The sequence below is a fragment of the Eschrichtius robustus genome, chromosome 1 (genome assembly GCF_028021215.1).
Source record: "Eschrichtius robustus isolate mEscRob2 chromosome 1, mEscRob2.pri, whole genome shotgun sequence".
NCBI classification, from domain to species: domain Eukaryota; kingdom Metazoa; phylum Chordata; class Mammalia; order Artiodactyla; family Eschrichtiidae; genus Eschrichtius; species Eschrichtius robustus.
This window is the reverse complement of record NC_090824.1, coordinates 135,811,965-135,881,065: the sequence shown is the minus strand read 5'-3', so window position 1 is coordinate 135,881,065 and position 69,101 is coordinate 135,811,965. Positions and strand designations below refer to the sequence as shown.

Below are 69,101 nucleotides of genomic sequence, written 5' to 3'. Positions count from 1 at the left end.
CAGGGCAGGCCTCCCCACCACCCTGGTGCCCGTCACATTCCAGGACCATGGGGGCAGAGGGTGGGGTGGGTGAGTGACTTCACTGGACTTCGTTGACTTGATTTGCATAGCCTACCTGGTGCTTCACGGGGTGTGAGGAACATTCCAGGAGCCCACCTGCCTCCGCCCTTTGCAGAAGGACATGCCATGGAGGGGGTAGACATAGGTCACCCCAGTGAAGAGGAGCTCTTTGAGAAGGGCCCCGCACTCCCCTCGACAGGGGTCATACACTCAAATGTTTTCAGGGGGGTTCAGCGAGTGCCAGGAGTGAAATGATCTGCTTTGCATGTAAATGGTTCGTGCCATTCTTCAGTTCCACAGAGGGATGTATGCACACTGTGTTGATAGGTCTTCTCGTTTTTTTAAGAGAACTTTAAAATTCAAAATCTGTTGTGGAATCTCCCAGGTTTTAAATGTTGGCACCCAGGTCAAATTTTAAAAGAACATTGTGTGATTTAAACAAAACACATTCAGGAACCACACCTGATCCACAGGCCAGGAGATGGGAGCAGTGTTAACAGTGGGGCCAGCTTTCCAATGCCTCTCTTGCCCCAAACCAAGATGTGTCCCCATGGGAGGCCCCTCCATACCAGGGGGCAGAGCAGGCCTCAGGACCCCAGATCCCAAAGGACAAGGCACCACACTTTAGGGCCCATCCAGCATTTTTCAAACAGTAGTCCAGGGAAACTAGTTCCTAGAGCAGTTCAAAGATGTTCCTTATTTATGGGCAAACACTCTGGGAATCTCTGCCTTAATTAAAGCAAAACAGACTTCTTTACTACAGGACTTGTCTGAGCCTTCAACATACAACAAAGCGCCTTGTGAATCTCTGGCAGCTGGAGCATATGCAGTGCTTCTCAAAATAGTTCCACGCGGACCCCATTTTCAAGGCAGGCATACACATTAACTCTGGAAAAACACTAGTGTTCTATGGAATATGGTTCTGGAAATAGGGCTCACAACACTGACCTAGGCAGTCCACAAACCAACATCCTAGGGTGGCTGGAGCACAGGAAGGGTGTGGAGAGGGGCATCGGAGAAGCTGAGACCAGGAGGCACTGGTCAGGAGCATGGCTGTGTCCTCAGGGCAGTGGGAACCACCAAAGGGTTTAGACAAGGAGGGGTGTAGTTGGTGGACCGCTCTCACTGCGTGGCGAGCAGACTGAAGAAGGGACACCAGGCCAGAGGCAGGGAAGCTGGTGCAGAGGGAATGGGTCCCAGGGATGTTTTGGAGGTGGAACAAATTGTCAGGACTAGGTGGCTGGAAGGCTGTGGGGAGTGTAGGGGAGGGAGGAGGTGAAGACGAGGCCAGGCGATAGGCTAAATGGGCAGAGCCCAGACCGAGGCTCTGAGCCAAAGGAGGGGAGAACTTCAGAGCCCAGGCTGGGAATCGGTCCTCTCCCTGCCCGTCTCATCAGGGAGCCAGCTTCAGGTAAACTTCAGACACCTGGGGTTCCCATGGCAACCAGGAGAGAGAATCGGCTGAGCATCTGGGCAAGCAGAAGGTGGGGAAGGGGTCAGGAAGGGTTTCTGGCCTGATCAGTGTGCTGTGGGCCCCAGGGGTTCAGAACCTTGTCACCCTGCCCCCCAGGCAGCTGGCAGTGGCCAAGGGGTGGTCAGGAGAGAAAAGCTCCTACCCCCCAGGGCTCCTGATCCCAGAGCCAAGTTAGGAGGGTTGTGCGGGTTCTTGCTGCTGCAGTAAACCCAGCCCCGTTCTGGGACCAGGCTTGTGTCCCTCATCTTTCAGCAGCCCTGGTTACTTCCTCTGAGAGAAAAGGCAGTGCGATTCCCATGACTGTGTTTCCTGCTGCCCTCACAACCACGAGGCTAATTTTAGCCCTGACATCAGCTTGTATCTTGGGTGCTGGGTCGGAAAGGGCCGTGTGTCTGCCCAGCTCAGAATGTAGGCCCCGGGAGCCCTACCCTCAAACGAACCAAGCAGCTCAGCCAAACAGCCCTTCTGACACTCCCACCTCCACCCCCAGCACCCACCTCCCTCTCCACACCCTCTCCCACCCTCAGCCCTCCAGGAGCTGACCCTGCCCACTTTTCAGTTAACTCCCAAGGCTCTGGGCTCTCTCACCAACCGAGTTTAGACTGGTTGGTAGTCAGCTCCCCCAGTCCCCACCGCAGAGCAAACATGCTACACCATCTATGTCGACAAAGATAGGATGCTTCCAGCAACCCCAGAACCACATGCTAAGATCCCACCTTGTGGCACTGATCAAATATCACCCCCTCCATGAAGCACCGCTACTCCTCAGTCAAAGCTAAATTCTCCCTCATCTGTGCACCCCAAGCTCCCTGTGTCCCCATATGTCACTCTTTTTGGACACATTGTCTCCCACATGAGACTCTAAGCCCCTGAGAGCAAGGACTGAGTCTTGTTCATCTCCGTCCCCCCATAAGCCCAGCATGGTGCTTGGCACACGGTAGGCATTGCTGGAGCCCAGGTCGAGGGGGCCAGGGTGGGGGGCGTGAGTGTAGCCTCTGAGCCAGGGAGGACAAGGCTGCGAGCCCAGCTCAGCCACCAGTTTGCCCGGTGGTCGTGGTCCCCTGTCCACTCTCCCTCCCTCCAAGGAAAACAGCATCACTCCCAGGTCTGATGGCTCCCTCTGGGTCACCCTGCAGCCTATGAATATCTGACCTCCAAGGCCATGCTGTGGGCTGTGCACTGACCGTTGGCCTGGTGGGAAATAACCCAGACCAGACTGTCCCGCTAAGTAACTTGACCTGGGACCTTCCACGTGATGCAGTCAGTTCATGGCAGAGGCAGAAGCGAAGAGCATACGTCTAGAGTGGCCAGGATGTAGAGTCAGGACCATAATGGAGATGTAGGAGATGAAGATGAGGAACAAGCAAGGAAGAGAAGGAACAGTTCCATCCCAGGCTCAGCCCCAGCCCTCCCTCCACTGATGCCCCCGCCTCCCACTCAGTCCCACCCACCCAGCCCCGCCCCAATCCCTGCTCTGTGCAGAGGCCCTGGGCCATTCTGCCTGGCAGGTTCGTGAGGCTGATTCAGTGCCTGCAACCCCCCTAAATAGACTCCCCATGCAGCCCATGTGGTGGGTGACGGTCCAGCTCCCTCTTGCCCGGGTGGGCTCTCGCTCAGGGCAGGGAAGCCCAACCTTGCCCCTCCCTGGAGGAGAAGGCTCAGGGACGGCGGAAGGACCACAGCAGGGAGAACACTGTGCCCTCCCACGGAGGTCAATGGCTTCTCTGCTGTGGGAAAGTGGGCTCCCGAACACAGCTATGGGCCCCAGGCCAAAGGAAAAGACACCCCTCAGCTGTGCAGGCCGCAGGTCTCCAAGTCCATGCTCCCGCTCTGGGAGGAGAGACAGGGAGTTTCCTCAGGGCCTCTACCTGCCAGCCCACAGAGAAGGGTCCAGACAAGCCAGCATCAGGCAAGGCCCATGACCTCTCCAGCGGGCGCCAGAGAGCTCCCTGCCCATGGGCCATGGCCTCTGCTGTCCAGTCCTGCTGCAAGGACCCTGATGCTTAACCTCCTAGACTGGCAGCTATGGATGTGCTGGGCTGAGGCAGGATACGTGGAGGCCACCACTGGCCACGTGATTCTCCCCCTGGGTCTCAGTTGCCCCTTGTGTGAGCTCCTGAGGGCAGGACCCAGGGTGGCCCCTCTGTCTCCCAGTCTGGACATTCTCCCAGGCAGGGGTGGAGCTCTTCTGATTCTATCCAAGGGCACCAGGGCTGGGCACACGCCAGGCCTGACACAGATTTGTTCCCTCCCACCCCCCTGAGCCAGGAGATGCTGGAGGAGGGGAAGCTGGAGAGGCCCCGAAGCCTGGGATGGAGCAGGCCCAGGAATGACCACCCTGCCTTGCCTCACCCCCACCACGGGCAGCAATCCCCGAGGAGCCACTTCTCCAGGAGAAGGGACCCAGGTGGCAGCCGGTGGTCATATAGCCATCTCAGAAATGCTCCTGGCAGCCAAACATAAGTGCCCGTGCCACCGTGAGTAGCAGAGCTGGTAAATTACCACTGAGGGTTGCACACACACCCCCTCTCTATTTACATCTGCCTTGGTGCCTAAAAATGGATATTTATGCATTTTCAATATTCAGGGCAAACGCTCCATCACTCAGCGCTGCGTGTCTGCAGCACATTACCCTGGCCCCGCCGAGACATTCCTCTTCCACCTGGTGTGCCAAACCACTTGGTTTGCTTCCAAGTACGGCCTAGACCCTGAGCCCCTGCAGAGCCCCCACCCCCATCTGCAGGCCTGTGTGCCCCAAGGGGAAGTGGAAGGAACAAAGGGCCAGGCCAGCCTCCCCTCGGGGCCCCAGGGCCCACTCAGAGACTGGCTCCTCTCCCCCACTTTACAGACAAGCAGCCAGGACTCAGAGAGGTAGGGTGGCCTGGGCAAGGTCACACAGCATCTCCTCTAGGTCAGGGTTACACCCCCATGTCCCCAGGTGGAGTGGCTCCCTCATCACCAAGGAAAGTGGCGGAGCTGGGCTGTCTCTCCCGCTCTCCCAATCCTTCTTTGCCTCCTTTACTTGAGGTCTGTCTCCTCTGGCTCTGATTCTCTCTCTAGATTCCTCTCTGTGTCTCTGCACCTGGCTGGCTCTCACCAGCTCAGTCTCAGTGTCTCTCACATCTTTCTCTGTCTCTCCTTAGTGTTCGCATCTCTTTCATCTCTGGTCCCTGTGTCTCTCTGTCTTCCTCCCACCCACACCCCACACACGCACCCTTTCTCTTCCTCAGAGCCCCTTTGTCCACCCTGTCTCCCCAGCTTCGTCTTGGGTCTGAGATCAGGGCAAGGGGGAGGGAGATGTACTGATGTCCAGGAGGGGCCTCCTTGGGCAGTCGTGTCTCCCCCACACTGGCCCTGTGAAAGGGGAGCCTCCACGGCCCCTGAGCTGAGAGACCCACAGAGCAGAGTGGGGCTGAGGTGAGAGGTTCAGGGGGGCAGATTTCCACTCACTGGAAGCAAGTGAAAGATGGGCTGAGTTTCCCATCCCAGGATGTGCAAGATTTCTACATCAGCCCAACCACTTGACTTTAAAGGACCCATCTGGTTTGGTGATTGGGGCTGAGTGATGGGGTCCTGGGCCTGCCCTGAGCTGAAAGGGTTAATGCCCTGGGCCCTGAGGGCCTCTCACACCTGCTCCCACTCCCCCTTCACCTGCACCCCTCCAGCTGCTCCTTTTGCGCTCTCTCTCTCTCGCTCTCTCGCTCTCGCTCTCGCTCTCTCTCCATCCATCCCTCTCTCCCTGTCAGGAATGATAAGAATTAATTAAATGTGTCCTCAGCTCCTGTCTGCTCACTTCCCCCAGGGAATTAACCAGTCCCAGCACTCCAGGCCTTGTTAGATTCCAAGAAAAACATACCACTTGTGCATTCTGTAACATGTATGTGTGCACGTAGCTGTCCCTGCACACAAAGGTGCACACAGGGGCGGTGTGCTATTGCATGTTTCTGCATGTCCCGTCTGCTGGCTCATCAATGTATACAAGACTGTGTACAACTCCATATGCGCTCCTGAATCTGGAGACACATGTCAGGATGTTGGTGTGAATACGCATATGAGTCTCTTGGTGTGGCCGTGTGTCTACACCCTGAGTGGGCATGCACACGTGTGCATCATATGTCTTCACATTCAGGTTCACTCTGTGTGTGGACAGGTCTCTACTGAGTCTCTGTGCTTGTACTGTGAGTCTGAGTAGACCTCATTACCATGCAAGTCTGTTTGGATGTAAACATATATGTCTCTGTGTTCCGGGTGTGTGTGTGTGTGTGTGTGCATAAACCTATGTGTGCACATCTAACAGTATGCATGCACTGGTGCATGAGCATGTGTGGGGGGCACATGGGCCGTGTGTGTGCAGTGTACACACACCCATACACCCTGGCTGCCTTGCACTCACATCTCCTTCCTGGCTCCCCGGGAGCCAGCAGCCTTGTCCCCAGCAAGAGCCATCGTGCCGCATCTCCCGGGGGATGATGGTGGCAGCAGTGGCAGTACGGGTGGCAGAAGTCCGAAGTTAGGAAGGGGGAGGTGGTGGAGGGGAAGGCGCTCGCTAATGAGGCCACCTTCCTTGCCAGCCTGGGAGCTGGTGCCACTCATTATCGTCTCAGTAAGCAGCTCCCCTGGGAAGAGCTGCTGCCGGAGCCCTGCTCTCTCCCTCCCCTGGGATCCCCTTTCCCCACCTCCCCACCAGTCGTGAGACCCTGCAGGAGCCCTGGGCACCAAGAAGAAGGGCAGACAGAGAGGAGGGCCAGTGCCTGGTCCCACCAGGGCACCCAGGATGCCCGCCTGCCTGCCTTCCTGCTGCCAGGAAGCCCACCTTTCAGTGTACTCCTCTGTGTTAGGACCTGGTCTCCAAAAGACTTCTGGAAATCCAAATGTGCTTCTGGAGAAAGGAAAGCCTATGCACCCTGACCAGTCCCATGACAAACAATGAGCATGCTCCTGTAAAATAAGCACTAGGCGAGAGTCAGCTGGTCTGGCTGATAATCCCAGTGCTGTGTGACCTTGGGCAAGCGCCCATACCTCTCTGGCTCTTGGTTTTCTTGTCTGTAAAATAGGGGAAGAAGAGTAGAGCCACTGTTCTCAAAGAATGGTGCATGCATCATTGGTGAGATATAAGACTATTTTAGATAATACACAGAGATGGGCATCTGCTATTTTAACTATGTATTTATTTTCATTTATATATTCTAATGTATATGTGTGTGTGTTTGTGTGTATTTAACTAGCACATCAGACCCCTGACTTCACAAACATTGCTTAAGACAAGGCTTAACACATTTAAATTTTAAAGTGAGCCAGTTTTAAGAAAAATGTTAAGTAAATGAGAGGAAAGGCTAGCATCTGAGTATGACAAAGTCCTGGTGGAAGTTGACAAATGACTGTGGCCCTGGGCCAGAGCATCTCTGAGGCCCTTCCCTCTCTGAGAGGCAGTGGATTTAGGACCCCAGACCCCCAAGAATGAGAAATACACAGACTGGGCCCTGGTTCCCACCTCTTCCTCATCATCACCAAGACAGACCATCGTGAGGAGTGGCAGGAGAAGCTGCTATGCGGTAAGTGGGGTGGTCCCTCCTGGCACAGGCCCCCATGAGAACTCAGAGGACACAGAAGGTGTCCACACATGTGGCCCCTGTTGTGATTCAGGCCAGATCAGGCTGGGGCACAGGAATGGCTGAGACTGAAGGCAGAGGTAGCCGGGGTCTGGACAGAGAGGGCTCAGGCTGGGCCTGATGTGTCGTGCAGAGTCAGCAGCTGCATCTCCCATAGAGGCTGGAGGGGAGGCTGTCTGAGCCCCCCAGGCCGGTGAATGAGCTATTCCACCTGTGCTGCCCAGGGAGGAGCAGCCTGTCCCACAGCCCCAGTGCCTCTGTCCTCCAAGTGGCCGGGTGGGAGTCCCAAGAATTTACAGCCCAGCCTCCAGTGGGATTTATGAGTCTGCCTCAAGCCTGGCCTGCAGGGAGTGGCCGCCTGTCAGCCCGCCCCCCACCCCCCGTTGCTGCTGATTGATGAGGATGTTTCCTGCCAAGAAAAACTCCCCTCTGTGTCAGGCAGCAGAGGGAAAGTTTCCCAGGCCCAAGGGCCAGCCCCTCACCCCATACCTGTCCCCGATCTGGTCCCTTCTCCTTCCCTTACAGCCCACGCCTTCCCACGATCCCCCCAGCCCCACACGCTGACACCCAAACAGGAGGTGCACCCAAGGATCCCAACTCCCGGGCCAGAGCTCCACCCTCCCAGACCTGCCACTTGCTCATCCCTTCCCAGTGCCCTTTCAAAACAGATCCAACCCAGGGCCCAAGGCTGGAATGCCAAATTCCAGAATGAATCACTGAGGGAATCCAGAACACACACACACACACACACACACACACACACACACACACACACACACACGCACACGTACTTCACAGATGAGGAACCAGAAGTCCAGAGAGGGATGGGCCTTGCCCAAAGTCACACAGCAGAACAGTGGTGTGGCTGAGACCTGAACCCACAAGACCCTGGACTAGTCATGTCCACGTCAGGTCACAGCTGATTGTCACACAGTCATACGGATAGTTTTCATCTCCAGATAAGGGCTCCTCTCCAGAGAACTGATGGACCTGGTTTTGAATTTCTCCTCTGTCACTTTGTATCTGAAAGTCACCACTTCTCTGTGCCTGTTTCCTCACCTGAAAAATGGGGCTCAAAAATAATCCTGACCTCCTGGGGTCATTATGAGGTTCAAGTGGTATAATACAGGTGAAGTCCCAGGACAGAGCTGGGACCCTGGCAGTGCTCACTAGGTAGTGGAGATTGTCCTCCTTCATTCCTGATGTCTCAAAGGGCCCCACTCCCTGATTTGCTAGGGGATGGGATAGGGTAGTTTAGGACAGCTGGAGCAGGAGGAAAAGGAGAGGATGTATGTGGGACTGCAGGGCAGGACCGAGGCCATTTCCTGCTGGAGGAAATCCTGGAAGGGTCCCTGGAAGAGGTGACTTCAAGCAGAGGATGCAGAGCTCTACCTCTCTTGCTCTGAGGCCACTTGGGGACTTCCTGAACACCACAGGGCTGAGGGGAAGCGCCCTGCCCTGGAAGCCAAGCCCAGCCCCAGCCCGAGCTGCTTCCCTGAGTGATCGGGGGTCAAGTCCCTCCCCTCTCTAGGCATCTGCAAAACAGGGCCAAGAGAGGACCGGACCACACACCCTAGAGGCATCTTCCAGCTCTGACCTTTATGCAAACCCATCTAGACCCATCCCACGCAATACCTAGGTTTTACCACTGGGTGGAAGAAGAGAGTGCAGCTGGAAGCCAGCCTCCCTGCAGCTGCTGCTGGCCAGTCCCTCGCCCAGCACCAGATGTTCTTTGCTCCCCAACACCATCAGCTGGCTCTCCGGGGAACCAGAGCTGAGTGATCACCCACATCCAGACATTTGCTTCTCCCCACAGCCCTGCAGAGCAGCCAGCATTCTCTACTTTTCAGATGGGGAAACTGAGACCAGAAGAGGGGAGGCCTTGTTCAAGGTCACACATCAGACATGGCAGAGCCAAATCTCTAACCCTTTTTCCCAGCCCCCAACACCCAGCCCCCTAGCAGAGGCTGTGTGAAGGGAGGACTGGAGTCAGGTAGACTTGGACTGGAATCCTGGTGCCCCCACCCCTAGCTGTGCATCACTAGGCAGGTCCCGCACCTTCTCTGATCCTTGGCTTATGTAGGCGTCTGGCACATGGCAAGTGCTGAACACACGAAGCCACTGCTTTGTTTCTGGTATATTTTACACTCCACGAGAGCAGACACGTGTCTATGTTACTCACCTTGGTGTCCCCAGAGCTAGCATGGGGTGGATGTTCAGAGAATAATAGCTGCCTGGAGGCCCTCTCCCTCCCGGCCCTGTCTGGCACTCAGTATAAGGGTCTAGCCTCCTCCAGTCCCTTCCACCAACCCGAATCAACCCCTTCCCTTTCCCCCTTCCCCTTGGCAGCCCACACCCACCCAGGCCCTGAGGTAGTGGCTCCTGCCCACCTGCTCACCTTTTCTCCCCGTGTCTCTCAGCCCCACTTTTCCCTGTCCCTGCCTCTCCCTCAGTCCCTGTCTCCTGCTGAGCCCCTGCTCTGCACCACACACTGTGTTTACAAGAAAACCATGACAGTTTTTTATTTCTATCTTTTGTCTCCCTTCCTCCTCTGAAGGGAACGCGCTTCCACTCTCCCAGGAAAAAAGGAAGGCTCCAGAAGAGAAAAAGCAAACAAAGGACAGTGGGGCCATGGATGCCCCCAGCCCCACCCATGGACCACACGCACACGCACACACACAATCCTCCTCTTGTCCAGGCCTCCAAGAGCCATTCTGTTATTTGGGGGGTAATTGAAAAATGTCGATCTTTATTGTAGAGGATAAACGAGGCAGAGGGACATGGGGAGCAAGAGGGAGAGAGAGAGGAGAAGCAGAGGGAGGCAGAAAGACTTACAGGGGAGAAGAGTCAGATGGGAGAACGTGGGCTCAGAGAGGAGAGAGGAGAAGCCAGAAGGAACAGGTCGGCGGCAGACTCTTCCCCTGCAGTGAGCCTGGCAAGGTAGCTTCTGACCCCACCGGGAATCCCGGGAGAGCCGGGTGGCAGGAGCTCCTATTCTGGTCCTCCTGTCCCTGGGCAGCCCCTGGAGTGGGGTCTCTGAGTGCTGGGGGCAGGGAGAAGGGGTCTGGCTTGGTCAGCGAGAGCTTACAACCACAGGCGCCCCATCCAGAGGTGGGACCCCAGCCTGGAGGGTTGAGAGCCAGCCAGCAGTTCCTCTGCTCCCGGGACGAGGAATCATGCCCCAGCTCCATCCTGAGCACAGAGACCCTGCTGAGCTCCCTTCCCGAAGCCCACCCCCACCCCCTCTGCACGGTGGGGAGGAGGGGAGGGTTCTCACGGTTTATCTACTCTGAATCTCCAGGGCAGTGGGCTGTGCAAGGGAGCCTGGGGGGACATGAGTACGTACGTGAGACAAGGAGGCGCCTGGAGAGAGGGGTGTGTGTGGTAGTAAATGTGCGTGTAGTATGCGTGTGTCTGTGTCTATGCCTTTCCCTGTGAATGTAATTTAAGGCCCGTGTTTGAGTGGGCTTGGTGTCAGGGTGTGTGTACGGAGTAGGTGAGCGGTCTGAGCGTGCGCGTGCATGCGCGTGCACGTGTGAGCTGTACTGTGAGGAGCGTCTGTGTCCTGTCTCCATGCATATGTGGGTAAAGGACATGTGTCTGTGCACAACCCCTACCTGTGAGCCTGTGTGTGGTGTGGCAGTGTGTCCCCGCAGGCAGGGTCCCTCTTTTGCCCCTGGCCCAGGGCCACCATCCCCCCAGCCCTGGGAGCCAGAGCGACAACTGGCCCTCAGAGTCCCTCCAGCAACAACAGAATGATGGTGACCTATCCCCCGCTCCGGCCAGTGTCCAGGAGGGTTGTGTGACTTCAGTTTTACCACCAAGCCCTGGCAGGGGTGACCCACGGAGGCCAGGCATCCCCCTGGCCCTGGGAAAGGAGGGCGGAAGCGCTGGTAGGTGCCCTGCCATGCACTGACCCTCACCCACCCTCCTATGTCTGCCCCCGCCTGGAGAGCGCTGCTTCTCATCCTCCCACCAAGCCACGCTCTGAATTCCTGGAGGGCGCGGCTGGGACTCCGAGGCACAGCCAGAGCCTGGCATAGGGCAGGAGCTTAGCAAATGTTTGTTGAACAAATGAATGATTGTGTCTGTGTGATCATGTGCCAGGCTCTGGGACCTAAGTACCTGAGGGCACAGGCTGAAGTCCTACAAGAATCAGACCAAGGCTTCCTGCCAGGTCAAGTGTGGCCCCCGAGTTATTCAGAAGGGGCAGGGTCATCACCTGGCCAGGCCTGAGAGGCCATGCCCACTGACCTTCTCCAAGTCATCTACATGGTCACCACCACAGGAGAGGCAAGGCCAAGAGATGGGGACTGCTTCGTCCAAAGGTCTGTCTCAAGCTAAATGACCCTGTCACTTCGTGGGCTGAGGCACAAGGGAGGCCCCATTTATCTTCTCTGGAGGCCACATCCCTTTCTTGGCGGGGCCATCTCTCTTCCAAACATCTTCATCCCCCAAAGATTCATACTGAATTCTCCAGCCTCCTCTCCTTCCCTTGGGACCTCAAACCAAGGGTTAGTTCTAGCTCTAAGGCTAACATCCAGCCCCTGCCCATAACTGGTGGTAGCTGGGGCCAGGCTGAAGGTCTGTCGCAGACTGAGCCATGGAGGCAAAAACTAGGATTTAGTCCTAATGTAAGTCAAGGGTCTCACCCCAGACTGAGCCCTCACTCTAATCACACTGCCAAACCTGGTCACACTGTGAGCCCTGACCCTGTCACACATTGAACCCTGACCCTGTCACACATTGAGCCCTGACCCTGATCACATAGTGAGCCCTGATTCTGGTCACACACTAAGCCCTGACCTTGGTCACAGACTGAGCCTGGGCTTTCATTTAGAGACAGGCCATTAATTTGTCATAGGGCCAAAGCTGTTTCCCTGCCTCTGGGCCTCAGTTTTCTCCTCTTTTTAATGGAGGGCCTTGGGATGGGCTGAGCACTAAATCAGAAAACCCCTACTCAGAGGTTGGCCTGTTGCTTCCCTGACCTGGTGACACAGGAGAGCATCAGCCACTGCCACCTGCCAACCCCCACCCCTACCCAACACTTTCAGCCCAAGCATCACTAATTTTTGCAGCCACCGTGATAAATGGCGTTGTCGGCAAAATGACATCTTTCCAATCTGCTGCAAGACAGATGGGTCCCCAAGCTCACTTGCTGTCTCTCGAGCCTGCCCAGACCAGCCCTGTGGACGAGTGGGGAGGACAGGACAGACACAATACCCCAGGCATGGGGGCTGCGGCGGGAGGGGGAGGAAATTTCAGGCCCAGAGTCAGGTATGACCCCAGTGGGGTTTTTTACAAGCCCCTTTTTAAAATATTCAGTTGTTTGTTTCTTTTTGATATTCCAAAGATATTCTCTGCTCCTTTCTATCCAAAATTAGGTCTTCAATACCATTTTCATTTTCAATTAAAACCTGAATATTGCTCAAATTCGCAAGGATGAGCCGCCAGACACTGGTTCCTAGTGGCCCTTTCCTCCTGCCTCCCTCTGCTTTGGGGACAGTGGCTGCAGAAGGACATGCCTCTGCCTGAGCCATCAGGCCTGGGGGACATTCAGCCTCCTCTCCTCCTTCCCTAAGCCCCTCTCCCTCCACAGTTCCTGCCCTCCCTTCCCCACTTCCGCAGGCTGCAGAGCCGGTATGGAAGTCCTCCCCACATCTCCTGTGACGGGGGGAGCTAGGAGAGGGGCTGGTCCTAGGGCTGGGGACAAGTCGGAACAGGGGATCTGGATACCAAGAATTAAGGAAAGACGAATACCAGACCCTGAGACCCCAGCCTCCCCAGACACCGGCAGGAGAGCTGGCACCAGTCTGTCCGAAAGCAGCGAAGCCAGAAGAGGTAGGGGCTGCGGGCATCGCCTGGACTCATGAGTGAGGCAATACTGCCCCCTCCTGGCTGGTTCACGGCTCCTCCTCTCCTCCTCTACGGGGCCCCTGACGGCTGGCCGTTGAGGCTGGGGACACACAGGCAACTCTCCAAAGACAGCATGTGACATGCAGACCCTCCTCCCAGCAGCCCCCCTGCGCTTTGCCTATTCCCTAGGCTGATCCCTAGCTTCCAGGCTCTGCCCATCTTATCCAACTTTCTCTCGCTGCCCAAGGAATTCTGAAAAGACCACGTCTTATCTAGCCCCATCACAGTGAGGACGAATCCTGAGTCGCCTCCAAGCTGCCCACCGTCTGGTCCCATTATGGGCCAGCCTCCTACAGCCCAGGCACCCGCTCTCTGAGCCTCCCCCGGTTCCCTGCCCCTGCACACTTTGGTCCCACCTGCACGCCTTCCCTCTCATCTTCACCTCCACCAAGAATACCTTCCCTCCTACACACTGTCTCTGCTTGTCCTCTTGGGTTCCTCCCCCAGGAAGGCTGCCCTGTGCCCCCGGCCCCAGCCAGAATGGCTCCTCCCTCCTGCCCCACTTGCCCTGCTCCTCTCTTGGGGGTGACCACTATCAGGGATCAGAATCAAACAGTTCGGGAGCTGGAGGGAACTTGGACACCCTCCAGGTCCACCGTCCCCCCTCACAGAGGCCCAGAGAGGTGAGGGAGCTGCACAAGTCCACACAGCACATTAGTGGCAGAGGTAGGCCTAGAACTCAGCTCCCTGGAGTCTCTGCCCAGGGCTCGTTGGAGGACACCTGGTGAGCCACAACAGAACATCTCCCAGACAGGGACCCCTACAACACCGCCAGTATCCCCAGCCCCTCATCAGGGCCCAAAGAAAGCCACTGTGAGTGTTTGCAAAACGAAGGAATAAATGAAAATATTTATCTAATGCCTTCTATGTGCTGGATACAGCAGGCATCAGCTCTGCTACTTAAAACCTTGGTAAGTTGCTCGATTTGGTACAGAAAAATAACTTCTGGGGACGGGGGGTGGGGGTGAGTGCATCAGGAGGGGCCTCAGTCGTGAATGTCGACAATCAGTGGGCACAGGTGGGGCGAGTGCTTGATGCCCATGGTGAAAGCGGGCATGCGGGACTTGTGCACCGTGACCTGCTGGACGTCATGGGAGCCGGGGCCGGGCCGAGGTGTGTGGTCCACCGGGTAGGCAAAGCGCCTGGCCACGCTGTACATGGGGCTGCGGTTCTGGTAGACAGACGGCTCAGGCCGGGCGTGCATGGCCGGTCCAGGGCCTCCTGCCACATCCTCCTTATAGAACCAGTTCTTGTCCAAGGGGCTCAGGCTGTAGCAAGGAGCAGCTCTGTTGGCGGGCAGGTTGGGCCCCAGCAGGAGTGGCAGCTGGTACTGGTTGGGGCCCGGATTGGGGTCCATCACTCTGTATGGGCACCGGTAGCCAAAGGTGTACTTGGGAGCCCTGCGCTCCCCAGGCGGGTGGGTCTTCTCCAGGTGGTAATGGCAGGAGGCCAGGGTGGGGCTCAGGCCTGAAAGTGGATGAATGAAGGGGAGGGGGTCTCAGGACAGGAGCCAGGCCACATCTCCTGGTGTCCAACTAATGGGTCTAGGGAGGGAGCTGAGGTCTTGGTTAGCCTGGTATGACTTCTCTATAACCGCCTTAGCATCAGGCAGGAATATCACCACCCCTGCGTGAGACTATGGGATGGAGGTGGGGAGGGACTTTGGCCATCCTGATATCAGGATTGTGACACGGTTTTCATAATATAAAAACCCCAAGTGTCATCAGAACATCACCCTTGGGCTGTCATTGTCCCTGTGACAGCACCAAGAAAACATCCTGAAATCACTACAGTCCGTGAACTCATTAGCATGACAATATTACTGCCACGACATGAGCCCTGTGATATTTTTATCATAACATCACCCTGCAACATACATGCATAACATTGGCCTCAAGACATTAAGTACTGTGACACAGACACTGTGACATCAGTGTCTTGATATGACATTGCAGGGAGAGGCCAGAATCTGCAGACACACCTGGCGAAGGGAGTCATGACCCCTTTGCCCCTGCTCCTGTCCCAAGCATGGACCCCCATCCCCCAACCTCCCAACCCTGACCTCCCTCTCCCGGCCCATCTTACGCAGGTTAGAGATGCGCTCCGCCATGGGAACCTGAGGGCAGCTGGACATTCCAAACCGAGTTATTTTAGGATCCAAGAAATAGCATGGCCCAGGGTTGCATATGTCCATAATCCCTGCAAGGCAGCCAAGGAAAGGCCCGGTCAGCCCCAGAGGCCGCCCCAGGGTGAGTCTGGCCTGCATCCAGGCAAGATCCCCCTCCCCCAAAAAGGATCGAAGGCTCCCTTCCAGTTCCTCGGGCTCTTGAGTGTTTCGGGAGCCTTGATTTCCTCATCCATAAAATGGGGCTTTTAACACATGAACTTGTTCAGAGGAACAGATAAAATAACAGCTGCGAAGAAGTTTGGTCAGCCCCCACCCCACCAGGGATTGGTGCCAAGGGGATAATAATAGGCATAGTGGCTACTGTTAATATGAAGAAGGGACCCAGCCCTGGAAAGGGGGTTCCCCTGCTGAGGAGGGTTTGTCGCCTCTGGGAGGGGCCGAGATCTCAGACCCCCAGATACACGCCCCTGCCCACCTTCTCCTCTCACTGGCCTTGGCTGTCATCCCCAGCTCTTCGATGGCCCTTTGCTCCCACCTTCCAGGGGGTTCTAAGCCACCTGGGAAGCTTTGAGGGCACCCCCCACCACCACTTTCCCTCCACTCACCAGCTATTCCTGCCCAGCTGCTATGGCAAGTGAACCCATGGCAGCCAGAGCGGAAGGGCCCCAGCCAAAGACCACACAGAAAGGCGACCCTGCCAGCTGGATGCAACAGGTCCCTTCGAAGCTCCCTCAGGAGGCCCAGTTGGGAAATGCCCAGAGTTGCCTTCAGAGGGATGGGTCACCTGGCACCCCTGCTGGCTTCCTTCTGGACCCAGCAGGCCACGTGGGTGTCCCACTCAGGACAGGCCTGGGTTCCCAGGGGACTCTGGCTACAGATAATGACTCCTCACCTCTCACCGCAGCCCCAAACATCCAACAATAATAATCCTACGCCCACGGGGATGATGGGTGTGGTGACCACTCACGCTTCTCCGAGTGCCGGGTGTGCAGGGTATAGGCTGGCTCCTGGAACATGGAGACGTCGTGGTCTGTGTAGCCCGTGCAGGATGGCCGGAGGTATTTAGCAGGCCCCGGACCTGTGAGCACCGACAGGGTGGCCCTCAGCCTGGGCCCGCCAGATCAGAGGCAGGGGAAGCCCCAAATACATTGTGCCTTAAGAACTCTGGGGTCTTTGCTCTCACTGATGTCACCCTGAGACAAAGACCACCATTGAGGTGCTTCCTTTGGGGAAACGCAGTGTTCCCAGATAAAATGTGATTTCCCTTGGACAGACAATGCATAATCAGAAAAGTAATAGTTACAAGGAACTGAGACCTTATTCTGTGCCGAGTACTATGCTAAGCATTTTCTGTGGGTTATTTCAGTTAAGCCTCTCGACAATTCTGTAAGACAGATACCCTTGTTTTCCCCATCTTACAGATGAGAAAATTGAGGCTTAGAAGTATCAATTTACCCAAAGTCACACAAGCCATTATTGTGAAAATTCTGAGACACCAGCCAACAGAGCCTAAACGTTTAATCACATACTAAACCACCTCCCACATAGAGCAACAATCAGTCATTAACAATGTAGTAAGAATTAGTTTGTCTGCTTTCAGTTGAGAGTAAGATTCAAGGGAAGTGAAGAAAGCTAGAGCTGGGCTAAAGATGCCACAGAATCCCTAGCCTTTTTCCAAAACTGGCCTCACTTCAAACCCCTTCCACCCCCCTCTCCTCCCCGCCTCCCCCCAAAAAAAATTCCCAGCAGCTAATACCGCCTGCAAAGTTTAGCTTGGAAGTGCTGATCTTCTGTGGCTTTGAGGCGAGTCTGAAAGGGCTTTGCAGGAGGCAGGACTGGAAGGCTAGGACACCTTCGGCAGCTCTGCAGAGAGATGAATGAGCCCAAGCCCAGGTCTCACCTTTAATTGTTGCCAGGACAACAGGGGTCTGCTTTACCTCCTGCCCTGAGGGCACCTGCACCTTCCTCTCTGGCTGCTGCCCATAGAACACAGGGTTCCTGACCCCCTTGGGCAGTTTCATGTCTGGGGCCAAGCAGAGGGCAGTAGCAGCTGCTGAGAGACCCTAAGCAGCGGGCAAGGAGCTGGGCCTGGGTGGGGCCTGTTCCAGGGGCCCCTGCCCAAGCCCCTCTTTCCACTCTCTCTCCCTGATGCCAGAGGCTGTGTGGAGGCTGGGAAGCAAGACAGTCCTCCTGCTCATGCAGCTGAGGCCATCTGGGGTACAGCCAGCTGCAGGGCTCAGCAGGCTGGAGTTGGGGATGACATCACTGCAGAACTTAGGCTGTTTATTTCCTCCAGTTGCCGTGGTGCCTGAACCGTAATTCTACGCTGGCAGCTCAGCTGTGGAACCCTGAGAACTCGGCCCCCCCTGTCCCTGCTCCCAACCTGGCTAAGTAGCCTGAGGGTCCCCAGAACCTTGGGGCAGGAAAGAAAAATGGAGAAGTGGAGTGACAGATCCAACTCTTCACTCCTGGTGGGTGCCCTGAGGTTTCTGAAAGAGTGGACGGGTCATGGGTGAAGGGTTCTTGCCACCTGCACAGCCCCCTGGGGTGGTCCTCTATTGCCTGTCCCTCCCACCTATCTCCCAGGTCCTGGACATGCCCTCCCTTCTATCACAGTCTGTTTTTTCTTGGGAAAGTATCAAGCCAATTATTTCACACTAAGGTGTGACTGTCTGATAGCTTCCCAGACTCCTATCCCACAGTGTCTTTAGGGATCCACGTCTAGCTCAAGGAATACTTGCCTGCTGCTGGCATTTCAGGCAGGCAATGGGGAGCAAATAAAGGAGGAGGGAGGGTGTTGCTGAGGCCTCAAGAAGTTACTTCCTGTGCCTGTGGTCAAGAGCACCCCCTGTGGCGGCAGAAGTGTGAGAGAAAACATTGAGGGATAGGGAATATACCCAGCTACCATATGATTGATGGATGAGCCCCAGGGCTGAGGAAATGCTAGACACTCCTTCACCCCGAAAAATCCCAGAGGCTCAGGGGCCCCGGGGCCTGCTTGCACCTAGCAGTTCATAGCTCAGACTAAGGATTTGATCTAGAGGGGTTTCCATCTCGGGGAACAGATGACTGCTGGCTTTAGAGAGAGTGTCTGTCACAGCCCCGGTACACAGATAAGGAAGCTGAAGAACAGAAAGGGACAAAGACTTGCCCAAAGTTTCCCATTACATTAGTAGCAGAGACAGAACCAGAACACAAACCCCAGAGCTCTCTTTAGATCATAGCCTCTGATCTAATGGAAACCAAACCATGCTCTGAACTCATTCCAACCAACAGGCACAATGAGGACTCGGTGCAGACCAGCCAGGTGTGCTGGGTGCCCAGAAAGCCCTGGTGGGGCTGAAAGGCTTGGAACAGAAGGCAGGGCTCCCCACCTCCGCCAGCGGCAGCAGATCTTTCCTGTGCCTCTCTCATAACCCGCGGGGCAGCCAAGCCTCTGATTTCTGGAGAGGGAGGGCTGGGCAAGGCTGGGATTGGCCCAGCCTCAGCTGGCCTCGGGCCACAGGCAGTGCCTCTTCCTCACCCCCATCACTGTCAGCTTTTCCTGGAGGAAGCTGCAGGCCTGCTGGGCCCAAGCCCTGATGGTCCCCTCATGCTGATAGGGGCCAGATGTGGGGCTGGGCTCTTCACCTTCCTGGGCTGCGGGAAGGTGGTGATCTACAAGTATTTCAGACCCAGGGAGTCTTCCTGACACCCACACAAACACTGTTCCTGTCTGCCATCCTTGTGCCTGGCTCTCTTAGGGAAACTGAGCCACTCTACACCCCGGAATGTCACAAGCCACCCCACTTCTGCTCCAAAGGCTCCCTTCCCTCCAACTTTAACAGAGACTTAGCTCACCCCTGGAGACAGCCTTTGGCTAGCTTCAAAGCTGCTGCTCTGTCCCTCAGAGCCCAAGGTGGAGCAAGTCCTGGTTTCCTTGGTATCCACCCAGGCAGTGTCCCCTCCCTGACAAGAGCACATCTCCCCAAGACTCCAGCATCCAGGGTGCCCCGCTTCATCTCTCAGGGGTGCCATCTGTCTTGACGTATTGACCTGGCGGCCCTGGCTCATGGTCTTCTTCCCCACTCCTCAACTCCTGCTATTACCCTGGTGACTTAGGCCTCCCCAGGGACTACCCACCATCCCTTGGCCTCCCAGGTCCCAGACCTCGTCATCTCCAAATGCCTCTGCTCCACTCCCTCTCAACCACCCTCCCCAGCACATCCTGTGCTTCTCACCCTCCTCCCAGGAGCACCATTCCCTGTCCTTCCATTTCTGGCCCTGTACAGATTGCCTGCTATCTCTGAGATCCCATCGGTGACCCTGCACCTCCTCCCCATCCTTCAGGCTGCCCTCCTTGTCCCACTTCTTTGCTGGTAAATCTCAGCCCTGAGTCACCGTGTCTGCCTTGCCCTCCTGTACCAGGCAGCTAAAAGCTGCTGCGGGTAGACCCATGGCCCCCAGACCCTGGACTTCTGTCCATGCCGCCCAGTTGCCCATCTCCGCGCCGGTCAGCTTGCTCTCTCCCTCTCCCCAGAGATCATTCAAACATGGCTTATTCCCCTCTGTGTGCCTGGCCCTCCCTCCAGCCCCTGCTCTGCCTCCTGCTCACAGAGAGAACAGAGGACATCAGACTGGGCTTGGACTCAAACCCTCCGTACTACACTGTCAGAACCAGCAGTTTCCATCTGCTGTCACCTGCTCCCACTTCCCTCCTGGGGCTTAGGAGGACCCACCAAGACCTCCTCCCATCTCCTCTGTGTCTCAAGAACATTTCACTGTCCATTGCCACCTTCTCCTTTCTTTAAAGGAGCCTCATCTGGCTCCTTCCTATCATGTTCTACATACTCTGCATCCCTTCCATCTATTAAGAACCATCTAACACAGGGAACTATATTCAATATCCTGTGATAAACCATAGTGGAAAAGAATATTTAAAAAAAGAATGTCTATATATGTATAACTGAGTCACTTTGCTGTACAGCAGAGATTGGTACAACACTGTAAATCAACTATACTTCAATTTAATTTTTTTTTAATTACTGCTATAGAAAAAAATAATTAAAATGTTTTTTAAATTTAAAAAATAAAAACCATCTTCCTGGCCACGTACACCTCTCCCCAGTCCACAGGCAAACTTCCCCAAAGAGGCATTTTTCCTACAGTCTCATTCTCGCCTCCCTTTCACATTCTGACTCCCTGCAGGCTGGCTTCAAGCCCATCGCTCCCCCTAAACGGTGACCTGCATGTGGAAGCTGCAGCCAATAGCCACCTCTCACTCTCACTGGACCAGCCTCTCAGCAGCACTGGGCCACAATGACCGGCCACTGCCTCCTTCTTGCAGGACCTCTTCCTGGTTCCAAGATGTTCTGGTCTTCCTCCCATGTTCCCATTGCCCCTTCACAAGCTTTCTTCCTGGCTCTTCTCCCTCAGCCTGACCTTTCAGTGTTGGCATATGCTCATTAATTGCAAAGGGAAAAACAGTAACTTTACAGGGAGAATCTTGGCAGGCACCACCTCAACCAAGGGATGTAAGTTAACATTATTGGGACTTCCCTGATGGCACAGTGGTTAAGAATCCGCCTGCCAATGCAGGGGACAGGGGTTCAAGCCCTGGTCCACGAAGATCCCACATGCCATGGAGCAACTAAGCCCATGTGCCACAACTACTGAGCCTGCACTCTAAAGCCTGCGAGCCACAACTACTGAGCCCACGTGCCACAACTACTGAAGCCCGCGCGCCTAGAGCCCGTGCTTCGCAACAAGAGAAGCCACCACAATGAGAAGCCCGCGCACCACAATGAAGAGTAGCCCCCACTCGATGCAACTAGAAAAAGCCCGCACACAGCAACAAAGACCCAATGCAGCCAAAAATTAATTAATTAATTAATTTTCAAAAAAGAGTTCTTTGTACATTAAAAAAAGAGAGTCACACTGGTTTAAAATAAAGAGAGAATAAAAAGAAAAAAAATCATCAACAATGGGACAGATAGATGCTGTGTACCTCCTGAGAGGATGCAATGAGAAGGACACAGGATCACTTCTGGGGTGTTCCCACCGAGGGTACATAACCTGAATCTAACTGCAAAGAAACCAGATAAACTCAAATCAAGATTCATGTTCCAAAGTAAAATAGGTCTGTACTTGCCAAAAATGGCAATATCATGAAAGATAAAGAAACACTGAAGAGCTTTTCCAGATTAATAGAAACTCAATGTACTTTCTATTCAAATGCAATGTAGGAGCCAGGAGTTTCTTTTTGCTCTCAAGGATATTACTGGGGAAATTGGCAAAACCAGAAAAAAGCCTGTAGCTAGTTAAAAGTATTGTACCAATGTTAGTTTCCTGATCTGGGTTCTGAAAGAGAAGGTCCTTGTTCTCAGGAAATACATATTGAAGTATTTAAGGATAAAGGAGCATTATATCTGCAACTTACTCTCAAAAAATTCTTACAGGCAAAAAATATGTATATACGTAGAAAAGAATTTAAAGGTGATAAAACATTACCATTTGGGAAATCTAGGTGAAGAGTATGTGAAAAATATTTGTAATGGCCTTGCTACTTTTCTCTAAGTCTGAAATTATGTTAAAATAAAAATTTTTTAAGAAAAATATGTTGGTATCTCAAAGTTCAGTCCTGCAGTCTTTTATTGATCACTCTCTCATATATCACAGCAACAAAACATGTGTGCAAATTTGTTTAAAATTTGTTTCCTATAACCATAAATAATAAATAATTATTCAATTAAAAAAAAAAATTTTCAGTCCTGGGCCTTCCTCTCCCATTTCACCACCCTCCTCTCACTGGGAAGTCTCATCCCCTCTTGTTGCTTCAGTCTCATTATCTGTACCCCAACAATTCCCGAATATATATGTCTCTGGCTCAGATCTTCTTAGGAGTTTAGACTCCCATATCCAACAGCCTGCACAGTGTCACTTGAGATTCTCACAAACATCTAAAAGTCAATAAGCCCAGAGCTTTTCTCTTGAGATGCTCCCTGTCCCCCATTTATATCAATGAATGATGTCACCACCTACCCAAGTGTCCAAGCCAGAAATTCTGGACACCTCCCTTGTCCTTACTCCCCACATCCAACAATCACCAAGTCATTTGGGGAGCCTGTGAGCTCCCAAAGACAGGGCTCTGTCACTTACCCTTGTGTCTCCAGCCCCCAGCATAGTGCCCTGACATATGGTAAGTGCTTAAGAAAGGTTTGTGGAATGAATAAATGAGTTGATCCATTGATTGATCAAGGAAACATCATTCCTCCTCATGGGAACAGAGTCTTACTTTCTGAACCCAGACACAGACCCAGTCTGGCTGACTGGACTGCAATTTACATTCATGGAGGTCTGTTTCAGTTATCTCTTGCTGTGTAACAAATTATCCTCAAAGCCTAAGAGCTTAAAATAGCAATACACATTTATTATCACACACAGTTTCAAGAGTTTAGGGGCTAGGAGTTTAGAAGTGGCTTAGTTGGATGGATCTGGCTCCAGGTCTCTCCAGAAGTAGCAGTCAAGATGTCAGTAAGAGCTGCAGTCATCTGAAAGTGTGACTGGGACTGGCACATCCACTTCCTAGATGGCTCACTCATGTGAATGGTGGGCTGGCGCTGACCATTGACAAAAGGCCTCAGTTCCTCTCCACAGGGGCCTTTTGCAGGCTGCTTAACTGTCCTCAGGCCATGGTGGCTGGCTTCCCCCAGAGCAAGCAATCAGAAGAGAACCGCCATGCAATCAAGGCAGAGGCCGCCGTGTCTCTTGTGACCTGACCTTGGAAATCATACTCCATCATTTCTGCAATGCCCTATTGGCCATTTGGGTCAGCCCTATTCAATGTGTGGGCGGTGACTCCACAAGGTTGTGAATGCCCAAAGGTGAGGACCATTGAGGGCCATCTTGGAGGCAGGCTACCACAGGTTTTTCACTGTACAAGGACACCTAGCCAATGGGGCCAATAGGAGCTGAAATTCAAGCTGTATGTTCTTGGGTGAAGTGGCTGAAGACAGCCCTGCCAGCTTGCTCCAGCTGCCTCTTGGTTGTCAATCTTGCCTCCCCTTCAAAGGATTCCTGGAAGACGTGCAGAGAACACAACCCTGGCCTCAACAGGTGCCCTCATCATAACCACCAGGCACTGCCCTTCGTAGTTTATAAAGCCCCAGCACCTCTGTTGGAAGGCATCATCCAAGCACCATGGTGGTTCTACTGTTTACTAATGAGGGAAAAGGTGCCTAGAGGTGAAGAGACTTACCTGAGGCCACACAGAAAAGGCTTGGCAGAACCAGACTTCTGGCTCCTAACCCCACATTCTTTGACTGCCCTGCCCAGTCGCCAGCTCAGACCCATGTCTCCTAACGTCCACTGAAGCCTCATTCCCAGTTCTGAGCAGGTATTTCTAACCCTTCTTTTGGGAGTCCCACCCCAGCCCCCAAAGTACCTGTCCCATGCCAGACCCTGAGCAAGTATGTTCACAAATGTTCCATCCAAACAAGGACTATTCATTCCCCCTCCCAGAGGCTCTCTCTGCAGCCAGCTGAATATCCATTGGTGGAGCAGAGCAGGGGGTAACAGCATGAACCAATATTTAGAAATAGCACAACCCCAGGAGGAGTCAGCTGCGGCCAGCTGGTCATAGCCACTGAAGCCACAAGCCTTTGTGGACGTGGTGTGGAAGACGACTTCCTGCTCCCGGGAACAGAGGTTCTGAGAGGGTCCTCTACCACCCCCAGCCCCCATCTCCCCAAGACAGCTTGGGCATGGGGAGAGCCTGCCCCTGGCCAGAGAAAGCCCTGCCACCGACCACCCGTCCACAGCCCACAGCCGGCTCCCGAGGGCAGCAAACATAACTTTTCAGCTCCTGAATTGTGTAATTGTTGGGAATAGCTGCCCCCACCCCTCCTGATCCTGGCTGCCTGCACTTGGAGGAGCCCCATGCATGCCGCCAGCCAGGAGTGGGAGCAAGACCACTCCTAGCACAGGCCCTGGCCTGGGGCCCACCACCGCAGAGCTCCTGGCTGTGTGACTACAGGGCCACGGAATCGGGACCAAAAGCCCATGTCCCCTTGCACAGTAGTGGCCTGAGTTCTGTGTCCTTCATGGCAGAAGGCCACTTCCCTGAGGTTAGGACCTACACAGCGCGGGCTGAGGCACTGTCCCATCTAGGACACAAGCACCGGCCATTTACCAGCAAGCTGGCTTTGGCCACAGGCTCCCTGGGTGGGGCCCAGGCGGTCAGGGTGCAAAACACAGAGGCATTCAGATGCCAGGCCCTGGCCAAGGACAGGACTGAGCCACGGCCGCTGCCAGAGCAGGCGCTCTTCGTCCAAGAGGCATGAGGATAAGGATGACCAGCAGGGCCTGGCCAGCACGCCTGGCTGAACTCCAGCAGAGAAGAGGGTGATGCTCTCTGTTGTCTGTTCTCCCAGAAGCCGATCACTTGGGGAAACTGAGGCAGCACACACCACAGGTCACTGTAGCTTCAGAAAAATTTAAATCCTCCTTCATCCCTGGGGCGTGGGCATCCTTCTTCAAGTGTGTTCTGAGTCTTCCTCTCCCCTATCCCAGGTACCCTGTCTGGTGATTTGCTGGGAACAAATCTGTCCAGGGGGCCAGGAGGCATTGACTCAACCACATGTGCCCTGGGGGGGCACTGGGAGAATACAGAGATCACTACTCGAGGGAGTCTATGGAAAGGGAGGTCAGTGGTGAGAAGGAAGGCTGTGAGGGCTTCCTGGAGGAAGGTGAGATACGGCCTGAGAGGCAGGGGCAGTCGGGGATGGTCACCAGGGACACCCGGCCAACCCAAGCCAGAGAAAGTCAGGGCAAAAGTCAGAAGGCAGAGGAAGAAGGCCTGAGGATGCTAGAGAGGCCCTGGTGGGCTCTACTCAGGATGGGGATTTGGTGGGGGCTTCAGGGGGGCCATGCCGAGGAGGCTGGGGAGAGGACAGTTGAGGAGCAGGCACTGCCTGGCCTAACAGCCTTTGCTCTGAGACAGTAAGAGGCAGTCAGGGATCAGTTCCAAGGCAACAGGAGGCTTCAACTTTCTGCCAGTCTTCCCGGCATGAGGCTGCTCGGCACCAGTCGGGGGGTCAAGTTCTAGGCTACAGGCTGAACAAAGGCCAGGCCTATGTGCGCCGGTGCCCCAGCATCCCTTTTCCACTAGAGCCTCAGTTTTCTCATCAGTGAAAAGGGAACACTGTCCCCCAACACACACACTCCCCAGGGTTGTCAAAAGACCAGGTGAATGTTTTGTAAACTGAGAAGCCCCAGCAGAGAAGCCAGTGTGGGCTATTACTGCCGTGCTGGTTGCCATTATTTTTCCAGGCCTGTGTTTCTCTCCCCAGCTAGCAACCAGGCAGGGGGAGGCTGCAAGCTAATCCTGACCTGAATCTCAGCTGTGGGCGGGAATTCCGTCTGGAGGCTCCACAGACAGACCAATGACTCCTGGTAGCAGTGGGTAACTCTGAGTGGGTGGGGATCAGGGGAGGACATGGGAGAAGATGGGGAGGGGGAAGGATGGGCAGATGGGGTGGGTAGAAAGCTCCACCCACATTTTTGATTCATAAAGAAGCAAAAGTCTTCTCCTCCTTTCTTTTTTCATTCCTAAAAAGAAATCTCTTTTCCTCCAAATGTTGTCTTCTCAGCAGTCTCCGCAACTCTGGGCCCACACTTGGCCAGTAATTAGCCCTTAACAAGGACCAGGTGCCTTGCTGACTTGGGGAGAAGGAAAGACAAGGGACAAGTGCGGAATCAATGGCTTTATTGCCACCGACCGAGGCCAACTGAGCACAGCCCCGACCGAGGCGTCCTAGGGTGAACTGGGTGGGAGTTGTTGCATTTGCCAAAATCCCCACAGAACAGCAGCAACTGGCTTCTTACTCAACCCCAGCATGTATTTATTGAGTACCTACTGTGTGCAGCTGCCTCTGGAAGCTAAATACAAACTTTGAGACACATGGAGGACGTGCAGCAGGACTACAGGGCAAGGAGGAAAAAAGACAAGCATATGTTGAGCACCTGCTGTATACCTCGGGCTAAGCACTTGAGGTACATTAAAGGATTTAATCCTGGGACTTCCCTGGTGGCACAGTGGTTAAGAATCCGCCTGCCAATGCAGGGGACACGGGTTCGAGCCCTGGTCAAGGAAGATCCCACATGCCGCGGAGCAACGAAGCCCGTGCACCACAACTACTGAGCCTGCGCTCTAGAGCCTGCAAGCCACAACTACTGAGCCCATGTGCCACAACTACCGAAGCCCGCATGCCTAGAGCCCGTGCTCCGCAACAAAGAAAAGCCACCGCAGTGAGAAGCCCGCGCACCACAACGAAAGAGTAGCCCCGCTCGCCACAACTAGAGAAAGCCCACGCACAGCAACGAAGACCCAACGCGGCCAAAAATAAATAAATAAATTTATTTTTTTAAAAAAGCATTTAATCCTCACAAAGCCAATTTTACAGATGAGGAAACTGAGCTACAGAGAAGTGGAGTGACTTGCTCAAGGTTGGACAGCTAAGCAGGAGAGCTGGAATTTGAACCCAGAGCCCTTGTTACCACTGTGCTGTGGTGGTAAGAGCCCTGGGCTTGGGGTCAAAGACCTGGCTCCACCTCTTTGCAGCTGTGTAGACTTGCTCAAGTCCCTTAATCTCCCTCAGCCTCAGTTTCTTCATTTGCAGAACGGGGCAAAATTTTGTTGCAAATTCTGAAGGGCTGTACCCATGGTAGGACTGTCATCAGGCAAGGGGAGGGGCTGGGGAGACAGCAAGTGGTGGGATGGGGTTGGGGGTGGGCTGAAGCAGGCAGGTGTGACAGAGAGATTCTGATGGAGGAAAGGAAGGGGAAACACTCCAGGGGTACTCTTCCACCCATTCACTGGACAGAGAAACCGAAGCCAGGCACCGCTGATGCTAGGGCTAGGCAGAGCGCAGGCAGAGCCTCTAGGTGCTGGACACTCTACGATAATATTGCCCTTTCTCCTGCTTGGGACAAGGCTGATATTGTTGCCTGGGAGGGAACCAAGAGGAGCAGGACCCCAGCCTGAAGCTGTTAGGTAGGTGCTAAATCCAGGGTCAGATTTCCAGGAGGCAGCCCAGGAAGTTGAAACAGCCAGATTCGGGAGTCAGGCGGCCTGGGGTTCTGGTCCCATGTGGCCAGGGACCTACTCTCCATGTGGGGGCCTTGCAAGAACCACTTCCAGCTCTGAGCCAGCTTCCTCCTCCATAAAGTGTGGGCAGGAGTGTTGTCACCCACCTTGCAGGATTAGTTCGAGGCAAATAAATGATACCAGGGAGTTGAGAATCCCTCCTGCCTTGTGGGAGACTCTAGAACACCTCTCCTTTACAGACTGGGAAACTGAGGTCCTGTCAAGGTTGCAATGCCAGTGGGCACAGAGCAGCGTAGAACCTCAGGCTGGTGCTTCTCTGCCCAAATGGCGTCCTGAAGAGACTTCAGAGGCAAAGCAGCCCAAAAGCAGTCTGCGGGGTGGAGGGCATCTGTCCTTCCTCCTAGGCCTGGCGTGAGGACGCTCCTGACACAACCCAGGCGAGAGCAGAGGGCAGAGAAGTGACGGGACTAGCTCAGCTCACATCTCCTCCCAGCGGAGCTCCCCGGGAGCCCTTGCGCCAGAGCCCAGGAGGTCTGGGCTCCTCTGGGATTTTGTCCCAAATCTCTAAGGTGGAGCCTGGGAATGATCGAGCTGTAAGGGTCCCCTGACCCCTTACGGGGAGGAGCAGCCCAGCACGGGCCCTTTAAGAAGACTAGGGGTTGGGGGCAGACAGGAGAGCCCCGGCCTGAAACCGGAGCGCGCGCCAGTCGGCGCCTGCCCCGCCCCCGGTTAAGTAGGCGGCGGGACGCCCGGAGCCCCAGCCCGCGCCAGTTCTCTCAACTCGAGACTCTGGCGTCCAAGCTCCAGGCGTCCAAGCTCCAGGCTCCCAACTCCGCTCTTCGCCAGTCCCGCTGCCCAGCCCGCCGCGATGCGCTCGGGCCCGCGGCTCCTGCTCTCAGCCCCCGCCCTGACCCTGGCTCTGACCTTCGCTGCGTTGGTGGGACCAGCATCCACAGGTGAGTGAGGGGCCTGAGACGCCGACCTAGACTGGCAAGAGCTGCGGAGGGTTTCTTAGGTAGAGGAAAGGGACAGGAGGACCCAGAAGTGGCCCCCAGACTGGGAAACGAGGGGACTGCACTTCTGCCACCCCAGGCTGGGGTCTCTGGCAGTACCACCCCACCCCCAGGGGATGCAGGACCCCCAGCCATGGCTCTCGATCTAGGGAGTCATGTGGGCTCTGGTTATCTGAGGTTGGCCCCAGGGTCACTTCCCTAGGGTGTGGCTCTGTGCAGGATTGTTCTCTAGATGCAGTGGGGACACCCCAGTGCCGCCTGGGCTCCCTGTGCCCAGCAGGCTATGACTGAGTTGGTGCCCAAAGGACATGTAGTGACAGTGAGAAGCGAGTCCCCCACCTCAGACACCCAGGCAAGGAAGGGGGAGAGCTGCAAGGCATGAAATGGGGAGGAAGCCACCCTGCCCCACCCTGTGTGAGGCCCCGCAAGCACCCCAGCCTCCTGGGGCCTCCTCCAGCTGCGCCCCAGCTCTGCTCCTGCTCCCCTTGTTCCCGGGTGCATTTTTTGTCTGGCCTCTTCACCACCACCTTCCTCCTGGCCTCCTCCTCCCCCTCCTGTCTTCTCTCTCCTCTCTCCTCACTGAGAAGGCCTAGTTAGTGACAGACAGGACCACCCACTCTTCAGCCTCCTAGAGGCAGGGCTGGTGCCCCTCAGGTATCCTGTGCCCCTCAGACAGCTCTGGGCACCCCCCTGCCACACCTCCCTGTCCCAGGCATTGGTGCTTGACTCCAGCAGAGACTGCCGTCTGAGAGGTGCTAGGATGTATCCGTCTCTATTGCAATGCCAGAAATCCCACCATTATGGCATTCTTCCCTTAGTTAAGGCACGGTCTAGTTATGCCATAAGAACTGTGGCCTCAGGGCCCATCAGTCATTACTACCCATGTATGTATGAATCAGTGCTTCAGCCTACATCTTTCGGGACCATTCCCAAGAACAACTTTGAGCAGAAGAAGGGCCTGAGTCTCCCTTCCAGGGACCTAGGCCACACTCCTGTCCCCATTAGATGGGGAAGCCAGTTAGAATGGACAGTAATCACGAGGCACCCAAAAGGGAAATGAGTCAGGGGAGGACCCCCCAGTGGGGTGAGTCAGAGCTGGATCCCCAGGCTCCCTGTTCCTGTCCCCAGGGACCCCATCCTTCAAGGTCTCAGGGCCTGGGTTGTGGGCTGGGCCTCTAGAGAGATAGGAAGGGGGCATCTGAGCTGACTAGAGAGGTCTGCTTGCCCAGCCTCCACCCAAGGGAGGGACTCCGGTACCCACCTCCTTGGGCTTCAACTGAGAGCCATTCTCAAATACCTTCTCAGCATCAACAGTGTGCAGACATTGTGCTGGGCAGTCAGGAGTGCACAGAAATGCATAGGCTGGGCTTGGACTCATTCAGGAGGCAGAAAGGCAAACTAAAACTCAAACAGCAATTCCTATCGTATCTGCAAAGATCCAGATGAGGAGAATGGTGAAGAGAAATTCAGAGGCAAGCTGGGGCGGGGCAGAGGGTGATCCTTGAGCCAAGCCTTGGAGGATGGGAAGGGGGTCAGAACTCCAGGCGAGGGCTCAGTGAGCAAAGGCTCTGAGGGGCTATGAGCAGAGGGAGGTTGAGATAAGGAGTTCCAGCAGCCTGGCTGGAAGGTATATATATTTTGAGCACAAGCCAGGAAGAGACACTGGACTGGGGCACAGAAACCTGAGATGGCAAAATGCAGTCCACAGCCTATACCCTATTGGCAGTGGGGAGCCAGCGAAGCTTTTAGAGAGGAGAGCAACATGGTGCCAGTGGGGTTTTATAACATCAGGCTGACCCCGGCCCTTAGGAGGGATTTGGAAGCGGTGAGGGGGTGGGCGAGCTAGTATCCTGTCCCCCTCACAGGCAGAGCTCCCCTCCAAGAGCCCACCTCTGTCCCCATGCCATGTCCCCTCTGTCCCCCTGTCCTGGTCTCTGCAATAGGGACAGCCCCTACCGAGGAAATTATCACTCCCACCCCTCCTGGACACCCCTAGCCCCAAAGGCCCCCAAGTCTCAGGTACCAGAGTGAGGCACACTGGGATGCTTTCCCTGCACTCATCAACATTCCAGGGCATCCAGGTCATGGGACCTGAGAGTCAAGCACCTTTGGAGACCACCTGGGCCAACCTTCCAATTGTACAGACAGGGAAACTGAGGACCCGGGGAGGAAGCAAAGTTCTGTAACCCACAGAGAAGCCCAGCTGCCCAACAAAAGCCCCTAGTCCCACTTTGTGGGAGCTCCCCACCTGCGTGGGCAGCTAGACTTGGCCCCTGTGCCAGTGTGGATGATAAGTGTGATGTCCAGCCCCTTCTAAGCCCTGTGGGAGGCCCAGCAGAGCCACAGGCACTGGGGAGATTGGGTTTGAGCTGATGTGCTTCCAGCCAGGGGGTACAGCACAAGCAAAACTGGGAGGTCAGAGTGAGCACAGAGCATGCAGTGCCAGTGGCTCCCGCACCTCTCCCCTGCCTGGCATAGCTGACTTTGAAAGGTAGAAGGTGAGGGGCTCACGTGGGACTCAGGCGGAAGTAGCTGGCAGAGAGGGTTCCTGTGTAATCTGGGTGAGGGCTCTGAACTGATGGGGGTGTCTTAGAGAGCAGGGCTTGGGTGGGGACAGGGGAGCCTCAGGTGCAAGGAATTGAACCAGGGTAGATTCTGTTGCCTCTAAGGATGGTCTGGGCGAACGAGTGGTGCTAGAGACAGCCTCTCAGCCTTGTCTGTGTCTGTGTGTCTGTGTGTGTACATACACTGCCCCAGCCCTCTAGAGCAGGGCAGGGGCCCGGGCCCTAGGCCCAGCCCCCCCGGACTCTGAAAAAGCTGTTCCAGACCAAGTATAACTGAGCCCCCCCTCCCAACATTCACCCGCCTGCCCAGCCAGGACAAGAAGAGCCTTTCAGTACTGCCCGCCTGGGGGGCCCGAGGAGGGGGCTGCGCCAGGTGGGCCAGGCGGCTGATGAAGGGCCGGAGGGGAGTGGGGTGTGAGGAACTGGGCGTGCTGCCCAGGAGGGGGCGGGCAGGGGAGGGGGAGTTGGAAATAGCCCTGACTACACACTCACTGGCGCACACAGATGTGAGCCCGCGCAACGGTGCACACAACCAGCGGTGCTCACAGACCTGGGCTGGGTGGAGCCTTCAGGGAAGGAGGTGAGGACGAGATGGGGGCAGGGGGTGCTGAGCTGCGCTGGGGCTCCTATTCAGTGCCAAGAGCAAATAAACAAGGGGGTCTTTGGGTCTGGGACTTGAGCCTGCTCCCTTCCAGGTCCCTCCGCCCCTTTACTGCCTTGCCGCCGACTCCTGGCCCCATCCAGCTCCCCTTTTGCCTCCAACATGCCCCTGACCCAGCATGGGTCCAGTTCTGTAGAGCCTTCCAGAGTTAAGACTCCTCCTTCAGGTGCAGGCTTAGGGTGTGTTTCAAAAGTACTGTATTTCCATTATTACTGAGTGTGTATGAGTAATTTTTGAATGAACCGAATTTGTATGAACAATTTTGTACTTGGATTCTCCCTGGGGTAGGGGCTCCTGGCTCTCTGCTTCTCAGAAGGGTCCGTAACTCCAAACAGGGGAGAGGATGGAGCTCTCTTATAACAGAGCTCCTACCTCCAGAGACACCCCGTGGGGGGCACTAACATGTTGTCCTGCAGCTTCACAGCAGCCCTGTAAGTCAAGAAACATTCCCCATTTTACAGATGAGGAAACTGAGGCTCTGAGAACCGGAAGGACTGACCTCAGGTCCCTCTTTGGGTACACAGGCCGCGGTGTTCTCACTCACCCCAGCAACAGATCAGGCCAGGTGGGCAGCCACCGACCAGTGGACTCGGGCCCCCCAGCAGAGGAGAGAGACAGGTCTTCAGGAGAGAGACAGGTCCCTGAGGACCCCAGATCTCTGTTCCCATCTCTGCAGACCCCTCCAGCAAGTGCCCCCTACCTTTCCAAACCCTCCCCACTTCCTCACAGCATAAGCAGATCTTCTTCAAGGAAGCCCACCACTCCTCCACCGACAGCTGGGGTGGCAAATGAAGCCCCATCTGTCTCAGATGTAGGGTAGTGGCTCTGGGGCTGCCGTCAAGGTGGCTTGGTGGCATGGCTCACTCATGTTCTGGACAGTGCCTCTGCTGTTGACCGTTCCTTCCTCCCCCTCAGCTCCCGCCCACGCCCTCGCCGCTCCCAGCCTGCAGAAGAGCCAGCCCTGCCAGCTCTGACGTGCGTTAGCCAGGCCTCCCGCCACTGCTCATGCTAAACCGTTTCAGTGTGTGTCTCTCTTGCGGTTTAAGTGTCATGGTGGGTCAGTAAGGCAGCCTCCCCTCCCAGACCTCACTGCAGAGACTCCACAGCCCAGGCCAGCCCTCCATGGTTCATAGGGAAACCAGAGCCCAGAGAGGGGCAGCTATTTTCTCAGAGTCACACAGCAAATCCTTAGCAGGGTAGGGGGTAGACCTCTCTGCTGTTTGTCCTTGTACCCTGGTTTGGGTGTGGCCTTCCCCACAGGACCAGCAGCTCCCCAAGGGCAGACCTCCCATCTACTTTTCTCTGAGGTCTCCACTATCTTGCTGCACCCAGGACTGGGGACACAAGGGGCATAGAGATCACTGAGCCAACCAGGGGTTTTCAGACTGTGTCCAAGGTGCTCCGGGTCTTTACATTCCCATATCTGGGAATACGGGATGCTTGCACCACCCTGATTCATGCATAGCAGTCTCATGAATGTGTGTTTACGGATCGGTGTTTTGTGTAAGATACAGTTTTGATAAAGTGTTCTGTGGCTTAAAAAAAAAGGCTTGAAAACCAATTAATTGCTTTGAGTTAAAACATACTGAGAGCAGGGGAGAGTCAGGTCACATACAAGGACTTCCTGGCTTTCAAAGAATCCAGATCAAGATTGATATCAATGGCCCCTGGAAGATGTCCTTCCCCAGGTGGAGCAAAGTCTGGGGGCCTGAAGGCAGGGAGCAGAACATAGTCCCACCTTCCTCCCAGCCAGGCCTGGGGACCTGGCCTCTCCTGCCCCAGCATCCCATTCCTGTCCCTCTCGGAACCAAATGGGACAGACCCTGTCCAGACCCTGTCCTGAGTATCCAGGTAGACAGCAGCCTCATGGTGCCACCTGCCTGCAGGCCCAAAGACACCATGGCTGTGGCTGGGCCCTCCCCCCAGTAGATCAGCCTCCACATTCAAGGTGATGCTGTGTCCCACAGGCTGGCTGATGAACTAGACCATCAGATAATAATCCATAATCCCTGGCACCCTTCCACCTTTGCCCAAGCTGTTGCTTGCAACTGCTCTTCTTTTTTTCTCTCCATCCTTCAAGGTCCAGCTCCAGCATCACCACCCCTGGGAGGCTTTTCCAACCATTGATTATTCAGGCCTGCAGCCTGGTCTGCCCCCCTTCTGGGGCCCTGCCCTCCATCTCTGTGAGATTACAGGCCTTTCTCCCCCTACCTTCCTCTGGCCCCTGCCCCTGTTCTGTGACCTCCATCAGCATGACACCCAGTAGGTGTACGTACCTGTGTGTGCAGACACACGCTTGCAAACACACACACACACACACACACACACACACACAGTGTTCTCAGAAGCCTGGCTCAGGGCCTAGCAAAGAGAGTGTCCACCCCCGGAGCCAGAAGCCTGGGGGAAGCCCCCAACTCAGGACACACAGCCCCCAGCTCCACCACCAGGCCAGGGCCTCTAGCCTGGGCCATCCTTCTCTCTGGGAAGATGGAGAGGGGGTGGAGGAGAGGAGACCAACTTCCGTTCCCACCTAAGACCAGCCCCTCCCCCTCCCACATTTCAGGACGGGGCAGCTATAAATATCAGTGGGCCCAGGATGCTGATTCCCACGACACCAGCCCTCCCTGCCCCTTCCCTTGTGCGCAGTGACTGGGGCCAGTCCAGCTTTCCTACAGCTGGAGGCCAGCCAGGCAGGCCTCTGGCACACACACACACACACACACACACACACACTTCTCACCGTGGTGAGGGCAGGAACGAATCACCCTTTTTGGGCGTCTTGGAGCAGCTAAGAGTAAGCTTCCTTCCCGCCCCTCAGTCCTGACTCAGGCCCCACCTCTCCCTCCTCTGAGTCCTCAGCTCCTGGAACCTCGACAGGGCTGGGGGAGACAGGAGGCCAGGCTCATGGTGGTAAAGGACATGGTGTTAGAGAGCTTAGAATTTAATTCCAGCCCTACAACTCGATGCTGGTGCCCTGGCCTTTCTGAGCCTCAGTTTTCTCCTCTCTGAAATGGGATAAATAATTCCTACCTCCTATGTGTGTTGGGGATTAAAGCCCTTTGCCTGGAGTAAATGCTCGTAGGTGCCTGGTCCTGAGATTGCTGTTATTCCCATCTTCTTCTGGAGTGGGGCAGGCCCAGCAGTGGTGGCGGAGGATGGGTAGGGGGTGGGGGGGTGGTTCCTGCTTAGGAATCTTTGAGAAAGTTTCCAAAGCAGGGGATTGGAGGGGGTCTGTGTGGGACGAAGTGACACAGAAAGGGGGAGGCAGGCTCCCAGGGCACCTGTCAAGCCAGCCTCTGCCCGCCAGCCCAGGACCCTTCTGAAAGGGGGGTGGGGCTGGGCCCTGCATCTGACTGACTCACTGAGCTGAGGTCCACACACCTCTTTTGTGTGAGGAGAAGCAGGACAGCCCCTTGCAGCCCCACCCCAAAGCCTAATGGTCCCTTGGATGGAGATGGTTGAGCCAGGACGTAGCACAATCAATCTGTTGAACGAATGACCACATGAAACGTAGACCCTGTCCCAAGAGCAGATGGGTGGGGACGGAGAGAAAGAGCAGGCCTTGGGACCTTTTATAGGATGGGGAGCCTAGAAGCCTGTCTTTTCCCTGCTCTCTGCCCACCCTTCAGGGGCCCCTCTGGAGGTAGGGGCTGGAGGCCAGGGCCCAGTGATGTGAGACGGCTCCCATGAAGCTCCCATGGGGCTATTACCACCACTCATTAAGCAGTAGTGGCTGCATCATGAGGAGCAGGATCCAGAACGAAGGCTGAGGGATTCTCTCTATCCTGGGCTGCTTGGACCCATCAGGGGTGTTGGTGATGCCTGAGTCCATGTAAGCGTAAGATCAGAGTTGGTGGAGGTGAGGGGGAGTGAGTCTCAGGAAATGGCTACAGAGTGGGGTGAGCAGCCTTGGGGAGTGCCAACTGGAGGGACACTCTGGATGAGAAGCCTGGGCCCCCAAGTCAAGATCCCAGCGTGGGGGCATCCTCTGCTTTCACCCCCAGAGAGGTAACCTTCTGAACAGACTACTGGGCAAAGACTGGTCAGCTCCCCAGATGTGTGCTAATAGAATCCAGGCTCCCGCCCCCGGCTGAGACTCCATCTCTGGACATCTGGTGCCCATGTGCTTCCGGACACTCATCTGGAGCCCAGCTGAGCCTCTCCAGGGGCAGGTACTCAAATGGGAGCCCGTCCCTCCAACTGTTGACAGCCCTGGGATAGAAGAGATATTGTAGGGACCTGAGCCAAATGTGTAATGGCAGCCCTTGGGATACCTGGCCCTGCTGTGTGGCCTTGGGCAGACCTCTGTCCGTCTCTAGGCCTCTGGGTAAGATCTTCATTCTCCAAGGTCAGCTCTAAAATTCTGAGCTCAAGCCTCTTGGGAATAGGACAACGATCTCTGCTTCTATCCAGAGAGAGCCGGCTGCTTATCTGGGTCCACACAGCAAGGCAGGCTAGGCTCAGAACAGGGCTGAGAGGCGGCCCAGCCTGCCAGAGCTCTCTGGCATCAAGAAACCGTTTTCCTAAGTTGGCACAGAGCCCTGGGGCTCTCCTGGGATGAAAGCGGCGGCTCCTCTCCACCCCCAGTTCCCCTCTTCCACCCCCGCCCCCAGCCCCAGCCCCACCCTACCAAAAATAAACCCAGTCACCCCATCTTGTACCAGCCAGACCCACCCAGCCCCTCCAGAGCCAGTTGAGTCACTGCTCAAAGCTGCTCCTTTTTTTAACTGTCTGAGTCACCAGTTGTGGCTGTAGCTCCATGACACATGCCCCAGGCTGTAGCCACCCCACAGCCCCCAACGGCACAACCAAGGGAGGGGAGGGGTCTGAATGGAGACTGGCAGCAGGTGTGAGCCCAGGCCATAGCCTCAGCCTGTAACTCCTCCAGGCCCGGGGAATTCACCTCCTAGCAAGTCAGAGCCCAGACCTGTCCCCTGCAGTCCTGGAACTGCCCTGCCCCCTCTGTCCAGGACAGTCCTTCCGCGATCTTGGCGACGAAGCCGGTGTGCATTGGCTCTGCCCCCACAGCTTTGCTTTGCCTCCAAACGGACCTGGGCCTCCCAGCATTAGATTGCTGGGAACAGAGGGTCTCCAGGTCCTGGGGGTGGGAGGAGTAGGCAAGGCCTGGCCTTCTTGGGTACAGGCCACAGAGATGCCTAATTCTTGCCCTTCCTCACCTGGATCCAACTCAGACTGACCAGTCTGCCCAGAGCACTGTGAAGACTTTCTTTGGGACGGAAACCCCCACTTCAGATCTCCGCTTGCTTCCTCTATCTCCCCTCTATTCAGGGCGTCCGCTGGGCTGCAGATCTCTCTCCCCGGACCCCTGCCTGTCTCTGTGTCCTCCCCAAGGCTGTCTCTCCATCTCTTTCTCCCCATCCCTGCGTCTCTCTCTGGCTGCGCTGTTCTCTTTCCTTTACCCAGTCCGCTGGCAGGCGGCACCCGCACCCCCAGAGGTCCTTCTCTGCCTCCTGTGCCTGGCAGACATATAACACACCCTCACCTCCACCCATTCCCACAAAGGACTCTGGGCCCCAGGGACCGATTCTGAGAGAAAATTTCCATCCTCCTCACCCCAGTCCCCTCCTTCCCCTGCCCCAAAGCGCAGGCTACATCCTGTCCCAGGGAATGTCAGGATCCCACAGGCACTTCCTTGGGGGCTGAGAAAGGGGGGCAGGGGGCCTGGGAATGGCTCCACCCCCAGCCCCTGCCTGAGCGGGAGCCTGCGCCTCAGACCCCATCCATCTCCTGTCTGTGGCTATGGCCTCCAGCTATAAATAGGTGTTCTGATTCTATTTTCTTTAAAAACAAGCACCAGACTGTCACCACAGGCCCAGAAAAGGGCTCCCTGGCTGGGGCAGTGCCCCAGTCCGCCCCAGCCATTGTGTCCAGCCTCACCCCACCCCCGGCTGCAGGCACCGGGGGCCCTGGAGGGCAGAGGAGGACTGAAAGAAGCCTGGAGGTAAGACAAGTGGGGGGCAGAGCTGGGGCAAGCTCCCAGGTGCAGCCCCTCCCTGCTGGGTCAGCCAGGGAATGTGGCACCCCTCCTGCCCTGTTGGGCCCCTCCCTCCTATCTTGCCATCTCCCGTCACCAGTCTTGTCCCTTTGAGGCTCACAGTGTTAACAGAGAGAGGTGACAGTCACACAACTCCCCAAGCCACGGTTGAGTCTCTTTGCACCCCAAATGCGGAGAAGGAGCTACGGGCTATGGGGAAGGGTGGGGGAAGACTTCTTCCCTGAAGGGGCATGAGGGCATTTCACAGGCAAAAAAGAAAGAAGAGCTTGCTGGGCAGAAGGCCCAGCCTGAGCGAAGGCCAGAATGGGGACCTGTTAGGTGTGGATGGAAAACAGCCCAAGGTCTGGTGAGGCTGGCAGGTGGGGTGTTCAAAGGAGTGAACAGGAAAGCCTGGCGGGGCAGGGGCAAGGTCACCCAGCACCTTCAGTGCCACACCAGAGGGCTGGGGCTTGATGGTGGGGCACTTGGGAGCCATCGAAGGCATCCAGGCAAGGGAGGAGGATGGAGTACCTCAGTTTAGGTTAACTGTGGCTGCAATTAGCAAAGGGAGGCAGCAAGGGATGGTGACCATGTGTCTTGTGGGATGGCACAGAGAAGCAAGAGGGGGAGACAGACTTGAAGGACAAGTGATGGAGCTGAATGGATGGAACATTCCTTCATGGTCAGGAAGAGGGAGAGGGTCAGAGCAACTTTCAGATTTCTGCCCAGCGGTGGGTGCGTGTGGGGCCTTCACTAGGTGGTGAGCAGGTTGGAGGAGAGATGATACTGAGTCTGGCTTGAGTGGGTGGGCTTGGGTTTGGGGGTTCCTATAGATGTTCCCGGTGTAGACGTCTAGGGGGCATTGGCAGGCAGGCCCAGAGCCCTGGAGACTTGGTGCTTGAGACAGAGATATGGGTACGACAGCAAAGAGGCAGTGCCTGAGGTCAGGGGAGAAGAGGTGGGCTGGCGAGAGGGTGGCAGAGGTGGGGCACAGCTCAGTGGGTGCTGACGGACTGAAGGGGTCTGTGGAGTTGTCAGATGGGGGTACTAGGCAAGGAACTATTCCAAGAGGAGTCAAGCCTGCCCAGCAGTGGAGCGGGGGCCGGGGGGTCTCAGTCTGGGGATCTCTGGCAGAACCTGGTTAGCACAGAGGCCACCAGCAAGGACACTGTGGTTTCCTGGCCCACCCTCCTAGGCCACACACTCCTGCTGGCACAGCACCAGTGCCAGGAACTTGCTTCTCTGCCTGGCTGCTGTCAGACAGCAATGCTGTTAGGAAATCCCTCCTATGGGGCAAATGTCACCACCATTTGATCCTTGCATTCCCTTAGGTGCTCATGTTTCATCTGTTGGTACATGTGTATGGGCCTCCTGGATGGCAGATGCGCTGGCCCGGAGATACAGGCCCTGGGTCCTGTCCTCAAGAGCCTCCAGTCTAGCCAGGCCCGTGGCCCCTCAGGCCAGAGGTGGCTGTGCTGTACCCACTGTAGTGATCACACCTCCCCACCAGCCACTTCCTGTCCTGCTGGGCTGGCCTGGCCAGGGGTGTGTGTGTGTGTGTGTGTGTGCGTGTGTGTGTGTTGGGGGGATGATCCCTGACCCAAGCCTCTGCTTCCCCCAGTCTCCTGGATGTGGGACTTCTGTCTGTGGGGTCATCCCACCCCTCTTTCCTATATTTCAGATGGGGGAACTGAGGCACAGATGGCTGTGGCTTCTCCAAGGCACACAGCCTGTTGAGCACAATGTGCCAAATTCGTCCAGGCTTCTGTCCAAACCCACAGTCATTGCTTCCACTATCCCCCGTCCCAGCTCGCACACTCACTGTCTCCAAGGCCAGCCTGCCAGGCTGGGGGAAGCCCTGAGACACCTCCCCAGCAGCCCTGCCCTTAGCGGTTTCTCATCCCAGAGCGATGGGGAGACTTGGAGATGAGCAACAGGCCTCCCACCTCTGGCTTCTGCCCAAGAGAGGGGCTGGCCCATCAGAGAGCAGGCTTCTCACCCTGGGCAGAGCCCACACCCCCTGCGTCTCCACCCTCGTCTCTCACCTCCAAGACCCCAGTGGGCATGGGTAGCACTATCAGTGGTTTCTGGAATGTGCCATCTTCAGCCAGCCTTGAAGAAGGTCCCTCCCTGATCCGGCCGGCCCCAGACCAGACCCCATCCAGCCACACTGGGAAAGGCCAGCTGCCGAACCACCCATCGAAAGCAGATGCTTTCCCCTTCCTTCCTCACTCCCTCCCACCTCCACCCCCGACCCTGAGAGAGGGAGCCCGGAGCCCCTGAGGACTGAGGACCCAGGACCGGAAAGGAAGGGAAAAAAGTGTCTTCCCAGGCAGGAGGCCAGCTCTCACACCCTCCTCCCACTGGGGCCAGCAGCAGATGCTCCACTTCCGATTCACAGGCAGCAACCAAACCCCCCCCCCCCGCCACCCTCCCTGCTTCTGTGTGCACACACCCCTCCCGGAACCCACAGCACTCAGCTCTGGAGCCACACCCACAGAGGCTCGAATCCCAGCCTTGCAGCTGCTCATCTTTAGGCCCTAACACAGATGACTGCTGTCTTTGACCCTCAGTTTCCTCACCAGTAAAATGGGAGCAACCTCACAAGGACCCTGTTGCAGTGGGGGACTGCAGACCCATGCCAGGCGAGGGGTCTTCACTCTGTTTCTTCCCTGCCAGGGCCCCTACCTCAGCCTGGGCCCACTGAGATGAGGATCCCACCTTGCTTCTGGGGCCAAGAAAGCCGGAAGGAACGGGATGTGGAAAAGGGCATAGAAATCCACTCAGCTGCCCTATAAGGAGGAAAATTATAAGGCAAGGAAAAGCTGCTTGGAATTGCTCCATGCCACAGCAGCCCCACCCTGGGGAGCAGCAGGGCCTCCACAAAGACTCCATTGAGGGCCCCGCTTCCTCCACACCCCTGCCCTCCAGCCTGGGTGGACTCTGGGCTACTTCTTCCAGCAAAACCTCTCATTTTCCCTCCCACTTCCTCTGTGCCCCACGTGGCCCCAGGGTTGGAACATGTGGCTGGGAGCCCAGGGCACCAACCCTGCCCCTGTCGATGTCTGTGGACCAAGCTCAGCATCTCCCACCCCACCCGTTCCCTGCTTCCTCTCCAGGGGTACTCACCTTCCAGAGGGGATCCCTGAATTGGAAATGTTCCCCAGTGTATGCCACTCAGCATGGGTGGCCTCCGGATGCTTGGTTAGAGGACCAGTAGCTGAGACCAGTGACCAGAGTCAGGGCTCAGCCAATAGCTAAGGAAACTGTTGTCCTGCCCTGGCCTCCTTGGCCTTGAAAGGAACCAGAAAGGCAACCAAAGAGGCCAAGTACCCTGAGAGTGAGTCTCAGGGCTCAAGAGTTCTTGGAGCGAGGAGGGATGGGGCCATCTTGACCCGAGCGAGGAGGGATGGGGCCATCTTGACCCCAGCGAGGTCTCCGTAGTGTTGAGACGGGGAGGTGGTCAGACAGGGCCTGGCGTTCCTGCTCTCTATTGAGACAGCTTTTGTCTCCCAAGAGGAAGGCTGCTTCTTTAAGTCCCATGTGATTTTGAGCTAACCTACCGTTGTTCCTATGGCTGTGGCTCACAGGGCAGGAGAGGAGCAGGCGGTCGGTAGGCCTCTGGGGTGGCTCTGGGTTATTCCCTGGTCTGGAATCAGTGGGTAGGAGAGCCAGCGCGGTGAGCACAGTGGGTCTGCAGGTGTGTGAGCCTCTCGCAGGCAGCCAGCCCTGGCAGGTAGTGAGCCATCTAGCCTTGGCTCTATGACCCCTGTGTCACCACCAAGGGCAGGTTATGTTGTCCCTTTGGTCTGACCTGAAATCATCCCCGTAACTTTCCCCCGTTACCTTCAGTGGTAACAGGCTTGGTGGAAGGTCATAGCTCAGTTTGGGAGGGCTGAGCCTTGGGGGGCTATGGACCATGCTGAGGGAAGGGCAGACACCTGAATAGATGCAGTGACCGCTTCTCCCTTGCCCGAGAGCCCAGGGAGGCAGGCGTGGCCAGGAAGTCATGGTCCAGTACCCAGAGCCAGCCTGGGCCCACCGCACCAGATCCTCACATGCCCACGCTCACCTCGACCCGCGGCGACGCGTGGCGCTGCCCTGCACTCATTCACACTCACGCCCCGACGCAGCCCACTGTGGCCGTTCAGGAGTCTGCAGTGCTCTGTGGGGCTGAGTTCTCATCTCAGAATATTTGCTTTCCCAGCTATGAAATGGGCGGGAGCAGTAGGGAGCATCGGCCGCGCCGGCAGTCCTGGGAGCTGAAGCTCTGGTTCTAAATCAGAGGGAACTTTCCACCCCACCCTCCTCAGAGGTCCCCTGGCTTGGCGGCAGAGTGCTGGTAACGAACAAGCAAGTCCCTTGGAGGCGTGAGAGGAGGGGATCAGGCCTGAGGTCCAGAGGGCCTGGGTGACGGGGGCAGAGCCCCGGGCCCGTCCCTGCTCTCACACAGGGCCGGCATTCAGCCCGCAGGTGGGCCACTCACACACACGCACCCACGAGGGGAGACAGAGAGCCCTTCATCCCTGCCTTGGCCCTCCCGGAACACCCCACCCCGCAGCCCCCCGTCAGACTCCCTCAGGGGGACTCTCCCAGCCTCACCGCTGCCTACCCAGGGCCGGGATCTGGAACCAGGATCTGTCACCCCTGGTGCCAAACCCCAAGAGGCTACGGTGGAAAAGCCCAGCTTTGCCCCCTCCCTCCGCAGCTGGCTGGTGGGGTGCCCCCTCCTCACCCTCCTAGATCCTGTGCATGGCAGCAGGCTCACTGCCAACATCCTGCCTTTTCTGTCTCTCTTGGTTTTTCCTCCCCCATCTCCTTCCTCAGGCCTCCGTCTGGATCCCTGAGCTCAGTCTTTGTGGAGGAGGGGGGTCTTTATTTCTCATTCTCACTTTTACTATCTTTCTCAGGCTTTCTGAATCTCCCAGGTTAGTTCTCCTTTTCCATCCCCATCGCTACAGTATTATATTTGTGCGTGAATGAATGAATGAATGAATGAATGAATAATGGTTCCCAAGTCTCTCCCCATCCGTCTCTCACCTCCTGCTCCGCCTCGGTACCACTGGATGTACCTTCCCCACATCCTCGTGTCCAGGTCTCCCACCACCCACCCTTGACTGTGGGGCCGGGCACTTTCCACCGGCCATCCTGCCGGCAGCTCTAGGCTCCCAAACTTTCTCCCTTATAAAGTCAGGCAGCAGCAGACACCCAGGAATGCTGCTGCTGCCCATGACGCATGCCAGCTCTGGGGCCGCCTAGCTGCTCCCAGGCAACCAGGAATGTGGTGGGAGGGAGCACACAGAGATTGACTGCCCGGCGTGGGGTGTCCAGGCAGGCAGGGCTCCGACAGGTGGCAAGGCCAGGAGCTGCAGGCTTTCTGCTTCTCTCTGTCAGATTGCTTCTCCTCTGGAGCCTCAGTTTGTCTTTCTGGTAAGTGGAAGCCAAGTACCCTACTGCAGGCAGGGGCCACAGAGAACTCTGATGTTGTGGAACCCATCACCAAGGAGTGAGGGTCCCAGCGCTGGGGAGGCAAGTCTGGCTCTCTGGACTGTTCTGGGGCAAGGGTGGTGCTCCCGGTTACAGCCGGGATGGGACAGAGGGAAGAGGGGGGCCAAAGACCAAGAGAGGGAGAGAAGAGGAAAAGCAGAGGCAGAGACAAGGGACATGTGGGGCAGAGACGGGGAGGGAGACAGACTGGCCAGCCCCAGGGGTTCTGAGGACCCAGAAGGAGCAGGGTCTGCAGCAACCCCAAGACTGGAAAGGCACTCATGCTTGAGACCCTGCCCCTGGCCAGCCTGGGAGAGGGTGGGGAGCCTGAGAGAGACTGAGAGGCCAAAATCCTGCTGATAGGCAGAGGGTTGAGCGCCATGATGGAAGTAAGCCTCATGTTTGGGGTCCCCCAGGGACAGGGACCAGGTCCCCATTCATAAACATCCTAGGAGTGGCCCAGGGAGCCAGGAGATGCCAGCATAACCCATGCTCTGCCAGAGGGTGGCTTGTTGGGGGACCTTGGCCTAGGCTTCATCCCCCTGTGTGAGAAAGGGCCGCAGTGGGGACGCATACAGGCTCTTTCTGTGCTCCCAGCCCTCCTCTCAGGAAGAGGGATGGAGCGCCCACCCTGGGCCCAGACAGCAGCGCCCTGTTCGTGGGCAGGAAGGGTGGGAAGCTGTGGGATTCTCCACCTTCAGCAAACCTCTCGGGTGGATGGGTGCCGGGCGGGAGGGGCAGCAACCCTCCAGGAACACACTGCCCCTTTCATGGAGCCAGGCACAGCCAAAGTCATGGCGGGCGGGCACCGAGGGGCAGGACAGGCCTGGGCACAATCACTGCTCTGTCCTGGCAGCTCCCAGCCCACACGCGTACACATGCACAAGCACACAGCCTTACGCAAACCCAAAATACACTCCCAGCAGCCACCCACATACCTGCACACGTATGCAAGTACACATCTACACCCCCCTGGACATTCACCTGTGTATCTTCTTCCAGGCAGAGAAACCCATACCTGTGGCACTCGTCCTGCCCCTCCTAATTGTCCCCCAGACCCTTTGGGGTGTCCTGCTCCCCCCATGCCAAAGGCCTGGAGCCACCCAAGCAGCCCATACCATTAACCCTCTGCACACTCATGTTTGAGAGCAGACCCAGACCAGAAAGGGACCTCCAGGACTAATCCCCACAGACAGGAGGAGAAAAGAGTGGGAAGGAGTGCCCATTTTACAGAATGGTGACACTGAGGCCTGAGTTGGGCCCCTTCTTCTGGCCCAGAGGGCAGCCCACATAGCTGCTGCAGGCCTGAACTGGTGTTTTGATGAATCATGGGTCTTCTTGGCCCAGCAGAGTCAAGGACAGTTCTCCAGGCAGTAATGATGCCTCCTCTCCTCCCCGCCACTGCCCTGGCACCCCTCTCAGGCTGCTGAGCCTGGTGTGGCCCATGCTTCTTTTCTCTCTACTCCTCTGTCTTCATTTCCAGAACCTGTATATCCCTGCCAGTCTCTTGGCCTTGCTTCCCTCTGAGACTGCCCATTTCCCTCCCTCTCTGCTCCTCTACACAACCCTCACCTCCCCCAGGAAGCCCTCTGGGGTTGACTCCAAGCTCATGACTTCTTTATCCTGCATCCCCTCTCCATTCGAAGCCCCTCTCCAACTGTCCCCCTGCCCCCAGCCCAGAACAGGGATTCTGGGTTCTTACAACTGCAGCCCATCAGAGACAGTAAGAGAGGCAGCAGAAGGAGACCAGGAGGTGGGGGGAGTGGCACTGTCAGAGTTTCCAAAATCCTGGCCAGCAAGGCCTCAGAGGCCTCCGTTGGGGCGAGGGGGCTGCCTGGCCAGTGCGCTCCCAGCAGCACAAGGCAGCTTGTGTGAGCCCTTTCCCGCCTGGCCCCGCAGGAAACAGCAGGGCTCAGCCCCTCAATGGGCCCATTCAGACCCCAGCTCTCTGGAAAGAACCTCTGCTTCCTGTCACCCTCCCACTCTGGCCTGGAGAACTAGGCCTAACAGGCTGCTACTCTCCCCCTGCTGGGAGGGTGCTGGAGGCAGGTGGTTCAGTGGTTAGAGCCAGCCAGCTACTTCAGTTCCTGCCTGCTCCTCAACTTGACTGTGCCCTGGCGGGTTGACATCCACCTTTAGCAAAAGGGAGTGTGGGTGAGGGCTTGTGCTCACTCCCACACAGGGGAAGCAGTGGGCCCCCAACCCCTGCGTGGTAGGCAGGTAAATGTTTAGCAACAGGCTCTCCTGGAGAGAGGGAGCCCTGATTTGTAGTGTTTGCCTCTTTCCGTGGTATAAACATTCTCACTGGGCAACATCACCTGGCTTGCAAAATTCCTGAAAATGTAACAATCAGCTCTTGCCAGCTGTTCTGAGTTCCTACGTGCCACGGCAGTGGCTCCATCCTACGGGGCCACCTGCCGCCCCTCTTCGGCTGTGGCTGCCCTCAGTTTAGTGTGCTGCATTTTGTTCTTAAGAATCGATGATCTTGCAGATAAGGCACCCCTGTAGGTGCTTGCCAGCTGCCAGTTCCCTGGTCTGTCCCTCACGGGCACTGAGGTGTCCTGGGCCTGCTGGGCCGTGTCCGCCTGGAAGGTTTTGCAGTTCTCCTTTGATTCCTTTAGCTTCCCAAACAAGGCTCTGGTGTTGCCAGCAAGTGCTGGCAAGAGGGGATAAGTAGAAGGGATTTCAGCTCAGCCCGGGGGGGAAAAGCATCATCTTTCTTGGACATCCCTCCATCCCTCCAGGCTGTGTTGGCTGCCCTTAGGACATACAAGTCTGGGATTCCTCCAGTGGCTGATGCTACTTCTTCAGGTGCATGTCAGCTGGCTCAGGCTGCCCGGGGACCAGCATGTATATGGCTGGTGCCAGATCATCCCTATCTAGGCCATCAGCCTTTACTCACTCTCACCGGATTTAAGAGAAGCCCCAGGGGGGTGAATCATCTTTGTAATCCAGCCCTGTCTCCCAGCCCAGTCAAGTCGGGAGAGTCAACACTATATTTGGCACTAATCTCCACAAAAGGAATGGACCAGAAATTGTGGCAGCAGGTTAGAGGCCAAGGGAGGCTAATTTGGGGAAACTGCTTGGAGGGGGTGACAACTTAAAAAGAGGAGGTGTCCCAGTGTGGGACAAAAGGGGCCCTACACAGTGACCACTGACCCTGGGAAACCCCAAATATGACCTCCTGTCTTGGGAGGCCCTCTGGCCTGCCCATCAGACCCTCATCCCCTCCCAGACCTTGTCTTCAGCCTCAGACTGAGGCTTGGAGAACTCAGCTCTTGTCATCCCTGGCTTCCTGGCCGTGGTAGAAATAAAGGGGCCGGATCTGACCGCTCACCAGGGACCTTTAATAGCTAAGCAGCAGGAAACAATACAGGGTGATGGAGGAAGTCTGGCCCATTTTGGGTCCGGCACTGCACGTGGTCTCCATCTAGCCTCAGAGCCTTTGCTCTTCGATGGACAGGCCAACAAGCTGCCCCCCCTACCCTCAAAGACAGCTGGGAGCATGGCCCAAGAGAGACGCAGGGATGGGTGGGTTGCCTGACTTACCACCACCAGAGCCCAGCTGTGGTCCCAGCCAACCCAGGGGCTAAACCATATGGGCGCTTAGGAGAAGGAACTCGAGCAGGGATCAGCTTGGGTAGAGGTGCTTCTCCTAGAGCTTCATCCCTGGGGGTCGTGAGCATCGGGCCAGGTGATCAGGCCAGTGACCACTTCCCTTTGAGCCAGACCCAGGATGGAGATTCATCTGGGGCCCAGGGGAAGAGAGCCAGAGCTGCCAGAGGCCTCTGGCCCCAGAAACCTCTGAGGAAGAGACCTGAGATGCTTGAAATGCTGGGTCTGGCCTCCTTCAGAGCCAGGGTCTGGGCTGGACACAAGGTGAGGCCGTGCCTTCTGGTGCCAGGACCAAGCAGGTGCTGGGACCAGATGAGGCCACGGGACAGCGCCACATAGGAGAACCGTGAGGGAGCACCAGCATGCCACGCCCTCCCTGCAGCCCACCCGTCCACCCTGCAGCACCTCTCCTCCAGGCGAGGGGCTAAGCTTCACCACAGCTCTCTCTGTCACACAGCCTCCTTCTTCGGAGAGAACCACCTGGAGGTGCCTGTGGCCGTGGCTCTGACTGACATAGACCTACAGCTGGAGTTTTCTACGTCCCAGCCCGAAGCTCTGCTTCTCCTGGCGGCAGGCCCGGCTGACTACCTCCTCCTGCAGCTCCACTCTGGACGCCTGCAGGTCAGTGACATCTCCCTGCTGGACTCCTTCTCTAGCTTTGAGTGGCCCCCGACTGGCTGTGTGACCTTGTGGGAGTCACTTTCACCTTGAGGTCTCAAGTTCCCCACTGTGAGATGGACAGAAGCATCCCAGAAGGTGTGACTTCCTCATGAACCAGCTCTGCCCTCCTGCTCTCTAGCCACACTTCTCACCACGACCCCTAGCCGGTCCTTTGTGTTCTGACCCCCCTGACTGCTTTCAGTTCCCTGCCGTCTTGTGGTCTCTTGCTGCCAGGCTTTTGCTCACTACACTCCCTCTGCCTGGTGCAAGCCTCACTCATTCCCTGCACCTGCCTAACTCCAGCCTCTCCTTGAAGTCTCAGCATGGGCATCCCTTCCTCACCTGGACTGGGTCCCCTCTCCTGGGTTCCAGCACCCCCGTGCACTCCTCTGGCATAGCACCAATCACCCTGATTCACCACGGTCTGTCGATGATGGAACAACCAATACTGCCACAGCTTCCTCAGTTTTCTGTTTCATCCTTCAAGTCACCACAAGCTTTATTAGCAAAGAGTCTTCTGGCTCTCTCTTGAGGCTTCCCCCTAACCATGAAGAGTTTGAGAACATGAGGTCTTAGTCCAAATTTGGGGGAGCCATCTGCTTCCACACCCCAGGGGAGAGAGGCCTCTGGTCCTCTCAATCCCTCAGCTGCTTTCAGTCTATGTGATGCTGCCATTGCTTCTCACTGCCACAAGGTGTCACTGTTGAACATGGCCTGGTACAACCCAGCACTGATGCTCTTCCTCCCTGCCAGGTATATTGACGCCACACCCCTAGAAAGGTGCTCCATACGTGGGCTCCCGAGTCCATACGGTCTTAGTGCTCTGCTCTTTCAGTTTCCACACTCTGCCACCACCCATCTTACCATCTGGTTGTGGGAACACCACACCAGAGCCGGTTCTGGTGTCAGTGTCCTGGGGACAGAACCATGTCTCTCTTCTCTCTCCAAGGACCTCCCCTTGGACAGGTCAAAACACAGAGCATCTGACTGGGCTCCCCGTTCCTGAACAGTGAGCCTGGCTGCCTCAGTGACCCCACGGTGTTTTGCTCTACTTAGGGGGACTCATCAGGGGATTCCCAGGTGCCCATTATGCCAGGGGAAGAATCTTCTGTATTCCAAGGTGATTTTTCTAGCACCTCTCACCCAAGCAAAGAGGGGAGACATAAAACAATTTAGGCTGAATCTCTAGGAAAGCATCTTGCTGTATGAGAGGTCTGTGTGGGCAGGGACCACATCGGATTCACATCGGGGTCCCCTGAGCCCATCCAGGCCTGGCACAGAGATCACTTTGGTGAGCGTTTGGGGGATGCATAAAGAGATGGCAGGACAGGGAGAGGAGTGGCATGAGAAGCCTTTGTCCTAGGCCCTCTGGGGACCCCAAGTGTAGGGGACCAGTTATGCTTTTACTGCAGAAGTGATGGATTCAGTGTGCCTCCCCCATCCCCCATTCCCCCGTCTCTCCTCAGGTCAGATTTATCCTGGGCCAGGAGGAGGTGAGGATGCAGACCCTGGCAGAGACACTGCTGAGCGACTCCATTCCCCACACTGTGGGGCTGACCGTGTCAGACAGCTGGGCCTTGTTGTCAGTCGATGGGCTCCTGAATGTCTCCGCCCAAGTCCAGCAGGCCCCCCTGGAGGTCCCCTATGGGCTCTTCCTGGGGGGCACCGGGAACCTTGGTCTGGCCTACCTGAGCAGAGCCAGCCGACCCCTGCGGGGTTGCCTCCACACAGCCACCCTCAATGGCCGCAGCCTCCTTCGACCACTGACCCCAGACGTACCTGAGGGCTGTGCTGAGGAGTTCTCTGCCGGTGATGACGTGCCCATGGGCTTCTCTGGGCCCCACTCACTGGCTGCCTTCCCTGCCTGGGGCACTCGGGATGAAGGCACCCTGGAGTTTACACTCACCACACGGAGCTGGCAGGCGCCCCTGGCCTTCCAGGCAGGGGGCCGGCATGGGGACTTCATCTACGTGGACATATTTGAGGGCCACCTGCGGGCTGTGGTGGAGAAGGGCCAGGGCACCGTATTGCTCCACAACAGTGTGCCTGTGGCCGATGGGCAGCCCCACGAGGTCAGTGTCCACGTGGATGCTCACAGGCTGGAAATCTCTGTGGACCAGTACCCCACACGTACTTCCAACCGTGGGGTCCTTAGCTACCTAGAGCCACGAGGCAGTCTCCTCCTTGGGGGGCTGGATGCAGAGGGCTCTCGCCATCTCCGGGAACACCGCCTGGGCCTGGCTGTCAACGTCTCCCTGCTGGGCTGCCTGGAGGATCTCAGCATCAATGGTCAGAGGTGGGGGCTCCGGGAAGCCTTGCTGACTCGCAGCATGGCGGCCGGCTGCAGGCTGGAGGAGGACGAGTACGAGGAGGACGCCTATGGCCCATACGAAGCTTTCTCCACCCTGGCACCCGAGGCTTGGCCGGCCATGGAGCTGCCTGAGCCCTGCGCCCCTGAACGGGGGCTGCCTCCGATCTTTGACAATTTCACCCAGCTGCTGACCGTCCGCCCACTGGTGGTGGCTGAGGGTGGCACAGCCTGGCTGGAGTGGCGGCACGTGCAGCCCACGCTGGATCTGAGCGAGGCCGAGCTGCGCAAATCCCAGGTGCTGTTCAGCGTGAGCCGCGGGGCCCGCCACGGCGAGCTAGAGCTGGACATCCCGGGTGCCCAGGCACGGAAAATGTTCACCCTCCTGGACGTGGTGAACCGCAAGGCCCGCTTCGTCCACGATGGCTCCGAGGACACCTCCGACCAGCTGGTGCTCGAGGTGTCGGTGACAGCTCGGGGGCCCGTGCCCTCCTGCCTTCGGAGGGGCCAAACTTACATCCTGCCCATTCAGATAAACCCCGTCAACGACCCGCCCCGCGTCGTCTTCCCACAAGGCAGCCTCATGGTGATCCTGGAACACACTCAGAAGCTGCTGGGCCCGGAGGTCTTCCAGGCCGATGACCCAGACTCCGCCTGCGAGGGCCTCACCTTCCAGCTCCTCGGTGTCCCCGCCGGCCTCCCCGTGGAGCGCCAAGACCAGCCTGGGGAGCCAGCGACCGAGTTCTCCTGCCGGGAGCTGGATGCGGGCAGCCTAGTGTACGTCCACCGCGGCGGGCCCGCCCCAGACCTGACGTTCCGGGTCAGCGACGGGCTGCAAGCCAGCCCCCCGGTCACGCTGAAGGTGGTGGCCGTCCGGCCGGCCATTCGGGTCCGCCACAACACAGGGCTGCGCCTGGCCCAGGGCTCCACTGCACCTGTCTTGCCCTCCAACCTGTCGGTTGAGACAAATGCTGTGGGGCAGGATGTGAGCGTGCTGTTCCGACTCACCGGGGCCCTGCAGTTCGGGGAGCTGCAGAAGCAGGGGGCGGGCGGGGCGGAGGGCACCGAGTGGCGGGCCACACAGGCCTTCCACCAGCGGGACGTGGAGCAGGGCCGCGTGAGGTACCTGAGCACCGACCCGCAGCACCGCGCCGAGGACACCGTGGAGAACGTGGCCCTGGAGGTGCAGGTGGGCCAGGAGACCCTGAGCAATCTGTCCTTCCCGGTGACAGTCCAGAGAGCCACCGTGTGGCTGCTGCGGCTGGAGCCTCTGCACCCCCAGAACGCCCAGCAGGAGGCCATCACCACAGCCCACCTGGAAGCCACCCTGGAGGAGGCAGGCCCGAACCCCACCACCTTCCACTATGAGGTGGTTCAGGCCCCCAGGAAGGGTAATCTTCAGCTACAGGGCACGCGGCTGTCAGACGGTCAGAGCTTCACCCAGGATGACCTGCGGACTGGCCGGTTGACTTATGGGGCCACAGCACGTGCCTCAGAGGCAGTCGAGGACTCCTTCCGTTTCCGGGTCACAGCCCCGCCACACTTCTCCCCACTCTACACCTTCCCCATCCACATCGGTGGTGATCCGGACGCCCCTGTCCTCACCAATGTCCTCCTCTCAGTGCCTGAGGGCGGCGAGGGCGTCCTCTCTGCTGATCACCTCTTTGTCAAGAGTCTCAACAGTGCCAGCTACCTCTATGAGGTCATGGAGCGGCCCCGCCACGGCAGGTTGGTGTGGCAGGGGGCACAGGACGGTGTCACCGTGGTGACATCCTTCACCAATGAGGACCTGCTGCACGGCCGGCTGGTCTACCAGCATGACGACTCTGAGACCACGGAAGATGACATTCCCTTTGTGGCTACCCGCCAGGGCGAGGGCAGTGGTGATATGGCCTGGGAGGAGGTACGGGGTGTCTTCCGGGTGGCCATCCAGCCCGTGAATGACCATGCCCCTGTGCAGACCATCAGCCGCGTCTTCCACGTGGCCCGCGGTGGGCAGCGGCTGCTGACCACCGACGACATGGCCTTCAGCGATGCTGACTCCGGCTTTGCTGATGCTCAGCTGGTGCTGACCCGCAAGGACCTCCTCTTCGGCAGCATCGTGGCTGTAGATGAGCCCACTCGGCCCATCTACCGCTTCACCCAGGAGGACCTCAGGAAGAGGCGGGTCCTGTTCGTGCACTCGGGGGCCGACCGCGGCTGGATCCAGCTGCAGGTGTCCGATGGGCAGCACCAGGCCACAGCGCTGCTCGAAGTGCAGGCCTCGGAGCCCTACCTCCGTGTGGCCAACGGCTCCAGCCTTGTGGTCCCTCAGGGAGGCCAGGGCACCATCGACACAGCTGTGCTCCACCTGGACACCAACCTAGATATCCGCGGTGGGGATGAGGTCCACTACCATGTCACAGCCGGCCCACGCTGGGGGCGGCTGCTCCGGGGCAGCCAGCCAGTCACAACCTTCTCCCAGCAGGACCTGCTGGATGGTGCCATTCTCTACAGCCACAACGGCAGCCTCAGCCCCCGTGATACCCTGGCCTTCTCTGTGGAGGCAGGGCCTGTGCACACAGATGCCGCCCTACAAGTGACCATTGCCCTAGAGGGGCCACTGGCCCCACTGCACCTGGTCCAGAACAAGAAGATCTATGTCTTCCAGGGGGAGGCGGCTGAGATCAGAAGAGACCAGCTGGAGGTAAAGGGCTGAGGGCGTGAGCAGGGGTAGGGGCCAGGTAAAGGGGATCCTTCCCTCCAGCCTTCATGCCATGCGTGCTTGGATGGTTTGGGATGTGCCTGTGGTGGCTTCTGGGCCAGTGTGTGTATGTGCCTTAGGTAGGTAACTGTACATGTGCATGTTGGGTGCCTGAGGGTTTCTGGGGAGTTTATTGTACATACGGCTGCCTGTGGGTTGCGTGTTCCTCCACATGTCATGTGCACACGTGTACATGCTGTGGCCAACCATTCAAATTCCTGGGCCCCACCCAGACCATAGACTCTGATGTGGAGCCTGAGAATCTGTATTCGAACAAGAGTAGGCTCTCTCGAGGGTTTTAACAGGTACAAACTTTGAGGACTATAGGCTTTGAAGACAGGCTTGGTTGCCCCCACCGCCCAGCTCCCATGTCCTCAGTTTTGGGGTTTTTTTTTAAATATTTATTTATTTATTTATTTTTATTTTTGGCTGCATCGGGTCTTAGTTGAGGCGCGCAGGACCTTTGTTGCGGCTCGCGGGCTTAGTTGCCCCGAGGCATGTGAGATCTTAGCTCCCCGACCAGGGATCAAACCCACGTCCTCTGCATTGGAAGGTGGATTCTTAACCACTGGACCACCAGGGAAGTTCCCCATGTCCTCAGTTCTTTTCCCAGACCTCAGACCAGGCCTCAGGGTCTGGAGAGGGCTGCTGACCACCCAGGAACCTCACAGAGCAACCGCAGGCCATCCAGCAGACCCATTGCCTTACTGTGCAACCCCACACCAGTTGCTTGCCCTCTCTGGGCCTTATTCTCTTACACTGCCAACTTCTGAGCCTCTTGTGGTTCTGGCTGTCTGGACTTTAGGGCAGACTGTGACTAAACATGTCTGGTGTCGGGAAGTCTGCTGGGAGAAGGCAGCATTTGAGCCAGGCTTTGAAGAGTCTGGGACTTAACAGCAGAGAACTAAGGGACAGTATTCCAGGCAGAGAGACAGAACAGGAATGTGAGTTTGGGGGTGGTGTATAGCCTTTTATGGCTGGACCATCAGATGAGGGAGCACCTTCCCTCCAGGCCCTGGACTGGACCAGGGTCTGCAAGCGGCCTAGGGCCTGTACTGTAGGAATGGGTCGCTGAGAAGGATGGGGCGCCCTCTTGTGGCAGTAGCATGGCAGGGGCAGTCAGTGTGTGTGTATGTGTGTGTGTGCGCGCGTGCGTGACATATATGTGTCTCTGTCCACACATTTGTGTGTGGTGAGGCCGTATGTCCGTGTCACTGGATCTGAGGATGTGTGATTGTGTACATCGCCAAGGGAGTGTGTACCTCAGAGGCTTCAACAGCCTCCTTCTGTGACCCCTCTCATAACCAGGCAGCCCAGGAGGCAGTGCCACCGGCAGACATTGTGTTCTCAGTGAAGACCCCACCAAGCTCTGGCCACCTGGTGATGTTGTCCCACAGCGCCACGGCAGCCGAGCTGCCCAGCCTGGACCCTGTGCACAGCTTCTCCCAGGAGGCGGTGGACGCAGGCAGGGTCCTGTACCTGCACTCCCGCCCTGAGGCCTGGAGCGATGTCTTCTCCCTGGATGTGTCCTCAGGCCTGGGTGCTCCCCTCGAGGGCGTCCACGTGGAGCTGGAGGTGCTGCCCGCTGCCATCCCACTGGAGGCGCTGAACTTCAGCGTCCCCGAGGGCGGCTCCCGCACGCTGGCCCCTCCACTGCTCCGCATCACTGGGCCCTACTTCCCCACGCTGCCGGGCCTTGAACTGCAGGTGCTGGAGCCACCCCAGCATGGGGTCCTGCAGAGAGAGGAAGGACCTCAAGACCGGACCCTCAGCACCTTCTCCTGGAGAGAGGTATGGTCAGGGAGGCCCAGGGTGCAGCCCAGCTCTGGGGGCATAGTCTGGGGGTATGCACAGATAGGAGGCAGGAGCCCACATTTACAGAGCACCTCATCTCATCCTTCCTCACTGGCAGAGAGAGATGAATGTCCCCATTTCCTCCACTCCTTCATTCCTTCGCTCTGGGAGAAATGATTGTCCCCATTGCCACCTGCAGAAACTGAAGCTCTGGAGGAGTCAATCTCCTCCTGCACCCAAAGGCAGGGCATGAAACGTGCTGGGCCTGAGACCCACCATGGGTCTCAGGCCTGCTGGGGCCTGACCTCTAGCCCCGGGCCTGCCTGCAGGTGGAACAGCAGCTGATTCTCTATGTACATGACGGGAGCGAGACGCTGGCAGACAGTTTCGTGCTAGTGGCTAATGCCTCAGAGATGGACCGCCAGAGCCATCCCGTGACCTTCACCATCACCGTCCTGCCTGTCAACGACCAACCCCCCGTCCTCAGCACAAACACAGGCCTGCAGGTGAGAGCATTCTAGGACCACCTCCCACCTCCCCTCCCAGAGAGAGGCCAGCACATAGCTCCCCCTCTGCGAGCCTCAGTTTCCTCCTCTGTAAAACGGGGATCCTGGCACATGCCTCACTAGGTTATTGGGAAGAGAGAAGAGCGACTGCACTGAAAATAGGACACAGGTGTGGGGCTTTATTACTGGACACTTATAAGTGCAATAGACAGCCTTGTGAATGGACGTGCTTGGTCCTGCTGTCCCCTGGACTCACCCTCAGCAGGAAGCTTTTTCCACGGCATAGGACCAGGACTCCTGAAGAAAGAGCTCTTTCAGACCCTTAAGGGTGGACTCCAACTGCTCTCTCCACTCCCACCACCAGCAAGTGGAGGCCACCGCCTGGCTCCCCAGTCCCCTGCCTCTTACACTACTGCAGAGTAGTGGTGCCCCCATCCAGCAGAGGTGGAAGTTGAGGCCCAGAAAGGTGACAAAACTTCTCCAGGGTCACAGTAGAAGTTACTGGTGGAACAGAAAGGGTGTGGCTTGACCAGGGCCACACAGCAGGCTAGCAAATGGGCAGGACCTTGAATGCTGACTTCTAGAGTGTGGACTCTGGGTCAGCAGCAGCCATGGAAGGTTTCAAAAGAGGGCTGACTTGGGCTGTCTGTGACATGGGGCTCTGAGAATCTTTCAGGCTAAGGGCTGCCCTGGAACCACAGTCAGATGGTGCTGTGTAGCACTTCAGCCACCAGGTGGTGCTGTCCACCGTGTTTGTGCCAGGAGCCCTGTGCTAAAGCCCGGCGTCTATGCCTTGCCGCCTTCTTTCCAGAGCTCTGGCTGAGGTCAGCCTTGGGCTGGGGGAGGGAATCCCAGGGGTCTCAGTTTTCCAGGTATGGGAGCCCCTCCCCAGTACTGCTCATAAGTTGCTGACCCAGCAGGACCTGTAACAGGACCCTTGGAACAGGAACAGGATCCTGCCCTGCTCGCAGGTGGGAGGCTTGAGGGGGGCTCCCCTTCACTCTGAGCATGGGGAGGGGCTGCCTGCCGCCAGGAAGCCTTCACCCACCTGCCTTGGGGCTCGTGATTGCACTGGAAACACCTGGGCCCCCATCCCAGTGCTGCTTCAGTGCTGCAAGACACTGGCCTCTCCAGCTCACCAAGCCTCCCACCCCATCCCTCACCAGGAAAGGGAGCCCATTTCTAAGTATCCTGGGCAGACAAAAATCACGATTCCCATCGTGTGCCAGCCCCTGCCCAGACTCACCATGGAGGGTCTGAAGGGAGACCCCTGCCCTGCCAGTGAGCCACATTAAGCAGCACTTTGGGTCAGGGTTGGGGATCTCTGGGGAGGGGGCGAGAGCTGGGGTCTTCTTGGGGTTCATGAGCTGGCCTTGACGGAAAAGCAGGACTAGAGCAGATGGAGACCAGGGAGCCTGGGCGTGGGAGCCCTGGGCCAACAGGGGAAGATGAATGGGGTGGAGGGCCCTTTGTGCAGGGGAGCCCAGATGGCAGTGTGGTTGGAGCCCTGATGGTGGCCCCAGGGCCAGGGAGGAAAGAAGTGGGTAAGCTTGGTGGGGGCAGAAACTTCGCACGCTTGTATCCCCAGATGTGGGAGGGGACCACTGTGCCCATCCCTCCGGAGGCCCTTAGGGGCACAGACAGCGACTCAGGCCCCGAGGACCTGGTCTACACCCTTGAGGAGCCCAGCAATGGACAGGTGGTGCTGCGGACAGAGCCGGGCGCCGAGGTCCACAGCTTCACCCAGGCCCAGCTCGACGGCGGGCTCGTGCTGTTCTCACACAGAGGTGGGTGCCGAGAGGTGGGGGTGCCCCGAGGATGGGCGCCGGCGTGGGCCAGCGAGACCCAACTCCACGCTTGTCCTAGGAGCCCTGGACGGAGGCTTCCGCTTCATCCTATCTGATGGCGAGCATACTTCCACTGGACATTTCTTCCGGGTGACGGCCCAGAAGCAGCTGCTTCTCTCACTGGAGGGCAGCCAGACGCTGACCATCTGCCCAGGTGGGTGTGCCATGCCAGGGGCAGGCTGCCTCCCCAGCAGTCACAGGCCTTGCCCTGCCTCCTGGTCAGAGGCTGACAGTCCCCTTTTGCCTCTCGCAGGGTCCATCCAGCCGCTCAGCAGCCAGAGCCTGAGAGCCAGTTCCAGCACAGGCATCGACCCCCACCACCTGTTCTACCGTGTGGTACGGGGCCCCCGGCTTGGCCGGCTATTCCACACCCAGCAGGGCAGCAGCGGGGAGGCCCTGGAGAATTTCACGCAGGCAGAGGTAAGGTCCACCCTCTACAGCCACCGCTTAGACTCCATCCAGCCTCGAGTGGCCCACTCTGCCCCTGGACACACATGTAGACACAGGTGCCAGCTCCAGCCTCATTGGCAGCCGCTCCCTGGGCCTGCCATGGTCCAGGCTCTGCATGCCCTGCCCTCCAGGAGCTACCAGGCTGGTAGGGCAGATGGGGCTTAGTGTTCCAGGGGGAGGAAGAAGGATGCGGGAAGTCAGGGCTATAGGGTCCCAGGGCAGGGATCAGGTTCTGGGGCTTGGCTTCCAGAAGGAACTGCAGTTGGACCCTAGAGGGCTGGAAAAGGCACACTGCATAGGGGACCCTAGACAACCCAGTGGCTGGTGAGGGGCAGTGTTTGGTCTGGAGGGAATAGAGTTTGAGATAAAGGCAGCTGTTGGGCTTGTGGGCAGAGGGGTGAGCCTGGAGCTCAGGTCAAGAGCCAGCAAGAAGCAGAGTGGGTCCTGAAAGCAGACGAGCGGACAGAAGCAGCTGAGTAAGTCAAGTTGGGAGTGAAGCTGCCATCCATCCATCATGGCAGCTTCAGGACACAGCTGTCCCAGAGCACAGCAGAGGCCACCAGTGAAAACTAGAACTCTCAGCCATGGGAAGAGGCAGACCGCTAGGCTGCCTCTGCTGGGATCACAGAGCTCTCTGTGCTAACTGTGCCAGTGGGGCCAGCAGCCATCACTTAAATTAAGGCCCCTTCTAAGTGCAGGAGGTGCCAAGCATTCCAGGGCAGCCTTGGTTCTCCCTGAAGGCGGAGTGGGGCGGGGGTAGTCTTTCAGGCATGGGGAAGGAAGTAACTTTAAAGAGGGTGGGAAGATTTCTCAGGTCGCTGACATCAACATCCCCCAGGCCTGGGTTCTCTGTTCTCCCAGCTTCTTCCATTGGCCCCCTTCCTGCCCCTCCCCACAATGAAATATTGAGCAGGCTGCAGCAGCTGTGCACCCTGAATCCCTGAGAGGCTTTGTCATCGGATGCCCAGGAAGGGGGAGGGAACAGGATGAGCTCAGGCCCCTCCCCCACCCTGCAGTGCTTCCCTCACACCCCAGCAATCTGAAGGACTGGATTGAATGGCCACCAGGGGGCCAGGCTGGCAGCGCCACCCAGGGAAGCTGGGAGGAGGCTTCGTGGCAGACACACCCTCCCCCCTTGGAGAAGTGGGCAGGGCAGGACTGGGTGGTATCTGACAGTGCCACTGTGCCGCAATACTCTGAGCTGGGTAGGGCAGGGACCAGGTGTCTCTATTTTACAGATAAGGAAACTGAGGCTCAGGAAGGTCAGGTGACTATTCAGAGCCCATGGCTAGTAAGAAGCAAAACCGGGGCTATGCCTTCGGACCGCTAGTCCAAGATTCTTGGACCAAAGGTCACTACTGATTCCCAGAGGTCAGGGACCCCTCCCCACCTTGCCTGTGACTTACCTCATCCCCAGCCAGACACCTGCCACCCACAAGTAGCTCCTGTACCCAGGCATCCAGGCTCTCACCCCCACTCCTGAGGGTCTCCGTTTCCTTCCTGCCCACCGTCACCCTGAGCCAGAGGTTACAGCTGGCAGTCCTTGTGGGCCACAGCTAGCCCACAGATGTGTTTTATTTGGCCTGCACATACATTTAATGTTTTAAAATTAGTGGTCAAGATGTGTTTTATTTGGCCTGCACATGCATTTAATATTTTAAAATTAGGGGATCTCACACACACCAAAAAAAACCAAAACCCTGATTTCCGTTTCTTAAAAGGCCTGTGTTCCGTCTTCCGGCCATCAGCTGAAGAGCAGCTACCCCTTTGACTGGGCTCTGCTCCCCTTCTCGACCATGTAGGGCTCCCCACTTCACCACAACCCCGCTGCTCCTAGAATCTCCTGCACACTGTGACCCCGGTCGGCTTCCATCTCACTATTGCATAAGTCTTGTTTTTCTGAGAGAAGGAAAATAGTTCCCTGTGTCTCCTAAAAGGGGAAAACAGAAGATAAGCCAAGAGGACACATTGGGATTAGAAGGGGGAGGGAACGGATTTCTTGATGGAAGTGGAGACTATTCCTTGGGGTTTAACACGCAGACGGCCCTAGAGAACAGTGGGTGTGGCTGGAGTGGAGTTGCCATGGGAGGAGTTGGAAGAGGTGAGGTCATGGGTAATGGGGTCACATGGGGTCTCTGAAGCCAAATGTTGGTGAGCCATTGCGCTGTCTGAGCAAGAGAGACAGAACCTGACTTAACATTTTTAAAGACTCACTCTGACTTCTGCATTAAGGACAAACTGTAGAGCGGGGTGGAGCAGGGGCCAAAGCCAGGACACAGTTAGGAGGCTCTTGTGGTAATCCAGGCCAGAGATGATGGTGTGTGAGAGGAGGAGAGGAATCAGGGGTGACTCCAGGGTGTGGGGCCTGAGCCACTGGAAGAACAGAGCTGTGCCCTCTGGAGTGGGAAGGCTGGGAGAGGCGGGGCAGGTCAGGGATTGTCTGGGACATGCTGAGTGTGAGATGTCCCTCAGACATCCTCGAGGAGCTGCCCAGGAAGCAGGTGGCTACAAGCCTGGAGTTCAGGAGAGCACAGCCCAGTCTGGAGATACAAATAAGGGGGTCCTCTCATGGCTGGCATTTGAGGACGTGAGACCCACCAAGAGCACATGGGCAGTGCCTGTAGATAGTTAGTCTCAAAGCCAAGCCACAGACATTGCGGAGAAGGGGAGGGACCAGCCAGAGCATCTGTGAAGAAGCGACTAGTGAGGTTGGAGGAAAACCAAGGGAGCAGAACTTCCTGGAAGCCATCGGGTGGGCTGGGGGAAGGAATGCTGAATTGTGTCCAGTGCCTCAGAACCAACCGCTGGGTCCAGCAGCATAGAGGCCATCGTGCCGTTGGTGACAATAGGAGTGGAAGCCTGGGTGGAGTGCACTCGAGACAGCATGGGGGAGAGTATAGACTATTCTTTTTGGATTTTTGCTGCAAAGAAGAGCAAAAGTGTGGGAGGTGGGGCAGCAAATGTTGGTGTAAAAAGTGAAGTCAAGAGAAGTTTCTTCTGTAAGGTGGGCGGATAGCATAGTTGCGTAACGATGGGAATAATCCGTTCGGGGAGAAATTGATGCCATGGGAGAAAGACAGGAGATGGTAGAAGCAGTGTCTTCAGTAAGGAAGAGGGTAAGGGATTTCATGCAAAAGAGGAAAGACCTGCTGTCGAGAGAAGCACGGATAGAGTATTGCTTTTCCCAGGGGCTCAGAGGTTTGAGGTGACTTGCCCAAGGTGGCAGAGCTGGGATTTGACACAGGCATCTGACTCTAGAGCCTGGCTCTTCACTGTCACGTGACTGTTTTCCGGCGACCCACTGAGTTGGTGAGGGAGAGCATGGGCTACAGACATAGAGCGAGGCACAGTGGGGAGAGCCTCCAGGGAGGCTGGGCTCCGAGGGGCTGTCAGGGAGACCCAAGTGCCCAGTGCCGGTGCCAGCCTAGGTGGGGACTCCTGGCCACCATGGGCTGGACCTGCCTCTAGTCCCAGTAACGGGCTCTCCCTGCAGTTGTATGCTGGGAATGTTCTGTATGAGCATGAGATGCCCCCCGAGCCCTTCTGGGAGGCCCATGACGCCCTGGAGCTCCAGCTGTCCTCACCGCCTGCCCCCGACATGGCCGCCACCCTTGCTGTGACTGTGTCTTTTGAAGCTACCTGTCCCCAGCGCCCCAGCCGCCTCTGGAAGAACAAAGGTGAACAGCATGGTGGGACGGCAACGTTGAGTGGGGGGGTGGACACTGGGAGAGGCCCAGATAGGAGGGGACACAAGGCCAAGGTCAGCAGCTCATGTCAGCTCCCAGGACCTGGTAAATTATAGGGAGGGTGGGCAGGTGGGGAGGCTTTGAGGTCAGAATGGGGGACACGATCCTGGTCCTCCTGGGACCCTGAGCCCCAACCTGGGGTACCTGGTCTGAGGGGAGAGGGACAAACCTGGCCTTGGGGACCCTGATCTGAGGGTCCATGGCTCTCCCCTCAGTGGACGGGACCTTCATAGCCTGTGTCCCACCCCCAGGTCTCTGGGTCTCGGAAGGCCAGCGAGCCGAAATCACCACAGCCGCCCTCGATGCCTCCAACTTCCTGGCCAGCGTTCCGGCACCCCGGCGCTCGGCTCACGATGTGCTCTTCCAGATCACACAGTTCCCCCAGCGGGGCCGGCTGATGGTGTCCGAGGAGCCCCTCCACACCGGGCGGCCCCACTTCCTGCAGTCTGAGCTGGCCGCAGGGCAGCTGGTGTACACCCACGGCGGCGGGGGCACCCAGCAGGATGGCTTCCGCTTCCGTGCCCACCTCCAGGGGCCCGCGGGGGCGTCCGTGGCGGGACCCCAAACCTCAGAGGCTTTCGCCATCACAGTGCGGGATGTGAATGAGCAGCCGCCTCAGCCGCAAACCTCCGTCCCGCTCCGGCTCACCCGGGGCTCCCGCAGCCCCGTCTCCCGGGCCCAGCTGAGCGTGGTGGACCCAGACTCGGCTCCTGGGGAGATCGAGTACAAGGTGCAGCGGGCCCCCCACAATGGCTTCCTGAGCCTGGCAGGGGCCAGCCCGGGGCCTGTGACCTGCTTCACCCAGGCCGACGTGGATGCTGGGCGGCTGGCCTTTGTGGCCAATGGGAGCAGCGTGGTGGGCATCTTCCAGCTGAGTGTGTCTGATGGGGCCAGCCCACCCCTGCCCATGTCCCTGGCCGTGGACATCTTGCCCTCGGCCATTGAGGTGCAGCTGCGGGCACCCCTAGAGGTGCCCCAAGCTTTAGGGCGCTCCTCCCTGAGCCGGCAGCAGCTCCGGGTGGTTTCCGATCGGGAGGAGGCGGACGCAGCCTACCGCCTCACCCAGGGGCCCCGGTATGGGCATCTCCTGGTGGGCGGGCAGCCTGCCGCAGCCTTCAGCCAGTTCCAGGTAGACCAGGGTGAAGTGGTCTTTGCTTTCACCAGCTTCTCCTCCTCTCACGACCAATTCAGCATCCTGGCACTGGCCAGGGGTGCCAACGCATCCGCCACGGTGAATGTCACCGTGAGGGCTCTGCTGCATGTGTGGACAGGTGGGCCGTGGCCCCAGGGTGCCACCCTACGCCTGGACCCCACTGTCTTAGATGCGGGCGAGCTGGCCAACCGCACAGGCAGTGTGCCGCGTTTCCGGCTCCTGGCGGGACCCCGGCACGGCCGCGTGGTCCGCGTGCCCCGGGCCAGGACAGAGCCCAGGGGCGGCCAGCTTGTGGAGCAGTTCACCCAGCAGGACCTTGAGGATGGAAGGCTGGGGCTGGAGGTGGGCAGGCCGGAGGGTAGCTCTCCTGGACCTGCAGGCGACAGTCTCACTCTGGAGCTGTGGGCAAGGGGTGTCCCTCCTGCCGTGGCCTCACTGGACTTTGCCACGGAGCCTTACAACGCAGCCCGGCCCTACAGAGTGGCCCTGCTCAGTCTGCCTGAGGCCGCTCGGACAGAAGCAGGGAAGCCGGGGAGCAGCACCCCCACTGGTGAGCCAGGCCTGGCGGCCTCCAGCCCTGTGCCCACCGTGGCCAGGGGGCACTTCCTGGGCTTTCTCGAGGCCAACATGTTCAGCATCATCGTCCCCGTGTGCCTGGTCCTCCTGCTCCTGGCACTCATCGTGCCTCTGCTCTTCTACCTCCGCAAACGCAACAAGACGGGCAAGCACGACGTCCAGGTGCTGACTGCCAAGCCCCGAAACGGCCTGGCCGGCGACACGGAGACCTTCCGCAAGATGGAGCCGGGCCAGGCCATCCCCCTCACAGCGGTGCCTGGCCAGGGGGCCCCGCCAGGGGGGCAGCCTGACCCAGAGCTGCTGCAGTTCTGCCGGACATCCAACCCTGCCCTCAAGAACGGCCAGTACTGGGTGTGAGGCCTGGCCTGGGCCCAGATGCTGATGGGGCCAGGGACAGGCTTGCTCAGACCCCGGCCCCATTGCTCCCATGCCCTGGTGCTGTCTGAGTATCCCCAGAGCCAGAGAGCCCTGGGGACACCAGGGGTGGAGGGTGCTAAGAGGAAGCCCCAGGGGTCCAGGACCAAGTGGAGTCAAGAGCTGTAACCTCCCCAGCTCACTCTGAGCCAGGAGAACTGCAAGGGGCCAAGGGCAGAGGCAGGCTTGGAGTCAGTCCCCTGCCCTGGAGCTGGTGTGGACTGACAAAACCAGAGCCACTTCCTAGGTGGCAGGACTCTGGGTCCTGGGTCTGTGACCTTGGGTAAGTCACACCTGACCCAGGCTGCTAAGAAGGCAAGAAGAAAGGGAAGGGAGGGACAGATGGGGATTCCTGGATTTTCCACTCCAAGCCAGGCCTCCCCTCATCTCTGCCCCAGGATTGAGAGGAAAACTTTTTCCCTTGGTTTTTTAGGGAGACAGTATTTCCTGGAGCAGAGGGCAGGAGGAGAGAGTCCTCCCACTCTCTAGAAGGCATAAGCCAGTGGAATAATATATCCAGGGTGTAAGGTGGGTGGGTTGCTCTGGGATGGGTTTATTTAAGGGGCATTGCAAGGAAGCTATTTAACATGGTGCTGAGCTAGCCCAGACTGGTGGAGCCCCTGGGGTGAGGAATAGAGGAGGGTCTGAAGCCAGCTCATTCCCAGGGTCCCACCTTGATGGGCTGATGGCTAGACAAGCATGGGTCTGTGGCCCCAGAGTAGGCTGGGCTGGGGAGCGTGCAGGGTCTCAGGCCATGGGCCCCTGCGGTGCCTGTGCTCCCCTGAGGACTGGGGCAGGTACTTGGGGGCACTCAGCTCCATGGGGCCTGGATAAATGGTGCTTCTGGATAAGAGGTTCTGGACAGCCGTGTGTTGTTTGTCTGACCGTGCACTGGGCCCTTGGCCACACTAGCCTGCACTCCACCAGTGTAGGCCATCCCGCCAGACCTCAGCCACCAGGAGAGATGGGGCCCGAATTCCCACTTGTGGCCGCCCTGCGCGGCTTGCAGGATCTCAGTTTCCTGACCAGGGATTGAACCCGGGCCACGGCAGTGAAAGCCTGGAATCCTAACCACTAGGCCACCAGGGTCTGTTCCTCTCCATCCATCTCTCAAGAGGTTGGAGCAGCAAAGATGAGGAGAGAGGGGGACTTGGGGATCCCAAGGCTGGGGGCAGAGGGGGACCACCAGAGGTGCCTTCCCTCAGCTCCCTGGAGATTTTCACAAGGAAGATTTCTACTGGTCTTTACCCTTCCAACAAGAGGACCAAGAGTGCTGCTTCTCAAAGGCAGAGCAAGCAGCAAGGGTTCTGAAAAGTCAGCTGTCCCTGTACATGGCCCAAGAGTCCATCGTGTGGTCAGCGATGGATCTGAGACACAGCATCCTCAGAAGGCCCTCGATGAGTTGCCGAGGAGCCACCACTCTCTGGTCCTTTCCCTCCAGAGGGTTTCCCAGGGTCATGGGCAATGGAGACAGATTCTGGGTCCCAGGGAATACCCCAAGCCCTGGAAGCAGGTTGAAGTCCTCAGAAGAAAAGCAGCAGGAGAGCTGTCTGAGTTCTGGGGGGAGGTGGGAGGGGGTGGCTGGGGCCTGAGCACAGCTGCATTGGGGGTGGAGAGCACCGGCCAGGCTTCGGCAGCTGAGCGGCATCACCTCTTCCTTGTGCTCAACATCTGTAACACCTGAACCAGGAGTTAGGGCAAGAGAGAAGATTCCCTCTCCCCATGGTGCTGCCCCTGGACCACCCCTCCCCACAATGCCTTTCGCATTTCAGCATCCAGCCTCCTAGAGCCGCCCCCACTCTCAGAAGTTTTGGGGAGGAAACCCAGAGTCCTGGTAGATCACTGCCAGAAGGGCCCCCAGAGAACCAAGAGGAGACTGAGAAAGAGGAGAAGAGGCTTGTCCAGAGTCTTGCACAGCAAGGCAACCATAGAGTAGACCAGACCCCTGAGGCACAGCCAACTCCTGTTGCCACACTGAAAGCCTCCCCCTCATGGAAGGTGGCCAGGACCCATAAGTGGGGGGCTCTGCAGAGATCCCTCCATACCCAGAGCTCGCGATCCTGGCCCCAGCTTCCTTTTCAAGCCTGGTCTCTCCAGCACGCCCCAGGCCAGCCTCATCCAGAGGCCCTGCCAAGGGCGTCTCCACGCCACACCCCACACTCTGCCCTGCTTCTCCCGGGAGCTCAAGGCTGCATCCTCAGGGCCCTGATATCTGGGGCCAGTCTCCACCCAGGGCGACCAGTTTCCCTGGGAGTGTAAGCCGAGACGAGGGTGACAGACCTGCCAGGCAGGATCTGGCCTCAGCTCAGATTTCTCCAGAGGCCTGATGACACCCTCTCTGTTCACACGGCCTGGCCTGGCCTGCCCCAAGTGAGCTGGCACGGGCTGACACAGATCCGGCCCCCCCAAGCCTGGGCTGGACAGTGGGCAGGACCTGGGAGAGGGTCTTTCACTGGGACACCAACCTCGGAACCCATTCTAAATGTGGGGCCTCAATTTATTAGGTAAATCCCTTGCAGATTTCAGATATACACCTCAGGCTTAAGGAGGTTGCTACCCACCTTACAAAATAACTCACCATTCATTCCTTTAAGGAGCTGGTTCCTCCCAGGCACCGAGGATAGGAGCCAACCTGTGCACAAGTGCTCAGGAATGTCCAGGAACCTCTGACCCTCTTACACACACACACACACACACACACACATACAATGTGCACTTGTGCTCACAGCTGTGCACTTTCAGACCTTCAGAAACACAACACAGAGATAAATACTTTCCTATGTAATTCATATGCACACACACACAGGTGCACATACAAACTTCAGAGTTAAGTGCTCTTTGCCTATGGCCCTCCCACAGTCCCAGGAGCTGGCCACGTTGAGCCAAGGGCCAGGATGTCCTGCCCATCACCAGACCCAAGTTGACATCAGCAGAGCTGGGAAGTGACCCCACAGTAGGAAGGATGGTGAAGGGGGTGTGGGGAACAGAGTAGGGGTTGCCAGAGGAGCCCAGATCGCCAGATCCCCAGCTGGGAAACCCTGCCCACCACCCTCAATGGTTTAGCCTCTTGGGTGCTAAAGATGGGGTTCCTTTTGAGCCCCTCTCCTCATGCTATGAGCTGGCCCTTTAAGTGGAGTTGCTATGGCAGCTGTGGAACCCATAGAGCTGGAACCATTGTCCTCCAATAGGAAGCAAGAGACATGGTCCTCCTCCTCCTCCCCCCCCCCCCCCCACAACCAACCACTCCTGACCAGTGGGAACTGCCAGGGGTGCTAGCATCTTCCTCTGGGCCCTGAAGATTCCAGATTTTAAACAGAGGTACCTGGGCAGCCCCCCCCAGAAATCTCTCTTTGGGTCTCCTGTTCTGTTTTTTGGGGGGGGGGTTTGGTTTTTTTGCTGTCAGTGGCTTTTATTGGAGTTGGGCATGGTTCCTGCCCTCGTGGGGCTCACAGTCTGGTGGGAGGGACGGGTGTGCAGACAGGAAGTTATGACACAGGGCAGTTCGGCATGGAGCAAGCATGGGGCTCTGTGTGAGCAGCTGTCCCTACTGTTATCCAAGAGGAACACAGGGAGTTCATGCAGCGCCGTCAGTAATCTAACCACCGTAATAACACAGCTGCCCTTCCTGAGGGCTCTTCCGGCCGGGCACCACACCTTTGGTCACTGGGTCCTGATGCTGCTGCCACTGGATGTGTTGGGGGTATACGTAGCATCCAGGCTACCCTCCGAGGGGTGCTGCAGCACCTGGGGTTGGCAGCAGTGGGGAGCTCATACTGCCCGGGGCCGAGGAGTCAGAGTTTGCAGAACTTGGAGGCCACGCTGCGCTGGCTGGAGAGATGGGGTACACGGATGATGTCACAAGTGAGGGAGCCCCGGCAAGTGAATGGAGCCAAGGTGGAGGCCAGATGTGCTGGACCCCTCTCTCCACAGCCCCTATCCCATCCTAGGTCCTCTCATAGTTAATGCCATCCCTGGGTAGTTACCGCTAGGATTAGTCAGGCATTTTTGGCAAGGGTATTTGGTGCCAAAAATGCTGTGGGAGATGCAGATAGAAATTTACCCGGCCCTTCCTGAAGAACCCCAGACATGCCAATGAGTAACTACCACACCATGTATGCCCTAACTCAGCGGCATGAGCTAGCTGGTGTGGGGAAGTCCAGAGTAGGAGGGCAGCTGGCTCTGGCTGCTTCCTTCTCTCCTTACAGAGTGTCGGGCCTTTCCATGGAAGGAGCAGCAGGGGCTAACGTCAAGCATGACCAACCTACCTCCTGCTCACATTTCCATTCTCAGTGCAATGAGGTACAGTATTTAACTGATAGCTGCTGTCCTCATAAAACATGCCAACTCCTCAGAGAGCCCCCTGTGGCCACCAGGATAACTGGTGGGTTGTGCTTCACATTTCAGATGTCCTAAGAGCCCCTAAAGACAGAAGCAGCCCTTGGTTAAGTCAACCAGTGGCCAAGAAGGAATTTTCTACCCAAACGCAGCCTCAGCCGGGAGCTGGAAGAGCTCCCCGGGTCCCCAACACGGGAACTGCCAGCTCTGGTAGCCCAGAGCCTAGAGCTAAACCCAAGGCTTCCTTCTGATGCCTTGTAAGTTCACAGAGGGCTCAAGTGTCAGTCCTGAAGCCCAGATTAGCTGGGCTGTCTAATAAGTCCTTGAAGCAGAGGAGGGTGAGGCCGGCAGCCAGGTCCGATTCAGTGGGGGGGTTCTGCAGGGGGTTGTCCACTCCCACCCTTACCTCCCAAAGACAGGTCCCTGGACAGTGCAGCAGCTCCCTGCACCCTGCCTTCTGCAATCCAGCTGGTCCTTCCCTCTCTGGCCCCTCCCTGCCTGCTGAGGGAGGGACTAAGGGAGGTGTCCAGCCAAGGTCACTAGTCAGTGCATTGGGTCTCCCCCAGGGCAGAGCAGCAGCGGCCGGCAGAGGAGTGGAGAAGCTGCTGTCCGGCCCAGGCCTGATCAAGAAGGGAAGATGGGCCTCCCAGAGCTCTCTATCCTGCAGAGGGTGGGGAGCAAGAGAGGCTGGATGGAGGCTGCCAAGCTGTCCCTTCTGCCCCCCAAAACAAATGCTGGCTGTGACCCCCAGCCTATGTGCTGCCCCAGTACTGGGAGTGCCTTTGGGGCACCCAACTCCCCTCCCCTCCAAGGTTGCTAAGGCCCCCAATCCTGGCGAAGGCCCCAGCCCTTTGCACCTTGTAGTAAACATAGTTCAATGCTGTGTGCTCCCTTGGGGCAGTGTCCAGCCGGCCCAGTGCTAGGCATGTAGAGATGATTGGGAAACATCTATTGCCAGAATGGAGCCCCTTCCTTCCCGCAGGCCCAGAAGGTCTCTAACCACCAGTCCCACCCAGACTTCCTTTCCCAGCTTCCCTCATCCCCCAGGAGGGCAGGCAAGGCTCCCTACTGCTGCTCTGGCCCCCATCCAGAGCCCAGGCAGACGTTAAGTTTCTAAGGAACCAGTTTGACTCTGTCCCTTCTCGCTTCTCTGTCTCTCCACACCCACCCATGCTCCCTCCCATCCAGACACCTGGGGTCTATCTGCTCCGAACCCCATGGGCAGAACATTTTGACCACATCAAATGTGGAAGCCCACCACAGATAGAGTCAAAGTGGATTAAATAGGGCAGGAGTGGGGAGACCACCCAGAACCCCTCCTACTCAGCCTCTCCCTGCTTCTCCTGCCCCTTCTCAGAACCCCCTGTGCCAGCTGGTTTAACCACCTGATCCCAGCCTCTACAGGCAAGGAGTAGGGCAGAGCCAAGGGTGGCCCCCCTCTACCCCACCCACAGGAACCCCTGCATTCAGCTTGGGGGCTTGGAGTCCCAACCTTAGAGGAGTGACTTGCCACCGTCACACAGCAATTCACTGGCAGAGCTGGGCCTCCTGGAGGCTCAGAACCCCTCCAGATGCCAAGGATGCGTCTCTCAGCAGTGGGATTCCTGGCACCCAGAAAGGCATCGGGGCAAGTGCAGGTGGGCCAGGGCTGCCAGACATACTGGCCGGGACAGAGACCTCCAAGAACCAGAGACCGGCAGGGGGAGCCCTGCCGGGTCTTGTTGGGGAAGGTGGAGCCTGTTGTAAAGGGCTGTTGAGCAAGCAGGCAGGTAGGCGAGGCTGGCAGAGCCTGGGCACTCCTGGAAGGCGGTGACTCAGGCCGGAAGGGCCCTTTCTGAGTCAGCCCTGCTAAAAGGTTGCCTTGCGGGGGTGGCACCTGGGCAGGTGGCTGGGGCAGGGCCTGGGGACCCCAAGAAGGTTCCAGGCCTCAGCACCTTAGCCCTTGCGCCCCATGATCTGCCC

General features: G+C 57.3%; 2 protein-coding genes across 2 annotated transcripts; one reads left to right on the top strand and one right to left on the bottom strand.

The window, feature by feature from the left end:
- Window positions 1-14,044: 14,044 nt before the first annotated feature.
- CIMAP1C (ciliary microtubule associated protein 1C) lies at window positions 14,045-17,208 on the bottom strand. Its single transcript, XM_068537187.1, has 4 exons — window positions 17,088-17,208; window positions 16,155-16,265; window positions 15,145-15,258; window positions 14,045-14,526 (listed from the first exon to the last, which is right to left on the bottom strand). Exons 1-4 carry the CDS (start codon window positions 17,206-17,208, stop codon window positions 14,045-14,047), a joined length of 828 nt encoding a protein of 275 aa, XP_068393288.1.
- A 10,540-nt stretch (window positions 17,209-27,748) lies between these two features.
- On the top strand, window positions 27,749-63,655 carry CSPG4 (chondroitin sulfate proteoglycan 4). The gene is made up of 10 exons (XM_068556090.1): window positions 27,749-28,228; window positions 47,065-47,228; window positions 48,734-52,261; window positions 53,627-54,109; window positions 54,442-54,618; window positions 56,207-56,405; window positions 56,485-56,619; window positions 56,719-56,885; window positions 60,409-60,592; window positions 60,913-63,655. Exons 1-10 carry the CDS (start codon window positions 28,141-28,143, stop codon window positions 62,745-62,747), a joined length of 6,960 nt encoding a protein of 2,319 aa, XP_068412191.1. The 5' UTR covers window positions 27,749-28,140; the 3' UTR covers window positions 62,748-63,655.
- The last annotated feature ends 5,446 nt before the right edge of the window (window positions 63,656-69,101 follow it).

What these genes read in the sequence shown, in the direction of transcription:
- CIMAP1C (XM_068537187.1), bottom strand. Translation starts at nt 17,208, where the DNA reads ATGAAACTGCCCAAGGGGGTCAGGAACCCTGTGTTCTATGGGCAGCAG. An exon ending in TGTCCTGGCAACAATTAAAG is followed by an intron (nt 16,266 to 17,087) that starts GTGAGACCTGGG and finishes CGGTGCTCACAG; the next exon opens with GTCCGGGGCCTGCTAAATAC. An exon ending in GGAGCGCATCTCTAACCTGC is followed by an intron (nt 14,527 to 15,144) that starts GTAAGATGGGCC and finishes ATCCACTTTCAG; the next exon opens with GCCTGAGCCCCACCCTGGCC.
- CSPG4 (XM_068556090.1), top strand. Translation starts at nt 28,141, where the DNA reads ATGCGCTCGGGCCCGCGGCTCCTGCTCTCAGCCCCCGCCCTGACCCTG. An exon ending in CGTGCTGTTCTCACACAGAG is followed by an intron (nt 56,406 to 56,484) that starts GTGGGTGCCGAG and finishes CGCTTGTCCTAG; the next exon opens with GAGCCCTGGACGGAGGCTTC. An exon ending in GACGCTGACCATCTGCCCAG is followed by an intron (nt 56,620 to 56,718) that starts GTGGGTGTGCCA and finishes TGCCTCTCGCAG; the next exon opens with GGTCCATCCAGCCGCTCAGC.